Source organism: Papaver somniferum, chromosome 11 (assembly GCF_003573695.1).
Source record: "Papaver somniferum cultivar HN1 chromosome 11, ASM357369v1, whole genome shotgun sequence".
NCBI lineage: Eukaryota > Viridiplantae > Streptophyta > Magnoliopsida > Ranunculales > Papaveraceae > Papaver > Papaver somniferum.
In genome coordinates this window covers 64,278,881-64,350,969 of record NC_039368.1, presented here as the reverse complement: position 1 = coordinate 64,350,969, position 72,089 = coordinate 64,278,881, and the positions used below count along the sequence as shown (strand labels likewise).

General features: G+C 39.0%; 3 protein-coding genes across 4 annotated transcripts in view; 1 reads left to right on the top strand and 2 right to left on the bottom strand.

Annotated features, from left to right (window-relative positions):
• Window positions 1–1,661, bottom strand: part of LOC113320737 (EEF1A lysine methyltransferase 4-like) — a 3,700-nt gene extending 2,039 nt beyond the window's left edge. The window contains exons 1-4 of the mRNA XM_026568629.1: window positions 1,184–1,661; window positions 324–437; window positions 155–223; window positions 2–21 (exon numbers count right to left, since the gene is read on the bottom strand). Of these exons, the coding sequence (XP_026424414.1) occupies window positions 2–21; window positions 155–223; window positions 324–437; window positions 1,184–1,367 (387 nt within the window). The 5' untranslated portion in view covers window positions 1,368–1,661. The remainder of the gene's footprint in view (window position 1; window positions 22–154; window positions 224–323; window positions 438–1,183) is intronic.
• Window positions 1,662–24,057: 22,396 nt separating this feature from the next.
• LOC113322299 (diaminopimelate decarboxylase 2, chloroplastic-like) lies at window positions 24,058–26,909 on the bottom strand. Its single transcript, XM_026570366.1, has 8 exons — window positions 26,392–26,909; window positions 26,097–26,271; window positions 25,833–25,982; window positions 25,182–25,343; window positions 24,918–25,103; window positions 24,679–24,795; window positions 24,496–24,585; window positions 24,058–24,382 (listed from the first exon to the last, which is right to left on the bottom strand). The coding sequence occupies exons 1-8, from the start codon at window positions 26,868–26,870 to the stop codon at window positions 24,302–24,304; spliced, it is 1,440 nt and encodes a 479-aa protein (XP_026426151.1). The 5' UTR covers window positions 26,871–26,909; the 3' UTR covers window positions 24,058–24,301.
• A 147-nt stretch (window positions 26,910–27,056) lies between these two features.
• LOC113323259 (bifunctional dihydrofolate reductase-thymidylate synthase-like) lies at window positions 27,057–31,004 on the top strand. 2 transcript variants are annotated; one of them, XM_026571545.1, is made up of 12 exons: window positions 27,063–27,206; window positions 27,463–27,516; window positions 27,932–28,510; window positions 28,586–28,976; window positions 29,137–29,181; window positions 29,384–29,449; window positions 29,650–29,711; window positions 29,800–29,874; window positions 29,949–30,114; window positions 30,198–30,321; window positions 30,445–30,551; window positions 30,675–31,004. In XM_026571545.1, exons 3-12 carry the CDS (start codon window positions 28,080–28,082, stop codon window positions 30,783–30,785), a joined length of 1,578 nt encoding a protein of 525 aa, XP_026427330.1. In that variant the 5' UTR covers window positions 27,063–27,206; window positions 27,463–27,516; window positions 27,932–28,079; the 3' UTR covers window positions 30,786–31,004. The 2 variants fall into 2 exon arrangements, with proteins under 2 accessions (XP_026427329.1, XP_026427330.1); XM_026571544.1 differs by lacking the exon at window positions 27,463–27,516 and having other exon boundaries at window positions 27,057–27,206.
• Window positions 31,005–72,089: the final 41,085 nt, after the last annotated feature.

Genomic DNA, 72,089 nt, shown 5'->3' with positions numbered 1-72,089 from the left:
CCATCAACGAATCAAGAGTGCCTAGATGAAGGATGAACGGCAACCAAAGATGTGGTAGTTAGGTAATCAGAAAAACAAAAAAAAAATGTGTCAGCTCATCACCTTATAATTTAACATGCTTTCATTTTTATCTTTTTAATAGACAAGACAATACCTTTGTCTACGACACAGTCAAATGAATCATCTTGAAAGAAACTCATATCCCTTACGTCCATTGTCATGTCTGTTGACATACATAAGGATCATTGGTTTCATTATGAAAGATAATGTAAGATATATATCACAACCTAAAACTAGAAATAGTTTTTATTTAATTAGGATACATTTCAGTTGAGGAATGTCCTTGTACTTCTTCTTCATCATCTCGATGGCCACTGAGGATATGTCAGTGTTCATAATATCTTCGTATCCATCCTTTACCATATCCTCTGACAAAACTGCAAATAAAAACAAAACATATCTCAGGATTGTCGCCAGTCATTAAACTGAGTACCAAATTAGCTGAAACAATTCACGATGTAATAAGTTGGGATGTTATAAATTCAGATGCTACTTTTGCAGGAAAGAGAATAAACAAAGAATCGTGTAATCTTTGAGTGCTCCTATGCCTCCTCTATTTCGGAGTACTTTATCGATTAAAAAAACAGATACGTATCATACAATCTCTAACGTGGTTTCCTTGACATTTCAACTGGATGGAAAAGAGGGACTAACAACATCCCCCCAGTCGCCCTTCTTTGGCGCAAAGAGCGAATTACAAAGACAAATGCTACTTTGGGATCAAAAACTTTCCCACACTCCTGGAGCTGGAGGCAACTAGGAATAACCCAGGGTTCTCCCATGGATTGTTTCCCAACATGATAAGTCATACAATGTGCTACTCAAGCAATCAGATTATTTTGGCAACATAGTACAAACTCATCTATTTTATCCCCACTTCAATGAGTTGATTTGCAATATTCACAGTGCTACTATATAGATGAGGTGCCTGAACCTAAAATTCAATTCATCCAAGAACAGTGGAAAAGTTACATGCGAGTAATCAAATATATGTTAACTAACTAAATTCATCTCGATTAGTCACAATTCCAACAGACCAAGATCAACAAAACCCTAAATTTGATTGATCTAAGACATCAAACATAGATGAGCATATGAAATATATATGTATAAGAGAGATTACCAGCATTGCCGCAGCCAACCATGAGGATACGAGAAGAGAAAGGAATGAATTTGAGAAAGAAGGGACGAAGAGAGGAGTAACGCTGATACCAATCAAAAGCTCCAGCTTCTTTAATGTAACGAGCATCCCAGTATGTTCCATCACCATAATTGTATGAATTAAAGTTCTCAACGTCTCTCTGCATCTCTCTCTACTCCGGCGCGCTCCTCTTTTGACTTCTTTCTGCTGCTATTGCCGTTCAAAAGAATAGGTTAGGAGCTATTGCTTTGTTTTCTAGGTCTTTTCTATATTGAAACTCCTCGACAAATTTGGGGTTCAACCGATTCGAGGAAAAAAAAAAATCAAGTACTAACAACTACCAACTTGCAACTACCATGTAAAAGCAGCAGCAAGAGATAAGCTGATTACTGACAAGATCTCTCGGTGGTTTGGGTTGTTAAGGTTTTGTGAACATAACTTCACAATCTTATCCCTTGGATTGGATGTTTAAAGTGTCATAACTCCAAACTTATACCTGTAGCACGTATTCATTTAGAATCCTACGAGAAGGGGCTGTTGAAACTTGAAACCAGAGCTGGCAAAACGGCGGGTCAGGGCTTGCCCGTTACGGGTTCCACGGGTTCGGGTTAATACGGGTTGAAACCCGCGGGTTAAAATTCTTCACGGGTTGTCTTTTCTTCAACCCGTGCCCGTAACGGGTTGAACCCGCGGGTTCACGGGTTAGCCCGCCCGTTTCTGAACTGAAGATAAGGAACTAAAGAAGAAAATCATGCCTTTGTTAGATGAAGTACGTTGATCTTGATACTGGTTCCTTACATGTTTAGGAAAGCGTAAAATCTGACTCACTTTTTAAGATCATATATTTCTACATACATTAATTTGGATGATTGGTATAAATTTCTAAGAGAATCACCTATATTCGCTGAGATTTCTTGCTCTAGTAAGAAACTTATCACCTGGGCATGGATTCATTCCTTAATAACGTAGACTACGTAGTCTTGAAAGAGAATACCCTGCAACTTGAATTCATTCCTCAATGAACTTTATATGGCAGAGTTAAATGGTCGACCACTCAAAATGCCGGCAGAAAGCAAATAACAAGCTTGGTATATCCAACAAACAAGATTGCACGAATAAAACATAACAATGACCAGCTCACCAGGGAACATATGCTTAAGACCAACGGACATATATTGTAATCTTTGTCGATTTTACCAACTGATACTAGAAAGGTTGGATAATCATTTCTTTGTCTTCGTACTAGTATGATTAACTTAGACCTATATTTGTGTTTTCTTCGGCATTTGTCAAATGATCGAACACATTTCAGTAAGAAGAAACTAGTTTGACCACAATGTTGCAGACCTAACTTAATATCAGCATGCCTCTATAGGATCCTGAAAGTTATCATCCGCGATGAAACTTCTGTATCATTGACTTTCACAGAGATGGTCTAACACCCAAGTTTTTTCCTTTTACATATTAACCCCCCAGTTTGATTCTTTCAGCAGGCCCCAAATCTCTCTTCAGGGTCATAAAATTTTGCTAACAAAGATAAGCATATGACCAGTTTCAACCCAAGTTGCTGGAAATTCATCACTCCTAGATTTCGTAATAAAATGTCGAAAATAAGCCATATTACTAATGTTTGCAAAACACGACATGTACAACTGATCCTCATACATTCAGCGAACATAAACTAATAACACAAGAACACACGGAATGATAAAACAGCTGCCCCGTAAAATGCATTGTAGTCAAAGTCAGTTATTCAAAGACTTACTTGTTATCATTCCTGCCCACCAAAGTGGCTCATACAAATACGAATATCCACCACTTCCTGCAAACAACAATCAACTGAATTAGTTTCTCGGATAACTTATACCTTATAGTGATTACTGATTACAAATATCTCCACGAGTTAAGAGTAAAGAATATAGCTCGACACCCAATACTACGAATTGAGACTAGCAAGCATTATACTTATTCTTACTGTAATGCAAACTAATAAACCCAGAGTTAAGTTTCTTACCTATATTCGATGTTCCAATATTCGCTGGAGATGGCAATGGTATGAGTTAACCACTGTTCTGGTATTGTTGTCATTTCATTTTACTAAGTCTCACGCACATTTGTGGTGGCAAATGTTATTCGGGTTTACAGGTTGAACCCGCGGGTTCACGGGCCGGGACGGGTTAACCCTTTTACTCACAAGCCGACATTTCTCCAACCCGAACCCGGCTTGTTTCAAAACAAATCGAGCCGGGTTCGGGTTTTTACGGGCCGGGAACGGGTTAACCCGCGGGTTTTGGCTTGTTTGCCAACTCTACTTGAAACTATCAGGGGCCGGTATAATATAATGTATAGATGCACCGAATGAGTAGCACCGAAGTGGGTACCGTGAGAGAGGAGGAGCGGGAGCCACTTCTGCCCATCTCTATCCCAATACACAGAATTTTTTCCTGTGTCTGTAATGACCCGTCCCTCCACCGATACTGTCCCCACTTAGCCACTGCGGTTATCCGGCAGTGTGGGGTTTTCAACGGGCATCGCTGCGGTAATCCAGCAGTAACTTCCCGGATGGTCACCCATCCCTGGATTGCTCCCGCCCGAGCACGCTTAACTGCAGAGTTTTCTGCCAACTCTGGAGCCAATTGTGCTGAAAAGGCCTCGGTGTTAGGGAAGGACAAATCATTACTTATATTCCATTCGGCCAACCACTGCCGAATATCGGGGTATTACAATACCACCACCTTAAATTGGAGCCGTCCTCGGCTCCAGAATATATTCGCAAGCTCAGATCTCCGACGTTCCCTACCCCTCATGAGAAGCACCTGGAACAACCCCGTCCAGCGTACCTTCTCACCCTCGGCAGGTGAACCGTCGTCGGCTCTGATACCATTTGTAATGACCCGTCCCTCCACCGATACTGTCCCCACTTAGCCACTGCGGTTATCCGGCAGTGTGGGGTTTTCAACGGGCATCGTTGCGGTAATCCAGCAGTAACTTCCCGGATGGTCACCCATCCCTGGATTGCTCCCGCCCGAGCACGCTTAACTGCAGAGTTTTCTGCCAACTCTGGAGCCAATTGTGCTGAAAAGGCCTCGGTGTTAGGGAAGGACAAATCATTACTTATATTCCATTCGGCCAACCACTGCCGAATATCGGGGTATTACAATACCACCACCTTAAATTGGAGCCGTCCTCGGCTCCAGAATATATTCGCAAGCTCAGATCTCCGACGTTCCCTACCCCTCATGAGAAGCACCTGGAACAACCCCGTCCAGCGTACCTTCTCACCCTCGGCAGGTGAACCATCGTTGGCTCTGATACCATTTGTAATGACCCGTCCCTCCACCGATACTGTCCCCACTTAGCCACTGCGGTCATCCAGCAGTGTGGGATTTTCAACGGGCATCGCTGCGGTAATCCAGCAGTAACTTCCCGGATGGTCACCCATCCCTGGATTGCTCCCGCCCGAGCACGCTTAACTGCAGAGTTTTCTGCCAACTCTGGAGCCAATTGTGCTGAAAAGGCCTCGGTGTTAGGGAAGGACAAATCATTACTTATATTCCATTCGGCCAACCACTGCCGAATATCGGGGTATTAAGTAATGATTTGTCCTTCCCTAATGATTTGTCCTAATATCGGTACAATACCCCGATATTCGGCAGTGGTTGGCCGAATGGAATATAAGTAATGATTTGTCCTTCCCTAACACCGAGGCCTTTTCAGCACAATTGGCTCCAGAGTTGGCAGAAAACTCTGCAGTTAAGCGTGCTCGGGCGGGAGCAATCCAGGGATGGGTGACCATCCGGGAAGTTACTGCTGGATTACCGCAGCGATGCCCGTTCAAAACCCCACACTGCCGGATAACCGCAGTGGCTAAGTGGGGACAGTATCGGTGGAGGGACGGGTCATTACAAATGGTATCAGAGCCGACGACGGTTCACCTGCCGAGGGTGAGAAGGTACGCTGGACGGGGTTGTTCCAGGTACTTCTCATGAGAGGTAGGGAACGTCGGAGATCTGAGCTTGCGAATATATTCTGGAGCCGAGGACGGCTCCAATTTGAGGTGGTGGTATTGTAATACCCCGATATTCGGCAGTGGTTGGCCGAATGGAATATAAGTAATGATTTGTCCTTCCCTAACACCGAGGCCTTTTCAGCACAATTGGCTCCAGAGTTGGCAGAAAACTCTGCAGTTAAGCGTGCTCGGGCGGGAGCAATCCAGGGATGGGTGACCATCCGGGAAGTTACTGCTGGATTACCGCAACGATGCCCGTTGAAAACCCCACACTGCCGGATAACCGCAGTGGCTAAGTGGGGACAGTATCGGTGGAGGGACGGGTCATTACAGTGTCCGTGTGATTGGTCTCGGTGCCCGGTGCTTGTGCTTCAGTGTATGTAGCAAATCCGAATCCAAAAACCCTTTATCTAATATTTATCATAATGTTAAAAGTTCTCATTTAGTTAGTGTTGTTATTTTAATTAGCTAATCATCAGATTAATGAACTTCTTTTTATCCTTAGTGAAAAAAATTAAATCACATTAAGAATTAGGTTTGGAGTAGAGATAAAATAGAGAGTTTTTTTTTTTTGTTTTTGGAGATTTATTTCAAAACCCTAAATTTTGATTTATTCAGCCGAAATGACTGATTTCAGTGACAACTTGGAGGTGGGTAAATCTCTATGTGATTAGAGAAATCATATTTTACAGATTCCCCATGATAGAGATCCTACTGTGGCTGATCTCTTAGCTCCAATGTCAATTTCAGGGCGATTTACAGTTGGAATTAACCATAGAAGCCAACCGTAGGGGTCATTTACGGTTGGAATGAACCATAGAAGCCAACTGTAGGGGCCATCTACGGTTCGTATCTGATGAACATCCAACCGTAACTGGTTAAAATTGGGGAAAACCAGTTACAGTTGCATTGTTATCTTATGAGACGAACCATAAATAAAATACGGTTGGCTAGTATTCAACCGTAACTATTTACGGTTGATAACTCTTAAGTCAAAACCAACCGTAATCAAACTCAAAATCTTAGATTATTTTCATTTAGGAATTTTTACGGTTGGTACTGTTAAAATCGATACTAACCGTAAACATTTTTACGGTTACAATTTGAACTGTAACTGGATATTCGAAATAGCTTTTTAGGATTTACGGTTGGTAGTTCTTCAATCACCAACCGTAACACCTTTAGAAATCGAATTTACGGTTGGTAATTGAAGAATAACCAACCATAAATCCAACGATTTCCCTAATTTAACTTAAATTTGAATGCATCTAACTTAATTCGAACACAAAAAAAACAAATTCTACCTTACATAAGTCATGCTGGTTAATCTATCCAGTGGTTTAAGCGTTTGAAAAAAATTAATGGAGAAGAACGGTTAAGACTGAAGGAGAAGAGAAAAGATGAAAGAATACTGCTTTTGATTATTTTATTTTATTTTATTGATTAGGTTTAAAATTCACTATAGAGTAATTTAGTCTTTTTAAGAGATGAAGTGAGGTTTTTAAATATAGAAGGGTAATCTAGACCTTTAACATGACACTATGATACCCCCTAGCCAATTTGGTAGACATTATTATCATGGTGAAGTCCCTCCAATGAAATCATCAACACCTATAATAGGATTCATTCATTTAGGGCAGCTAAATGGAGTGGGTACCATATTATCTTCCAAAAGACTCGCAACTCACTCTGTTGCTAAAGCAAGGGAAAAAAGACACAAACATAGCAAGGAATTTAGAAGCCAAATCTTCTTTTTTTTTTCTTCATACTATTGGTGATGGGACTTTGTTAAAGGTGAAAATTATAATATCATTTGTGTCTCGTATCATAAATATGAATTTTATATTAAAAGTATGAAGTCTGTACTTATATTTTAATTCTACAAGAGAATTGAGATTCTACAAATGGTTGTGGGTACTCAATATTGATCTTGTACCTTCGCTATAAATATATGCATCCGCATATATATTAGGCTGAGTGCTATGGTCATTCAAGATTCAAGGTGGTGCCACGTCACTCCGAACCACCACCCACTCCTTACGATGATTCAATATTCCCTCTAAAAGCGATCTAACCATTGGGCGCCCAGCATGTAACCATTGGGCGCTCCTGAACCAGCGTCCAATGATTTGGCGCTTGACACAGTCAACTCGTTCAGAGCGCCAAATGGTTAGTCGCTCCTAGATTATCCCTAAAACCAATGGAAACTCGATGTTCAGTTCATTTGTCTTCGCCAAATGGTTGTGTTATTTACTTTACTTCCGCATTATAATTGTTTTGTATTATAATAAAGTAAATACACTTGTGTGTTAATCTTAATCACTTGGTATTGATCCTATAGTAAATCGTTCTCGGACCGTAACTATTATCAAGTGAATATCAAGTTGTCGCATTGTCTCGGCTTTGTACATAGACGATCACACTTGGTATCGGACTTATAGGTTGATAAATAAAAGATTATGGTGTATTTGGGTACCCTCGTCTTTTCAGTTTTGCTCAGGAGTTTCTGTACAAGAAAGTTGAAAAAAAATACCTTCTGATTTGATAAAATCTTTAAATGGATTAGATATGTATTCCCCCCTTGATCATCAAGAAATATTTTAATGGTTTTTGTGATATGGATTTTGATCATGGAAAAGAGAACTCAGTATATATTTTCAAAATATCATATATTGAACGGAATAGATAAACCCAAGTGTATCTTGTATAGTCGTCAATAAAAGACAAATGATATACATCCCCTTCTTTAGAAACAAAAGGTGACTTTCCCCAAACATCTGAATGGATTAAATCGAAAGGTGCAGTTGAAAAGGTGGTACTCTTATTAAAAGGAAGTTTCGGTTGTTTAGCCAGCTTAAATGTGATGCAGCAAGGCTCTTTATCTATTTGAATTGACATGAATGTGGAAACGATGCTTGGTGATGATGTTGGAACAATTGCTGAATTATGCGTGCAAAATAGCCGAGTTCAATCTCTTACATAATCATTCTTGCACGATGAGAGGATGTGAAACTTCTACACTTCATTTTTGCTCATAAACACTTTTAGAAAAATCAAGGATGATCGCACACTTTTTTTGCTTTCTCACACAAATTCATTTTTCTTTGAAAACTCAAGAACATAAAAGAAAACTCTCCATAATAAAAAGGCTTTTAAAACTTTTCTTATTCTTTTTCATCAAAATCTGAATTTTAATAACCAAAGAAATAAATATAATCTTAAATGAAAAACATTATTAATATGTTAATTAACATCATTAACTCATTCAAGAAAGAACAGTTTTTGACATTAACTCAAAACAAATTTATTCTTTAAGATGAAGAATAATTTCCATATTAAAACCATTTTTATGAGACACTAATTTATTGGAAATAAATAATGTTTTTAAAACATATATTCCCAACAATCTCCCACTTATATTTTTCATTACATTAAGTAAGAATGTACAAAGTTGTGCATAGGCAAAGCTGTCTCGCGGCTTGAACCTTTAAGTAGTGTTAATAGGCTCTCTTAAAATATGACCATATAGTGAACATAAGTCTTGAACTTTAGGAGATAAAAAGATTGCTTAACACACACGACTATACTAGCGTAAATTCTAAAGCCAGCACATTACGGCCCTGTGCGTGTATCCCAGTTTTAATGAATGGTCTAGAGAACTGTTCACATTCTCATAGAAAGCGGCCACACTTTCACATTCATATAGGTGAGATTATCAAGAGTACTCCTGAAAGTACCCCGCTCTAAATAGAGGTATAAACATCATTAAGAGTTTAAAAATTAAAAATTAAAAATAAACTCAACCCCTACCCGATTCAGGATATCATGTTGTGGCAAAGAAACATATGGAGCTACCATACTCATGTCTAGTGCAATCAGACACAATCTCAAAAGCATTAGCACTAAACCAAATGAGTGAAACTAATTTATATTCAGACTATATATATTTCTATCTCTTTTAAAATTATATTTTTACTGAAATAAAATAGATCCAAAAAAGAAAACATTCATTTTAAAAAAGCATACACCATCTTCACTCAAGTCTTTCATGTCAAATAGTGAACTAAGCATGTTCTCAATTTCATTTTCATCCTATAAGTTAGAATAAAAATTCAACAAATCACTTATGCATACAAAACAAAGAGTATTGTGCATTTCACTTTCATCAATTCTGAAATCATTCGAATGAATAATAAATTATAAATGATAACTTATATGCTTTCTTTTATAGTAGAAACTACACAGTTTTCCATGCTTGGTTTACATAGATTCTCATCTTTAACTTACACAAAAGTGCATATTTCTACTTATGACTATAACAAATCATACATCGTAGAACCAACATCAACAAAACAAGCGTGTACGTTAATTTAGCGACATGAATGCAAGTGTCAATAATTTTTTGTTTGCTTGTCTAAAGATAATAGGTTTCACGAATTTATTTTTCAAAAGATTAAATTTTTTGAATGAACAAAGTTACCTTTTACGAGAAGTTATCTTCCAAATTATAAACAACAAAATATCCATGACTACATTTTAGTCTCACTATAAATATGCTTTTCTAGGATCGTTCATCTTGATTTTTCTAGTTCCTTTATTTTAAATCAAAGCTGTTAAAAAATAGGGTATGGAACCCCCACTATTTTTGACTCAAACAAAAATTTCAAAAAAATATCCAAAGATCCCAAAAATTGTGCAAAACTAATAAAACAATGATCTAAACTCAAAACGTTTGGCACGGTATAGAGAAAAAATTCAAACAATTTTATTGAAAGCAACATTGCCTAATTCACTACTCAAAAATCATATTTGATATCAAGACAAGTTACTCGAAGCATCTTTATAAAATTCTCAAATACTTTATTTCATCCAATATCATTGCAAGTTACGTAAGATTTGAAAATGTACATGCTTTTATGAGTTAGGTGAGATTACATACATGTTACTCAAAAATTTCACCAAGTTTATAAGAAAATATAGCATGTATATTCATCACTAACTCATTGATTTCTTAAAAGCATGACAAAAACTCATATTTCAAATATGCAGAATTCAATTCATGTTATGATAAAATTGTAATATTATATTCAAACATTTTAACTATAACCTATCATTTGTAGTAGTGCAATTATCAAATTCAACAAATTTCTAATATCAATCTTGTTAATAACAAGATAGGCGGAAACTAGAAGTCTTTCCCATTTCGGAAGTATGAACATCTTTAACAAGATTGTTCTACCCAAAGTAAACTTTGAGATCGTACCAATACCGAAAATCATAGTGATGTGAGTATATCTCAACACCACTTTCTTTCAAACGATTTGGTTCAACTTTTGAACCATAACCTGTCAAAATAAACATGGTGTAAAACACCAATACACACCAACCTCTCACTGTATCCACAATTCACATTAACTTTGCTTGAAAAGAGTTGTTAATAACATTTTATATCCTTACAATGCCATGCAAGAATAGAAAATAAGTTCATAATCAATATTATGTTCATTTCTTGGTGAGAGTTGATATCACATTAGTTTTGACTAGGTTTCTAATTATTTCATTTTTTTCGTATAAAATTCCATCTCGTAAGCTCCAAACTTATATGAGTTACATATTTATTTTCATACACAATAATTCTCAATATCTTGTTTCCCTAAAATTTATTCTTAGATTGAACAATCAAATTATTCAATTTAGAATGTCATTATTTGATCACTACAATAACTACAAATAGTTCATCAAACATACCTCAATTGCTTTTAAATCTCAATTGGTTATAAACCATTGTCCATTCTTTGCGCACCAACAATGAAATCAGCAACCCCGTTGCTCCTTACATCGATTAATCTCTCGCAATTTTTATTTCATTGGAAAATAAAAACTTCCTCAAGTAAGTGAATTTTCATCTGTCACAATCATGTACATGTGAGCATTTTAAACCAAAAAATAAGTAAGGTATGCACTTACATTATTACTTGAAAATCAACTAATATAATACTCCAAGTTTCTCTTAATTTTCAAACAAATATTCGAAGTTATATAGTTATAAAATCGTACATATATTTATAACTTTGTACTAAGCATATTATCAAACACATACGGTACATTAGTTTGATTTCTAACAATAAGCTTCTTTTTCATTACCAAAACAAGAGTATAAAGAAATAAAAATCCAAACAGATTTTTAATATAATTTATTACATTTCTCTAATCTCAAGTATCATGTCTTATATTTTGAACAAACATGCACAACGATTTTGAAATTACCAAATCTCTCAAACTAAATATCCAAATAGGAAATTTCAAAATGGTTTTTGAAGATAAGTTCCTGATCTACAAGTTTCGTGTGACAACATATTCAAATTTTCTACGCGAAGATAAGAAAAAGCGAATTCAATCAAGATTAAATTTCTGCCCGTCAATATTTTTTCAGATACATTGTGCAATTTTCTAAAATACTTTAAAAATATTTGTCGGGCTTCAAAAATTCTGAAACTTTTAGAGTGATGATCCTCATGATGTCAAATATACTCGGTTAAAATTTCAAGACCCAATTCATTTTCGTAAAAAAGATGTGCATAAAACTCTATAACATGTCAAAAAACGTTCGTGTATGTTCAACAATGTTTTTCTATGCTAAAAGCTCGTGAAAAGATATCAACCATTTTACAATCCTAGTCCTTCACATAAAATTAACTCTAGGTATCAGGTTACCCAAAATCTCAAGCATCATTTTCAACCGTCAAATAAAATTTATACCGATTATAGTTCTATAGAACGAAATAAAACAATGATACTTATCGCGTATCAGCAATCGTTTTCTTTTGATATCTACGACAGAATAACCGTCTTAAAATTGTTGGAACAATTGCTGAATTATGCTTGCAAAATAATCAAAAAAAAAACATTGTTATGGCTGAGTCGCGGACTAGGTCGCTTTCTTTAAGACGTTTCTGCCCAAGATTGTGCAAGCATTTCTTCAATGTCGTGTCGCCCCCAGGATAAAACAGCTGAGTTCAGTATCTTACACAATCACTCTTGCATGATGAGAGGATGTGAAACTTTTACACTTTATTCTTGCTCAGAAACACTTTTATAAAAATCAAGGATGATCGTACACTTTTTTTTTCTTTCTCACACAAAATCATTTTTCTTTAAAAACTCAAGAATATAAAAGAAAACTCTCCATAATAAAAAGGCTTCTAAAAATCTTCTTATTATTTTTCATCAAAATCTGGTTTTTTAATAACCAAAGAAAACTCTCCATTAGAAGTATGTATATTAGGAGTTATTATTGAATGTAACTTTTCAAAATACCGTGAATTAAATGTCATATGATTGGAGGCGCCTGAATCTAGAAACCATCCAGTTGAGTAAATACCGGGCGGAAGTGCAAGTCCAGAGGCTACACTAGGATTATTACCAATAGACAAGGATTGTTTGATCATCTATTGGATATCATCTATATATGGATCATGTTTCTTCTCAATCTCAGATGAGACAGGTGTTGCACTGAATCGTGCCAATGTTGTATTAGAGTTTCTCCTATTTTCACGCATATTTCTGGATGTTGGTGATGGACAGTTGTTCACCGTATGTCCAAAGACAAATCTTGTGATGTTGCCGATGATGTTTGTCACAGTAGATGGTTGAGTTAAATTTCTGGCAATGTGTCCAAGCTGCTTGTAATTGTGACATTGGACTTGAGACATATCACGATTTGTTGAGGATGTTTGATTTCTCTGGAAGTTATGATTTGATCGTGAAGGTACATCAAACACGGCTGAGATGTGAAGCTTGATTCTTTTCCGTGTTTCTTCTGTGATAAGCTCAGATAATGCAGCTTCTACAGTGTGAAGACGTATACAATGGAGAATAGTCGATGTAACAGATTCAAACTCATCCTTTAAAGCCATGAGAAGTTGAACTAACCATGATTCTTCTCGATATTTTTCCCACAGTTGTGCATCAGTAATCCATTTAGGTTCCATTAGTGCCAGCTGATTCTAGATAATAGACATCTCAGCATGGAAATCAGGTATTGACTGGTCGTTCTGTTGTTTCAAGGATCGAATATGTTGTTCGAGTTTGTAACACTTAGAAAAGTTGATTTGAGTATACCTTTTGGAGAGGAAGTCACATGCTTCTTTAGAAACTTCGAAGATGGTAAGGTGCATACTGATGCATGTGATCACAGTGTTTCCTATCCATGTTAGTATCTTGTGATTGTTGATCTCCCAATCACCGTAACTATCACTGGTTGTGAGAGGAGATTTATCTATATTAGTTGCAACATGACATTTTTCCGTTCCATCCACATATTTCCATAAGCCTTTTCCCTTGAGGAAGCTTCTCATAAGAAAAGACCAATGATTATAGTTGGTTCCATCAAACTTGGTTGTAATAGGTTGAGAGTCTTCTTGAGACATGATGAATAAAATAGAATATCGCAGATGTAAACGAGATTAAGGATACGAGTGATACACATGAAGGATGTGTAGGGTTTCAAACTTTGATAGGAGAATTGTATTTTAGTTGTTTGCAGCGGAAGATTGGATCTTTTGTGTCTCTGATGCCATGACAATAGTAGTCATGGAATCAACAGTTCTTTGTATATTGATCGTGTGTAGTTTACAATAGAGCACTACTCTCCTTATACAAGATATATTACAATAGAGAAAGAAACAAATATAATACAAAATATGACATATCCCAAGAAACTAATACTATAGTATATCCTAGAGTAATGAGATGGATATGCGAATATATGCGGAATACTCTAGAATATTTCTTAACAAGTATGAGATTAAGTAGATCACTGAGTGTATGGCTAGTATTATCAGCAGTTTTACTACAGATTGTATGACTTGTGCTACTAGTAGTATTACCGTTTGTATAGCTAGTACTAGTAGTTGTACAATTTGTTTCATCAGGAAGTGATACCGAAGGAGAATCATAGTAAGAAAAACTAGCTATCGTGATGTTTGTCGATGAAAATGTTACGATGATCAAACACAACACTGACATATCCCAGGAAACTAATAGAGAAGGAAACTACTCTCCTTATACAAGATATATTACAATAGAGAAGGAAACAAATATAATACAAAATATGACATATCCCAAGAAACTAATACTATAGTATATCCTAGAGTAATGAGATGGATATGTGAATATATGCAGAATACTATAAAATATTTCTTAACAAGTAGGAGATTAAGTAGATCACTGATTGTATGGATAGTATTATTAGCAGTTTTACTACAGATTGTATGACTTCTGCTACTAGTAGTATTACTGTTTGTATACATAGTACTAGTAGTTGTACAATTTGTTTCATTAGGAAGTGATACCGAAGAAGAATTATAGTAAGAAAAACTAGCTATCGCGATGTTTGTCGATGAAAATTTTACGATGATCAAACACAACACTGACAGAATTAGTTTAGAACAACCCATGGTGACTTGAGAAGAAAATTTGTTGTATATGAGTTTGGGTTTGTTTAGCATCTATTTATAGTTTCAATTACAATGGATTTAGATTTAATAACTATACCTTTCTATCGGTTGGCATGTACATGTTAATGGACCATATCTGATTACTTATTGAAGTGCTATAACTTGAATAAATATGCTCAAAAATGTATTAGGGATAGTTATTGGTGTGCAATCAATCTATTCAATTTCTCATCATTTTTATAATAAATCCAAGAAATATATTACATGTACTTAATGCAATTCATGTTCAAGGTTAATTGATTAGCTATCTGGCTAATTAATCTCACACTCATGATATTTCATTAAGATAAACTTTGAAAGTTCTTACTCAGAATAGACTGAGAAAAACTTATCAGAAGTTAGTTTGTATAAACTTGTTATTCCAGAGTCTCAAATGGTAGATTTTATTTGTTGACTTTTTGACACGTTTTATTGGCAAGTAAAATATGGAAATGGAGTAGATAGGATAAAATGTATTCCTATAGACCAATCAATGGGTGCATAGGAAAAAATGAATCCATCAGCACCACTTAATCATCCCATATTCCTAATGATTTACAAAAGTGTATATGTTAGCCAAACACAAACTAGTAAAATCAATCAAGGTTTTTGGTATACTTGTCATTGCCATTGCCAATGCCAATAAACTACTGCATAAGTAAGATAAAAAAGAATGGACTGAAATTCAAAATTAGGTACGCACCTACGGATAATTTAATCAACACCGTATTTCCACAAGTATGGCTAATCCCACACATACTGCTTGGATATTTTCTTAAGCTTAAGTTTTTGAAAATTAGATATTGTACTTCAATTATAAAAATACTCCAAGAGACATGGGTGTTGTGCTCATAGTTTCACAAAAGAAAGGGAAGATTCAAAAATAATTATCAGAAATAGAAACCTGCAGCAATTTACTTTCCACCACCCTCGCTGCAGTTCCCCCCCCCCCCCCCCCCCCCATTTTTTTTTGCTGCATTCACTCATTTTGACCTCTCTGTTGTTGAGAAATTACATATACTGTTATTTACACCTCAAAAAATAAGGGAAATACTGTCCCACTTAAAACCTATTAGAGAACACACTCAAATAATCCTAGAGCTTCTCTGTTTCTTTTTATCTCTGGACCTCTTAAGAACTTGAAACTTTTCTCTTCTTTTCCTTTTTCTTTCCCATTTCTGTAAATCTTTTTCTTGCGAGGTATGTTCATTAGTTTCTTGAAATCTTCACTTCGTAAGTAAATAGAGGCTGACTTATGTTTTGCATCGGGTTTGTGTTTTTTTTTTTGATTTTAAGTGGTGAATACAACGCTGTAGATAAACTTCTCCAACTTGCATTCAACTTTTCCATCCTATTATTCATAATGAAGAAATATCATAACTTCCCCCCTATTTGTATTGTCTTTCCGTTATTATTCCTCACTGTAAACTTCAAGCCGAACGAAGAAGATGTTGGTACAATGTATGAGTTTAGAAACAGTTTGAGTTCATCTTCTTTAAAATATATTGGTTGGGAAGATCCAAACCTACGTACGGTAAAACCTATCTGGAGAAATAATCCATATAAGAATAAAAATTTATGGTCCTGATTTGGACCAGTTATATTTAAGAATAAACTTCATATTGGAATAAGTCGTAAATTTTTTTGGTCACGCCTTAAGGATCATACCTCTATAAGAATAATCGACATCATAAGATAAATATATAACACTTGTCATACATCCAAGTTTAAGATGAAGGGATTTTTTTGTTTTTATGTGCACAACTTAATACGAATATCTTCATGCTCACATGACTTCATTTGTCATTTTACAATGTGATAATTGTGATGTATATAAATTGATTTATTAAAAAATTTGTATATACATAAATATATATATGATAAATAATCCTCATTTAAATAGTTTTTATATATACTTGTACATAATTTTGTGTTTCATATGCATATGCATGAATATACCCAAATACACATACGAAAAAATTTCTTTTGGTGTATTCAAGTTATATCTCCATATAAGAATAACTTCCATATAATATCTTTTTGTGGTCACTGGGATATTCTTATACAGAGTTTTTACCGTAAATGGAATCATGTCCATTGCAGTGAAGGAAGGGTTAAGGTCATTGATTTAGGTGATCTAGGAATAACTGGCACCTTCACTCCAATGGTCAGTAAGCTTAGAGCTCTGGAAAAATTGATACTTGAAGGGAATTATTTTTCGGGTGATCTTCCAAGCTTGAGCAGAATGAGTTCGTTGAGGGTTTTAAACGTAAAGGGGAACAATTCTACATCATTTCTTTCTGATTTTTTCTTCGGCCTATCATCCCTCACAGTTGCCTGGTTAGACGACAATCCATTTCCCTCTCGGGAAATATCGGAGAGTTTGAAAGACGCATCAAAACTTTCTATCAGGTTTTAATTTTCCTTTGTTATACGTATTGCACATGTCAATGAACAACTTGGAAGGTACCATTCCCACTAATCTAGGCACTATGCACCTCACTGACCTTGCACTCAATGGGCAAACAAGAAAGCTAACTGGAAGTCTCCACATTTTGGCGGATATCAGTTCATTAATTGGGGTTTATCTACAAAGTAATTGTTTTTCCGGGTCTTTGTCAGATTTATCCAATCTAATTCATTTCAAAGTGCTTAGTGTAACAGACAATGATCTGTGTCGCATTGTTCCTCCATCCTTAACGAGTCTTACAAGTCTGAGTTCGGTTAGTTTGGTGCACAATTACCTGCAAGGGCTTGTACCCAAGTTCGGCAAGTTGGTTAAAGTAGAGATGGGAACAAACAATTTATGCTTGTCCGGTATCGGTGATTACCAGCCTGAAGTTATGAGTTTGCTTTCCTTTGCAGAATCGGTGGACTACCCTGTCAGAATGGCACAAGTTGGGTCGGAAATGACCCGTGTGCGCAATGACTGAGGATCACTTACCGTGATGGTAAGGTCATAGTTATCAACTTCAAGGAAGGTTTCTCTTAAATGTATCCCACACTTTATTAACCATAGCCCAAAAAGTTTAAGTTAAAATAAAAAACCAAACAAGTCTTAGTTTTTTCCCAACAATTAAACTTAAATCCTTCTTACTCAAAATCAAAATAAACCTTAACTTCTTTTTCTTAATCATACTTAAAATTAATCATCATTATTTTTTTACTATTCTCACAAATTGAACAATTATATATAAGTGCTAATTTAAACTTTTTCCCAAAAGAAAAAAAAAACTCTAATTCTTATTTTCTCTAAAATAAAATTTTCTTAATCATGATTACATTAAAATTAATTGGGGTGTATATTTTAGTTGTTCTCTTAAGGAAAAATTCCACAACAACGTGAATCAAAATGGAATTAATCAAGGTTTGAATTCTTATCCTAGGACCATTCTCCTAGAACTCCATAAACATAATCTATAAAAAGAAAAAATCTATAAGATGATGTTTTTTTTTCCTCAATCATGATTATACTAAATTTAATTGAGGATGTTGATTATTCTTAAAAAAACATTAATTATGTCAAATATCTTACATAAATTTGATTAGATAATTAACTTTTTTTTTAACGTTGATTTAGGAATTTAGTGATTATCTTATTATTATGGGTTATATATAATAATTATACATAATTTTGTGGGCTATGTTGAATGATTATAAAAGTCTACTTGGTTAGCTTAAGCACTTATTTTGAATGAGCTATGTTTAATAAATATATGGGCTATATTTAAGAGAAGCCTCAAGAAATTTTAACTTACGGGTTCTATATATCCCAAGATTTCGTTCATTCGTACTCTGGAAAAAATTGTCCTTTCCGACAATAATAAGTGGCCCAATACCAACTGAGTTAACTAATGTGAAAACTACTACCACACCCATTTCTCAAATTTTTTACACTAAGAAACCCACGCTCATAAAAGTTCAGGCGCACACCCATTTTCTGGGTTAAAATTTTCGTCACACCCATAATTTCCGAAATTATTTTTCTTCTTCTCAACTGTGAATTGATTCTCTGAATCTAAAGTGATGTTTTATCAAGGAGACCAGAGAAAAAAGAGAAACTTTTACAAAAACCTCCGGAGAAGATTGATTTTCGATCTTCTCTCGCACCAAAGATACACAAAGATCCCGATTTCCGCCACCACCACAACAACATCACCATGGTTCCCGTTCATGGCAGCACTAAAAGGAAGAAAAATAATGATTGGAGACGGAATTAAAGACCAAATAGAAATGGTTAGCTAACGCAATTGCAGGTCTTCAAAGAATGGCTTTTACATGATTCGATCTGAATCATCCATTTTGTTGATTTTATAAGTGAAGAAAGGTGCTGGTGGAAGAAAAGGAAAAGGTGGTCCAAAGAAGAAATCAGTAACAAGATCTGTTAGAGATGGTTTACAATTTCCGGTAGGTACTTGAAGAAATGACGTTATGCTCAACGTATTGGCAGTGGTGCTCATGTTTATCTCGCTGCTGTTCTTGAATACCTTGCTGCTGAGGTCAATTTTTTCTTTAACTTTTCAATTAGGGAATCTTAAAATTTTCATAATTCTTGTCAATTTAGTCTCAATTCAAAGTGGGTTTTGCATAATTTTGTTTGTGCATGTAAAAAATTTTGTTAAAAGACATAAATTTGTTTTTGGTTTGAGCTTCATTTTGCTCAAAATTTGATTTTTTATGTTTAGGAATTAGGGATTGTTGACTTTCGTGAAAAATTGTGAATTTCTTCTAATTTGAGTGTGGGTTTGTGATAAATTTTGCATTAAATTTAGGGCTTACTGGTGACCATTAATCGAACGAAAATTGGAGTTGATATTGATATGGGTTTGCTGTTGGATATTGCAGACAAGGAAGTTGGTTTTTGTTCAATTTTTTTTTTAACTTGTCCCCTAACTGTTTGGTTTATTACCTTAATGTTCAAATTGACCCATGATCATCATTTTTTTTTAACTTGTCCCCTAACTGTTTGGTTGAGTTTTTGTTCTTGAGAAAGTGTAGATGAATTCTTGGTAGTTCCAGTTGATTGCAGATGATGGATGTGAAATGGATATGCTTGTATAGGTGTTAAGAGTCCGCAATGAAGTTAGATATTGTAAGAGATTGCAGGTAGTTTAGTGTTGCTGTTGAATTTGGGTTGAAGCTGAAAGGCTTAAAGCATTGCAGGTTATAGTGCAACTGCAGTTTGAATAGTAAAAGTGTTGAAGTTGGTGGTGTTGTAGCTCAACTTGTAGATGCTGGTTTCCTGAGAAAGTATTGTTCTTGAGAAAGTGATGCATAATAGGTTATGCATCTACAAAATTTGTTGCATAACTTGTTATGCATTCTCGAAATTGGTTGCATAACACATTCTGCAGTTTTTTTTTTTTGCATAACTTGTTATGCAGCTACTTTTTTCTTAGTATTGAAACAAGCAAAAAATAAGGCTGCATAACTCGTCATGGACCTACAATAATATCTACATAACTTGTTATGCAGTCGTGAAAATGGATGCATAACCTGTTACGCATTCAAAAATATGACTGCATAATGCATTATGCATCGAGAAAATTATCGCACAATCTTTTATGCATCGAGAAAATAGATGCATAACATGATATACATCCGTAAATATGGATATATACTGCATTATGCATCAATTTTTTATACTCAAGAAGGGTGCGAAAACAATGGGTACATGACTTGTTATAGATGCATAATTTGTTATGCAGTCGAGAAAATGGTTGCATAATTCGTTATGCGTCTGCATAATGCGTTATGCATCCTTTTTGGTGGCTGCATAATGGTTATGTATCAAGTTTTCGAAAATTTTGCCTAAAACGATGATCACCTCCGATTTTTTCATGAAAAACAAAAATTTGATATTGTTGTTTGTACTCGTTGCATAGCTCTCTTTAAAAGATTTCCAACCATATAAAATTTATAAATTTCTAAGGTGCGAATTTTTAGATATGTTATGTCCAAGTTGAGTTGCCAATTATACCCCTGATGCATAACTCAGTCATGCAGATGCATAATCCGTCATGCAGAAGTTTTTAATAATTTCATATAATTATGGGTGTCACGGAAATAATTATGGGTGTCATAGTACCCAAAATTAATTGTGGGCATGAGAATGAGAATATTTTTTTTTTGGGTCTCCCCCTAATTTCCCCACTAATATGCCTGATTTCAAGATGGTCGATATTATGAACAACCACATGTCATCTAAGATTCCACATTTTAGAAGTACTATAACTGTAATTACATCAGGGAACCTAGACATTGAGACTTCACCACCTCCAGGAAGTTCAAAGAGTAGAGTATTAGTTATCCTGGCCATGGGTTCTATATTTGTGGGAATTTTTATGTTTGCTTCGCTCGCAATGTTATCTTTCTGTCTGTATAAAAGAAAACAAAAGCGAGGTACAATTCTATGCTCCAACCCAATGGTGATTGAAACAATATGACCTTGTTTGGTAAAATTTATGATTTTTTATTTATGATTATAGATAATCATAAATTAATAAATGATTTTAATACAATCATTTTAAAAAATAAGTTTTCCCAAACACTTTATTTTCTTCAAATAATTGATTATCTTAGAACGATGATATCAAAAAGGAGAGGAAAGAACAATGATTTAGGATTTTCTTTTTAGTCTTATACTGTTTTTTTGTCTTTCTCTTGATAGTTTAGAAAAAATACGAAGAAAAATTTCAGTTTGAATTTGTTAGAAAAAATAATAAATTATAATAAATTTTCAAAACAACTTTTTTCTGTTTATGAAAATAATGGATCTTTTCGATTATGATTAAAATAATCAATTATTATAATGGTTACCAAACACATATGAAATTCATTATAATTTGCATAATGGATTATGGGCATATAATCCATTCAAATAATAGGAAGGAATTTCCAATTGAACTACTTGAAAAGGCCACCAACAATTTGAGTCAAGAAACTCTTTTATGTAGGGTGGGGAACTGAGCGACGAAACAATTGTTGCAGTGAAAAGAATAATAGGTGATACGAGTAAGGAAGCCTTAGAGGTGTTTAAGTCCGAAATTGAGATTCCTATTTAAGTCAGTGATGTGAATCTTGTTGCTCTTCGTAGGTTTTGTTCGACGGCAAATGAAAGGATTCTCGTTTTCAAATACATGCCGAAGGGAACACTTGCTAAACATCTTTTTAATCCGGATGGTGTACCTCTTGGTTGGACAAGAAGGTTAAGAATTGCGCTGGACATTGCTAGGGGCGTTCAACATCTTCATCATCAAGCTTACATTCACAGAGACTTGACATGCACAAACATTCTTCTCAATGAAACCATGACGGCTAAGGTAACCGATTTCGGTCTAGTTTGTAAGACTCCTACTGGCAATTCAGCTGCGCAACTATCAGAAGCTATTGGAACTTTTGGTTATATGGACCCGAAGTATTATCGTAAGTGTACAATACATTACTGCTTAGAGTAAGAAGCATTTGTTTTTTTTCTTCCGGAAAGTTTAAAAGCAAGTCTTAATTCTTAGACATCTCAGTGTCAATTCTTTTGAGTTGGTCTTTGATTGGGCCGATCGAACGAAGCGAGGAAGGATCCTTATACGATCATTTTTTTTTTGTAAAATATAAGTGATCAGTTAACATAAAAAGATTGGATTTGGTGTTCATGGTTGGTCTTTTCCAATTGACACAATTATCCATTCCTTTTAGTCTAATTATTATAACTCTTTATGTATCCTATTTTTTTAGGGATATAATTGGAAAACAAACTTTAGTATAAAATATCTAAAAATCCGTGTCTTGGAATTTTACAAATTTTATCTCGTTTGAAAGGTTATAAAAAAATCTACACAATGAGTACAAACAACAATATCAAATTTAGAGTTTTTACGAAAAATTCGGAGGTATTTATCATTTTAGGCACAATTTTAGAAAATTAAATGTATATCCATTATGCAAACCATCATAAAGGATGCATAACACATCATGCAACCATATTTTGGTTTATAGGTCCACTAATTTTTCGTTTCAGGAAAAGTGATACTTTCACATTTCGTTTCGGGAAATTTCGCTCATTTTCAGAAAAATGATACTTTCGCCCGTTTCAGAAAAAATGATACTTTTACTCGGAGAGAGAGAGAGTATCACTTTTCCAACCGGACGGATGCAGTGGCTTAGTCCCTTGGTTCCAAGATCAGCTTAAGAATAACAACTTTTATGCAATAATTGACAAGACAATAGACGGTACTGATGATGAGAAGACAATAAAAACCATCAGAATTGCCGCAACTTTCGCTGGTCCCTGCTGTTTAATGTCATCTGCTTCTAAAGTATGATTTACATGGTAAAAGAATTGTTGATTCTGGTGGTGTCCTGACTGAGGGCAGCAGTGGCAGTCTTGAACCCACGTCTTCTTCCCCCGGATCTCACGCCCCACATCAATCTGAAAATAGAGACGGAATGTACAAATCGCGAAGTATGTAAATTTTCAAGCTACAACTGACTATAGTTTACTGTTTGGCACTATCAAGAACGCTACATCAAGCACGGGCTCAGATTGGTTGTCTCAAATTTACTTAGATTTGTGCTTTATTCATTGATCCGGATTTGGACACTAATGAAACAAACATCCTACGCAGGAGAAAATTTTACACTCTGACCACAATCTTATGGTGAAATCCAACCTATTTCAAGTGTGGAAAAATTATGGAATGTCAAGTCTAGTGGCTTCCAAGCTGGGTTCTTTCACAGTTTTTCCAAGCCATATTCCATGATTTCGTGGGATAGTCCGATGAAATCCATGAAAACGCTAATCAGATTAGAGTAAAACACTATTCAGAATAACGCGTTAGAAGACGGAAAACGTCAATAAAAATGGCACCTAATGCTAATCTAAATAGCGTAAAGCACTATTCAGAATAACGTTTTTTTTTTAATCCTTAGATTTAAAACGAGCTATTGAAAATCTAATGTCTGAGAAAAAAAGTAACGTAAAGCGAATGGCGTTATCTTTACACTATTCTTATTAGTGTAAAACGCTATTTTGATTTGCATTTTTACAACTCCACCACTATGCTTGACCCTTCATGAATTATTCCAAATGCTGAGGTATGCTGAGGTGGCGTGGAAGATGAAATTCTTCCACCACAAGACTTACTCTTACTTGAGTAGGTTCAGAGTAGCTGGAATAATCAATTTATAATCCAAAGAACTTGAATGAAGATTTTACGCAGAATACTAACCGGACTACCAATTGAGTTTGCACAAAATTTATGCACTGGCAAAAAAAACCAAAAGAGCCTCTTCCATCACTCAGCTTTGCATAGGTGATGGCCAATAAGTTGTCTTTCCCTGGCAACTTTTGCTAATCCAACAACCAAAAAGTTTGAGAGAACAGACAGATAGCTTTTTGTCATTTACATCAAGCGAGAACTTAACAGGGTAAATAAAATAGAACATATAAAAATATAAGATCTCTTAACAACTCTTATTAAAATTCCTAAAATTCCTCACTGAAGAAATGAAACATTCTGATTCGTTTGACACATTGCAGAAAGTATCGCTCCTTGCACAAAGTACAAGTTCTAATGCTAGTTACACAAAACACTGCAATCACAAACATTCAAAGAACCTTAAGTGATCATCAAAAGTCTCTCCATGGCGGATTTTCACCAGAGATCCATCTTCTTCCACCTGCAGAATACAACCAAACAAACTCACATAAGTTCCGGCCCAGCCACATGGAAAATTGACCGTATTTCCTCCGTAGCATACAACTTCAAAATTTTAATAAGAAGATTCATTACCCAGTATTCAGGTGGTCTCATTTTCAGGTTGTAAGTAGATGACATACTCATGCAGTATGCACCAGCATCATGAACAACCAAGCCAGTTCCCTGATAATCAAACACCACTTTTGAAGTCAATATCATTTAAAATGAGCAACTTCAGAAACTTCGTAACAAATAAAGAAACAAATCCTTTATCACCTTAGATGGAGTAGGAAGTTCTCTATTCTTCCCCAAGAAATCTGCCGACTCACAAACAGGGCCAACCACATCAAAGGTTGAAATTTCAGCATCAGATGGGGAAACCAATTCAATGTGCTACACGAAAAAAAAAAGTCATGGCATGGGTCAAGATCATAATGCAATATAACCTACATTTTCAGAAGGATATCAAATATAACTTTGTAATAGAAGTGAGATAACATTTACTGATTACATACTTGATAAGCGTCGTAAAGGCTAGGCCTGATAAGTTCAGACATGCTGCCATCGATCACAATAAAGTTTTTTGTTCCATTTGTTTTAACACCAGTGACCCGATTAACAAGGCAACAAGTGTTGGCAATGAGTGATCTACCAGGTTCAATAATGAGCTTAAGACCTCTGGAAACAACTATCTCTCGAACCTACAATAAACATCAAGTTACAAAGCTGCACCAACTGTGGAAGTATTATGTTCTTGAATACACAAGATGGTGACTCACGGTGTTAATGAGATCCATGGGTGTGGGAAGGATAGCACCAGCATGATAGTAATCTATCCCCAGACCACCTCCAATGTTCAAGTAGCTGAGTTCAAACCCTTCAGCTCTTATCTGGTCAATATAGTTCACCATTAGGAGAGCGGCATCTCTGAATATGTCCACCTGCAAAAGAAAACAAACGGGAAACAGTCTAAAGGATATAAGCATAAGAACAGATTAGTTGAACAGAAGATACTAAAATAGAGACCTATAGGCCATTGAAATAAGATCACTGATCACGCGCTCATCATCTAGAACGTTACTTTCTTGAACACACAGTAGTAGGTGCATGTGCATTACGCAGCTGCAGATAAATTGTAATCAGCACATTCTGTTCTCTCCGGTAGACGGTTCGACAAATAGTAAGGTGTAAGTAGATGGTGGCATGCATGATCAGTTTGCCTTGCTGTTCAGGTGCATGTATAGGCACAGCTTAGACCAATATTGTCCATGTATAGCGGTCAAATGATTCACAATTATTGGCAATCATTGTTCCTTAGAACCCTACAACTTCCAAAACTACACTAAATTTTTTTTTCTATAAAAAGAAATCTCAATCTCTAATAGCTAATGACGGCATTGAAATAAAACCATTACATGCTAATAAAATACCTTGGTGATGGTAGACCCAAGATGGCAATGAGCTCCCACGAGGTTTAATTCATTAGGATGAGCTTTAACTTCATCTAGAAACCATTGAAGCTTTTCATTTCTAATACCGAATTTGGAATTCTTGTTTCCGGTAGCAACATAAGCATGAACCTATAAACAGTTAGGATAGCACATAAATAATCAGTTTATCATGCATTGTAAACAATGACATACTCAAATTGAAAATACATGCTATGAATTAAACAATCAAAAGAAAACACATACCTGAGGATCAACATCAGGATTGATCCTAAGCAATACATTAACTTTCTTTCCCGCAATCCTGGAAGCTGCCACGATATTTTCCAAATCAAATTCACTATCCACGTTCACAAATACACCCTCTTGGACAGCAAGAACCAAATCGTCCAACAATTTCCCATTCCCATTAAATATGCACCTGAAACCCAAACACAATATTTGAACGAAACCCACGCAGAATAATTACTCAATTCCCAAAACAAACATAAATAAAAAAAATAAATAGGAAAATTAGGGTTTTAGTGTTTTAGGGTTTTACTTGGTGGGATCATATCCAGCTTTAAGTGCCAATCTCAGTTCATTCCCACTGACCAGAACAGCTCCGCACCCCAATTTCCTCAAATGCTCAATAATCTTCAAGTTATTGTTAGCTTTAATTGCATACCCAATAATCGAATCTAAACCTTCCAAAGCTTGTTTATATGCTTCAACATTTCGTGTAATCTGAGGCTTACTGTATAGATAAAAAGGTCTCTTTTCCACTGAATCTATAGCATCCTGAACTTTCAAACCTTCACAATACAAAAACCCATCATCAGATTTGCTGAAACAATGATCGAAGGCCTTGGGTGGAGTCAGAGTTGTGGTCTTTTCAGATACAACTGCTGTTAGTCTGAGGTTTTTGAATGAGGGTTTTAGGGTCACACAGGGTTTAGATAAGAATGGTTTTGATGGGTTTTTGAGAGATTTAGTGAATGGTGATGGAGAGTAGGAGAGTGAATTGGCGACAGCCGCCATTGCTCTTTAAGCTCTCTCCCTGAATGAAGTCAACTATTTCCCTGCAGGGTTTCACCGTAATCCGTAAAGATTTATATATCCACAGACGGAATAATTTATTCGGGTCGGGCTAAATAGATCTTGGGCTTTTTTTTTTGCAACCCGTCCCAAGTTTGACAAGGATGAGACGCAGAAATTAGGTCTATCAGTATTTCATTTCAGTTAATGTTCTGAAACTAATGCTGTTTTTTTCTTCTTAAATTCGTATCTTGTATGGGAGGGAAATCTTCATATGTATCGTGGTTGGACTCTGCATCATCAGTTTTGAATCCTCAGCCTCAGATGTGATATGTTTTGGTAATTATTTCTCTCCTTTCTTGTCTCACTAACACAGTAAAATTTGGTAGGGTTTTTGGAAATGGGGTTTAGTTTTTATGCTACCTGGATTTTGGTTAATTCGTCTTTGAGTTTACTTTAGTTGTTCATTGACCTACGGATGAAACATGGGTATTCTTAACTGGATTTTCATTCTAGCTTTTTACTGATCGGGTTAGATGATGCTATCGTTGTCCATGACAAGAGTATCTAACAAGAACAGTGAATGGGTGTATAGGTCGAAATCAGCATTCCTCCGAGCTGTATAAATGTGACTGCTTCACTCTATAAAGTGAGTTATTCAGATACCTAAAGGCCCTTTACAAGAGAGTAGAGCTTTAAATTGAACTTTGATTAGCACTAATGATGGAGTTGCAGATAGTTTAAAGGGACTCTTTAGCTTTTCTATTGCGTATCTCCACTAGCAGGCCATATAGTTTACATCGTGATTGCTTATGAATTTCAACTTAACTTTCCGAAGTCATTTTGTTGGCAAATCCTATTTCCCTGACTATAAATCTTAAAAAACCAAGTGTTTATGATTAGGGTCAAAGCTGCAGACTTGGATGGGCATTAGTTTTTACCTACCCTCCTTTTGCTTGCAGTTTTTCAAATTTGATTATCTCGATTGCTAATTTCAGTCTTCGTAGTCCTGTGAGCTCAACTACTAGATCTGTTACTCATCTTTCTCTCCTCTGTGTTATCAGTAATTCAATCAGGATTTTACCAATAGCATCTCTACAACACCTACTCAAAGTTCGTTTTCGTGGAACTTTCTCGGGGTCTCCACCTTTACGAGGATTTGGCGTCTTGAAGGAAATTGCAGAGTATAAAGATTGTCTTAGATTTACCGTTATGGCTGGTTACAACACCCTTACAGATGCTCCTAATGGCGATTCAAATATTCATTCTAAGCCTTTAAGGACTTACCAAGTTGTGGTAGCAGCAACTAGAAATATGGGCATAGGAAAGGATGGCAAATTGCCATGGAGATTACCTTCTGACCTCAAGTTTTTCAAGGAGGTTACTATGGGTACATCAGATCCTTCTAAAAAGAATGCAGTGGTTATGGGTAGAAAAACATGGGAAAGTATCCCAATGGAATATCGACCTTTACCTGGTCGTCTGAATGTTGTGCTTACCCGTTCTGGAAGTTTTGACATTGCAACTGCGGAGAATGTTATTAGTTGTTCAAGCATGGCTTCAGCTTTGGAACGATTAGCAGCATCTCCTTATTGTCTATTGGTTGAGAAAGTTTTCGTTATAGGAGGTGGTCAAGTATTGAGGTAAGATTGTTCTAGTATAGTCCCAATTGATAACTGAGTATGTTATTAAATATTGATGGGTATTTCATGCTGCAGGGAAGCTCTGAATGCTCCGGGATGTGATGCAATCCATTTTACTGAAATTGAGAACAATATTGAGTGTGACACTTTCATCCCTCCTGTTGATTCCGCGCTTTACAAGCCGTGGTACTCGTCCTTCCCGCGGGTAGAAAACAACATTCGGCATTCTTTTGTGACTTATGTTCGGCTCAAGAGTTCCTTGGAGTCAGTTGTTAAAAATGAGACATTTGATAATAATAGAGATTCCAGTAAATCTGAGACGGAAAAGTTCACCTTTTTGCCTAAGATGATTTTCGAGAGGCATGAAGAGTACAATTATTTGAAGCTGGTTCAGGATATCATTTCTAATGGTAACACAAAAGATGATAGAACCGGGACTGGGACCCTGTCAAAGTTTGGTTCCCAGGTACTTTTGAACTCATAGTTGCTTCTCCGGCCAGTTCCTATCTACTTATGTACAACTTGTGTTGCTACTGAACATATTATAATTATTAATTGGTGAATAAATGCTTACTGAATATTCTTCTTTGCTGTTCCCTTGTGTTTCTCGTTTATTCCAACCAAAGATGAGGTTTAATCTCCGGAAATCTTTCCCACTTCTGACAACTAAGGTACATTTCCTGTCTGTTGAGCATTTCAAAATTTTAGTTCTGTATTAGTTATTGGTTATTATTGCCATATTTATGTTTCTGCTACATTGTCTATTTGGGAAACATACTTTGTTTTTCACCAGTCACCATTGTGTGGCAAATTTGTTTGATTGTTTGTTTCCCGGCTGAATGTCCATGCTTGTGCTATGTTTTGGGTAAACAGAAAGTATTTTGGCGAGCTGTTGTTGAAGAACTTTTGTGGTTTATCAGTGGTTCAACAAATGCAAAGGTAAAACCATCTTTGATATTTTGAAACTTACTATGTAATTATGAATATGCATTTATCTTTTCAGATGTCCAGGCTTGCTTGGCTAGTCAATTTGAGTGTTTGTACACAGTTTGAAGTTTTCACAACAAATTCATCTTATACCTGCTTTTTTAGATCTTATAACACCAGTAAGCAACTCAAATTTGATATTTTGTCAACAGGTTTTACAACAGAAAGGCATTCACATTTGGGATGGTAATGCATCACGAGACTACCTTGACAGGCAACTACTTATCTGTTCATCATACTCTGCTTCATCAAATAACGTGCTTCTTCTTGAAGATTGAATGTTTTCTGCTTTTCAATTTCAGCATTGGTTTAACAGACAGGGAAGAGGGTGACTTAGGACCCGTATATGGGTTCCAATGGAGACACTTCGGTGCTAGGTTGGTTAAAGTTAGATTATGGATATGACACCATGTTGCATTTACGGATGCTTAGAAATGTCTATTTTTGGCAGGTACACTAATATGCATGCGGATTACAGTGGGCAAGGATTTGATCAGTTGGTAGATGTAATTGAAAAGATAAAGAACAAACCTGATGACAGGCGAATCATTCTTTCAGCTTGGAATCCATCGGATCTTAGTTTAGTGGCACTTCCACCATGTCACATGTTTGCACAGGTTAGGGACATTAACTTTGTCTTCCCAGTTTTGTTTCATCTAATCATTCTCTTGATTTTGTATGCTCTTATTATATCCTGTAGTTTTACGTAGCCAATGGGGAGCTATCATGCCAAATGTATCAACGATCTGCTGACATGGGTCTTGGTGTGCCGTTCAACATTGCATCTTATTCTCTTTTGACATGCATGATTGCTCATGTTTGCGGTATATATTCCTAACTAGATCGCACATGTTTCTGTTGTTGTGATGTACAAAAAATTATCTCAAGGTATCCTTTACAATCTATTACTCATACTACCTTTATGTGTATTTTCCCCCCATCTCCAGATCTTGTTCCTGGTGATTTCATCCATGTTATTGGTGATGCCCACGCTTACAAAACCCATGTTAGGCCTCTACAGAAACAACTTCAGAAACTTCCTAGACCTTTTCCTGTGAGTACAAACGAAATAAATTAGGTTTAAGTTTACTTTCAGAACAGCTTATTTCATTATCTTTTATTCGAAAATGACTTTCTTCTTTCTTGTGTCATTTGTTTTACTCTTTTCTTAATGCAGACTTTGGAGATCAGTCCCGAGAAGAAGGATATAGATTCTTTTGTGGTGTCTGATTTCAAGCTAATGGATTACGATCCTCACCAGAAGATAGAGATGAAAATGGCAGTTTAGATTCCGGACCACTTTAATAGTTAGAATAAGCACACTGCTCATATTGCTAAATCATTATATATTTTTGTTATTTCAAAATTTGTATGCATCCTTCATGTTTCATACTTTCGTACTGTAAACTGAAATGGGAATTCTTGATCTTTATGCTAGGTCAGATAAATGTTGTGTCATTCTTTAAAGTATTTTGACTTAATTTTGTTTTTTAAAGTATTTTAACCACCACAGAGGTCAGAAACAAGATGAACTTGTATTCACATACCGCGTAGACCGTACTGGATCTGTACCTTATTCAGATCCAGTAGTTGATCTTATTCAGATCCAATAGGTACCAACATCATGTTTCTTTTTGAGTCGGACCGTTTTTCTTTTTGAGTCGGACCTAACTCTGTTTGAATCAGGTAATAAAATTCCCCTGACTCATGAGAACAAATCACTGACTCATTTTTTTGAGTCAGATTCGTCAAAAAACAAACATATTAACTCAGATCCACATGAGTTACGTGATTTCAGTCGGGTCCAGATGAGCTAGTTGAGTCAGGAGAAAATAAACAAGACGTAAAACTGTAAATCTTGGCTCTATCGCTGTTTGGAAAGGTTAGCTTAGTTCTCTATTCTTCACATGTGTAATGGGGTACTATGTTTATGGTTGAATTTAGATAGTGATAGCTCACGTGTGGTTGTAATTCTTTCTTTTCCGAGTCTGTCAGCATTTAATACTCTGTATGAGTCTCTCTTTAGTTTTATGAAGAATTCTGTTTTCCTTTCTCTGAATGTGTTACTATGATATCAGACGCCTTTTTCGATCTGATCTCGCTTCAGCAATTACAACTCTGATCTTTCTTTCATCTTCATCTTATCTTCTACATACAAATTTCTCTAATTTCTTTTCACAATCAGAAATCGATCTTGATCTTTTTTTAGTTCTACTTTCAATTTCAATTTATTGATCTTTTCTTGTTTCTTGATCTTCTTCTTTCTTAACTGTAGATCCGTTCTAATGGAAAATCCAACCTCCTTCTTGATCTTTAAGGTTCCTATTAATCAATTAACCAGTATTGTCCAGTTTAAACTTAAAGATGACAACTTTCACATCATGAAGTTTCTTGATGGTGCTCACAAATATCCAGTTCAGTTTACATCTCGTGCTATTGCTAATAATGGAGTTGAAAATCCGTTATACAGGTTAGATGGATGAGGATGCTACTATCATGATGTGGATAAATTCAACAATCTTTGACAATGTCATCTCATACTTCGCTTCTGCAACATTTTCATATGAGGAAAGGTATTTCTGATCGATTTGCTAGAACTTCTTCTACTCATTCAATTCAATTAAGAACCAAATTGACGAAAATAAAAAAAGGGAACTCCTTTGTTGCTGCTTACACTAATGAAATAAAGACTATTATTGATCAATTAGATGCTGATGGTTCTGTTATACCTGATGATGAGATTGTAGCGGTAACTTTGGAATGGTTTGAATACTGATTATAATTCATTTGCTACATCTGTGAGAATAAGAAATCCACCAGTTACAAGTCTTGAATTACACAACTTACTACTTAGTGAAGAATTAGTTATCAATAGTAAAATAGCTAGTTCTTCAATTGTGTCCACAAATAAAGCTTTTTATGCTTCTGTTAGAGCATAACTCGGTTGAACCCACCAAGCCTTGGTATGTCAAGGTTGGTTGTCATATTTTAGTATTAAAACTCATCTAGATTCGCTTGATTAATTATTTGAGTCAACTTCGTTTAGGTTAGACTAGAAAGTATAGGAATGTTGAGACTTACAAATATTACTCTGAAGACCTGAAGAATGTGAATAAGTAACAACTACAACGAAGACATCATACTTCCACTTGAGGTTAGTAATATTGACTTGAACTTGTTTCATTCCTAACGTATCTTTCAAGTCGCTTTTGATTGAAAACATAACATGCGTAGTAATATATTTATGAAACTCTAGTATTAGACTTGGTCATGTTATTATGATCAAAGTGTCAAGGAAGTATATTGGATTACGAAGTAAAACACTTCTTTTGAACTTCGTAAGTGCGATATCAACATAATCTTGTAACTTGTTACGTGATTGTGTGTATGAGATATAGGTGTGATTTCATCCTAGGAAACAATGTTTTATAAAATTTGTTTAAAGGAAGTACATATACGAACTTTTTTCGTAATCGAAAGGAAATCAACAGGTATGTTGGTCCGGTTTCTCATGATATATTTTATGACTGAATCATACCTATGCTAGGATATGTGGTATAACCGATTCTTAAACTTATTTTGAGAGTCAAGGTAAAATCGATCCTTACCTATCTTGGGAACCTGGTATAACCGATTCTTAAACTTATGTCGAGATTCTAGGTAGAACTGGTTCTTACCTATACTGGGAACTTGGTATGTCCAATTCTGAACTTATGATGGTAACCTTGGTGGAACCGATCTCTACCCATTTTGGGAATATGGTATGACCGATTTCTTAACTTATGTTAGGAGACATGGTGGAACCAATCCCTACCTATGTCGGATACTTGGTAGAACCAAACATTAACCTATATTAGGTTTCATGGTGGAACTGGACCTAAAGGCAAAAACGAACCTCAATTTCACATAGTACTTCACAGTTTTGTGTGAGTTTGGAATTAGGGTTTGCTAAGATAGGAAAGTTATGGATGTCGACATAATTTGAACATGTGCACAATTCTTATTCATAATTGTTCAAAGATATTCCTTGATACTCAAGGTGATCCCAAACCGAAATATTAAGAATCTTTTAATTAAGATTTTTGATTCTATATGTTTTGATTTTCCAGAAAAAAGAGTATTAGTAATGTGCTAAACTAATATTGGAAGTTTTTCTATGAGATATTTCAGAAATATTGTTTGACATTAATTGGAAATAGGAAAACTGAAATTCGTATGTATTGCATATCTTGAGAATATTTTCAGTTTTGGAATGTCCTTGTTGTCCAAAAAACCTTGGTCTATAAATAGTTGAGTTTGCATTTCTTGCAACTATCCTAAAATCCAGGCAAACTTAATTCGTGTTGTTTCCGGTGGAGTCATCTATCCAGAAAGGAAAGTACCTTAATTACGCGAAATATCTTACGACCGCTCGTTTAGATACTTCCATGGGATCAAGAAACTCTATGAGTACCTGTTGATGGTGGTTTTTAGTTCAGGGCTAAATTTGTAAAACCCTGCATTTAATGTATCGTCATTCTGCAAGGAAACAGATCCATGTAAAAATGATGAGTGTTCAACCTCTTCACTGACGCATTTATTGATCAACTCAATATTTTCTCATGAAATTTGTCCAGAATGGTGCATGTAGCAACAATCCCAGATATTCTGTAAATTTTGGCACCTTCCCTGTATTATTCAATTAATGTGACTTTCTTTGAATACTTTTTGTGTTATGTTCCCCGGCTGAACCCTTAATATTGATATAGCATGACAGTTTGTGTTCAGTCGCAGCATAGTAGCACGAATTTCTAAGTATCAAGGCTAAGGTCCTTGTATAAAGTATTTAATCAGAAAGCGTACTGCTCTCTGGCAATGAACTTAAAGAACTCGGTGTCAACACATAAAATTCAATCAATTTTGTGATAATTCACAGGATCCAGATATTACCCTGACTAATTTGCAAAATTAGGGTTTTGTGCGTTACGCAGTATATCAGACCTTGCCTGTCGAAATTAAGCCCGGGCAAACTAGGTGATTAATCCGCCATGGATTAGTAGGTGCAAAATCTTTCCCAGAATCAGAGAACAAGAAATAAAGGAGCCGTAGAATAATAGCATCAACAAAGGGAGGTGTGGCCATGCCTTAGGCCAGCCGGCGCCATTTGCCATTGGCCATGCCCCATGTTGACTAACCGACCCTATTTCCCTCGACCAATCAGGTCGCCATAAACCCGCCACACGCACATAAGTTGTGGCTGGGCCCATAGTTTCCGACCCTATTTCCCATCGACCAATCAAGTCGCTTTAAACTTGCCATACCCATACCAGAAGTGTGGCCACGCCCCCTCTCTTTTTCGACCAATCAGGTTACTCCAAACCTACCGCTGTATTAAAAAAGAGAGGCAAAATTGTGCCAATACCAAATTGACTTTCCAAAGTTGCGCCAATGCGCTAACTGGCATGCCAAACATGCATGTCCAAAGTGCCGGACGTGCCACTTTGACACAGAAGCTTGGCGAACGTAGCAACATACCATAAATAGTGCACTTACGTGCCAACCCATCTTCTGTTCGTGGCCAACGTCATAGCATACTTCAGTGTGGTTATCCTAACCAGAAACACGAACCTTGCATGGTCGAAACCCTAATTTCCAGTCGTGGTACAAGTTATGCCACTTCGGGCCCCACAACATGCCACGAGCCGTGCGGGACCCAGGAAACCCTAATAAAGACGCCATATCATAGCCACCCATGGAAATCCTTACTCCTGTGGCCGTTTCCACATGATGGCCTGGATATGGTTTCTTTGGCGTGGCTATGGCACCATTTGCACAAAACATCGATGCGCCATGGCCACATGCCACATGCCGCATGCTGTATGCACCAATTAGGGTTTTGACACGCCAAACCCTAATTTAGGCAAAGTTGCTATGCCAACCAAGCCAAGTAACGTTTCCCAGAGTATTGGGATTGATGTGGCAAAATAACCAATGTTGCCAAGCCACATTTGGGTCTAACACCAATGTGCCAAAATCTAGCGGCCATGGCTACGCCAGGCGCTACTTGCACCATCGTGCCACTGGCATGCACTAATTATGGCAGCCACGCCGCCGTTCCGCAGCGCACGTGCTAATAAGGGTTTCGATACGCCAAACCCTAATTTAGCTAAAGTCGCCATGCCAACTAGGTCAAGTGATTCTCCTAAGGCCTTAAGTTTAATTTAGCAACAATGCCAATGTTGCCGGAGCCATATTTGGGTCTAACACCAATATGCCAAAACAGCTGCCACGACTATGACACTGGCATGCCGCTATACCATGGCTACGTAGGTGCCACTATGCCAATGACGCCACTTTGCTAATGACGCCACTTTGCTATACAACAGGATGTGGCCATAATCAATGGACATCCTTTCTCACAAGCTACAATTTCAGCCGTCCAAATTATCCATGGAATTGACAGGCCTGTGGAAAATTTTAGGCGGCCAGCTAAGGAAAGCCTAATAGCATCACATGTTATTTTCCTATGGAAAGTCTCTTGACTTTGACTTTCCACACGTAGCAATCTGCTACACGTTTTTCACAAAAACACTCGAGACATCAAACATGTCACAAACTGGGGGATGCTCATCAGGGTATTGGTCTGGCGGTTTACAGTGTGTGGCGTGCAACACGTCCATCATAAGAAAGTGTCAGGAAAACAGGGCAGTTAGTGGAGGAAAGAAGTAGTGGGTATAAACGAACCCGCTTCCTTCATAGTGGAGGCGTGGTTTCTGGCAGTTACACATTACTCCAGTCTTCCATCACTCAACCACTTCCACTTCCCACGAGACCAGGGTGTATTCAATTATGACTTGTTGCTGATGGTGGTATTTAGTTCAGGGTCAAAATTGTAAAACCCTGTACTTAATGCGCTGTCATCCTGCAAAGGAACAAAAGCCATTTGAAAGTGATGAGTGTTCAAACCTCTTTACTTATATATGTATTGAGTAATTTGACATATTTATGAAATTTATCAGAATGGTGCATCAATCCCAGATATTCTATAAAATTCAACCAATCGCATTAGTTACTAATGCATTGACCTGCCTGATATTTTCTTATGCTATGTTCCCATCCGAACTCCCAATATTGACATGACATGAAGATTAAATATTCACTCTCAGCAGAGTAGTGTGAATCTCCCGAAGTGTCAGTATTGATAAGCTGCATGAAAATACTTACACGGGCTGCATCACTCACAAAGAGAATATGGTATCGACGCACGTTAAGGAAAATATAGACTGTTAATATCAGTCTCAAAAACGATCACGACCACACAATTTGGCCGCACGATACAACAAGCATAGCCTAGTCCTAGCAGAACTAGGCAATCACTATAATGACCACTGACGGGCCCACTAGTGCTCTGGTCGATCGAGTAGTCTTCTGCTCATTCACAAGCGCTTCAAGTACCAACCCAAACGTGGGTGTTCGCTCTATGTAAAGAGAAATCTCAAACGATCTAGACCGACCACGACGGTCTTAAAATCATCACATCCGTCCAACTTAGCCAGCCAAGTTGTACGGTTTAGATTGAGTTTTGGGGAATCGAAAAGGTGCCGACGTGATCACCGGCCAGCCAACTCAATCCCTGGTCGATCGTCCTGTCCACGACACGCCTAGAGTGCGTGGAATCGCTTGCTCAAAGAAGGGTGATCGCGCTCTAGAAGGAGAAGTTCAATGAACTAAGACTAACCGCAACAGTCTCAAACTCATCGCACCCGTCCAACTTAGCCGGCCTGGTTGGACGACGTAGATCACATCTCGAATGAGTGGAGAAGTACCAAAGTGTTCATTTACGGCCCAACTCCTCCCTTGGTCGATCGACCTGCCCACAGCAATTCCTTAATGCATCAAGTCGTTCGATCAAACTAGGGTGAGCGTAGCCGTTTTTAAAACCCTAATTGGTGTTTGCGGCAATGTATTACCGCCGCAAATCGATCACAACCATCCATCTTCGCCAGCCAAATTTAGTGGCTTAGATCTAATTTTAGGTGGACCAAGAGATGACAGCATGCTCACCAGCAACCCATCTTTGTACATGGTCGATCGACCTGGTCGAACGAATATTAAATGCTTCGAATCGCTCACCCAAGAGAGGCTGGTCACACGTCCCCTAAACCCTAAGTTACGTCAGTTGCAATTTGAAACTGCCGCAAATCGATCATGACCATCCAACTTCTCCAGCCTGTTTGGATGGTGTAGATTTATTTTTAGAAAACTAGCAAAGAAGCATTATGAGCACCAACCATCTCTCCTCCACATGAAGCGATCGACCAAGTGACAGCTCGACCGCAAGGTCCTCAAATGATTGCCCAAAGGTGGCCGGTCATGCTGCTTTTAAGACGCTCAATCCGTAACTGGTTCGATTCGAGCTCAAAAACAACGATGCTTTATATTCATCGATTATAAGCAATGCCTTATAAATATCGGTTTCACAAATAATTTATTATTTAACTTATAAGCACTATGTGCTGATTTTAGCGGCAAGTCTAATAACTTGACCCATTCACTCGAGACATCAAACATATCACAAACTGGGGGATGCTTACTGGGGTATCGGTCTGGCGGTTTATGGCGTGCGGCGTGCAACGCTCCCATTATGAGAACGTGTCAGGGAAGGATGACGGTTAACAACGATGAGAGTAGTGGATGAAGATGTGACCACGATCACCACTTCTTACACGGCCCCACTACTCCACAACTTAACTTCCTCCACTTCCTACGAGATCAGGGTTACGCTCAAATGAATTGTATAAATAGATTTTCAATCTATTTTGAAAAGGGGACATAAGTGTTATCAGCACAAGTAGACAGAAACCATTTTATGATACACAAGTCATAAACATCCACACCTTCATAATTCAACACTCTGATCTCAAACACCTTCTCCGCTTCCCTCCCTAAGATCAACCCTTCTCCTTCACCTTGTGACCGAATTGAATCTGGAATGACCATGTTAGAGCATTGCTCGGTCGAACTCGCATGCATTGCTATCTCAAGCATGTTTGTCAATGTTAGTGATCAAAACTATAAGTCTTGATTTCTAGTCTATTATAGCTAAGTCTCGGACTAGGATAGAAAGTGTAGTTGAGCTCAAGGACTTCATGGCGATTCATCGTACAAGAAAAAGAACTACTCAAAGAACCGGTGGAACTTCTCGACAAAAAAGTATGTGAAGACTTGAACTTATCTGTCACTCAAAAGTCTATCTACTCTATCTCCTACTTCTTGAGACAAAAAGTAGTATGCTATATATAGATTTAGATTATACACATTTGGTGTTTCTAGCCGAGTATACCTCGCCTATCTATATCTCGAAATATGTGTTGGTAAGAGTTTCGCTTCGACCATGTTTATCTTTACCTGGTGACGAAAGTCGTGATATGTTTCAATCACTTTGAAAATTGCTTTGACGAGAAATGGGGTAACGACTATATAAGATCCTCTAAGAATGTTTCAATGGTTGGAATGAGAGTTTAGATTACATAAACAACGATGGACATAAGTATTGTTGTGGAAACACATATGTGCATAAGTCCTATTCCTTGAACCAAAGTTGGCGAACTTTGTTGATCAAGAGAAACCGGAAGAATGACTTGTTGCCAAGTCTGCGAATCAGTCCGCGAACTGCCGAACTTCTCATCCCGAGAAATTCTGCTGGAGTTGAAAAACTTGTTACGTGAGTACCAGTCCACGAACCCAGTCCGCAAACCGGCGGAAAGTCTTTGCCGAGATTTTCTGCTGGAGTTTGTAAACTCTGCCCGGTTGCTTAAGTCCGCGAACCTAGTATGCGAACTTAAGAAGGTTATATATCTGAAGATGATTTCTGAACATAAAATTATAAAAACTAAGGAATGCAAATTGCAAACCGTGGCTATAAAGTTCATGAACCAATTCAAGTGAATCAAATAATCTTTACTTCAATTGTATCTTGTGTAGTACATAAGATTTCCTTGCAATTGAACAACTCTCTAACTAGTTCATTTGAGTCACTTGAACTAGTTATGGTGAAGAAGAATATGGTTGGTATGAAATTCTCATATGGCTAACCTTTTGGTTAACTATTGTTGAACCAACAATATACACGTTTGGGTACGGTTAACAAACCTAGAAGCGTACATTTCATTTGTGTATAACAAGCTAAGTTTTCGATCTAACGGTTGATAAATATTAGCTTGAATCTAAATCAGGTTTTCATGTAACGGTGGATATTGTTTGCTTTGTGACCAAGGCGAAACCCTGATTTGAAATACTACATAAGGGGACATCTAGCAACTCTGCAAAACCAATCCCCACACCTCACGTGTGATAAAGTCGTTTCTCCTTTAACCTTTGGTTTTCTTCTTCTAAGACCAGGTTAACAACTTAAAGACTTCGTTGGGATTGTGAAGCTAGACCGATACTACTTTTATCGTAGTTGTGTGATCTGATCTTGCATCTTCTATCGTAGGAGTACAATCAGATTGATTGGCTTGAGATTAATATCTCCGATAGGGAAGATATAAAAAGTAGTCACAAACATCTTCGTCTCATTTTTTGTGATTCCGCAACATCTTGTTTCGCTACCATACGATTAAGATTGTTGTGAGATGATTGATTTATCTAGGCTGTTCTTCGGGAATATAAGACCGGATTATCAATCGGTTCCTTTTCACCTTGATTATTATCAAAAGCCGGAACAAAAAATTTAAGGTTTTTCTGTGGGAGACAGATTGATCCTTTGATAGACTTGTCTGTGTGAGACAGATTTGTTTATTGTCAAAGCCTGCGATTTTGGGTCGTAGCAACTCTTAGTTGTGGGTGATATCATCTAAGGGAATCAAGTGCGCAGTATCCTGCTGGGATCAGAGGCGTAGGGAGTACAACTGTGCCTTGGATCAGTGGGAGACTGATTAGGGTTCAACTACAGTCCAGTCCGAAGTTATCTTGGAGTAGGCTAGTGTCTGTAGCGGCTTAATACAGTGTGTGTTCAATCTGGACTAGGTCCCGAGGTTTTTATGCATTGGCGGTTTCTCGTTAACAAAATTTCTGGTGTCTGTGTTATTTCAGTTTCCGCATTATATATCTTTATAATTGAAATAATATAGGTTGTGCGTTAGATCATCAATTAGAGTAATCCAACCGTTGGTTGTTGATTGTCATTGATTGATCCTTGGATATTAGTCTTTGGTACCATCCAAGTTATTCCTTGTGTTTGATTAAAGACTCGCTGATTTCTATTAGCTCGAGTAAATCAAAACAAGAGAGAGATACTAACTCCTTGAGATACTTTTACCTATATTGAGTCTGACTGTCTAGTTGATTCTCTAGAAAGTATTTCAGAGTTAGTCCATACAGATTACTAAGCGAAATATTGGGTGGTGTTGTTAGACCCCCGCTTTTTCAATTGGTATCAGAGCAGGCAAACACTTTCAAAGACCTCAAAAGTCTGTGTTTGTAGCGATCTGACTATATGGAGCATAAAGTCTCAATTGACGCTTTACCAGGTTTAAAAACCAACTGTAGAAAAAAGTCTGATAAACTGGTGTTGATGATGGTTTTTAGCTTAGGGGTAAAATCGTAAAACCGCACATCTGACATGACGCCACTATGACCATTAGCACATTTATTGAATCGATCAGCATGCCTATGTAAGAATTACCAGTGTACCTTTTTTTTACGTGTCATGTTCCACGCAGAACCCTTAACATTGACCGACATCATCTATACCAAACCCTAATTCTCATGCTACCGCGCCAAGGCATGCCAACCATGCCAGCCGCACCATTGTGCCAATGGCAAACCATGCCATCCACATCTCAGCGCCAAGGCATTCCAACCATGCCAGCCGCACCACTGTGCCAATGGCAAACCATGCCAGCCACATCTCCGCGCCAAGGCATGCCAACCATGCCAGCCGCACCACTGTGCCAATGACAAACCATGCCAGCCATATCTCCGCGCCAAGGCATGCCAACCATGCCATCCGCACCACTGTGCCAATGTAAAACCATGCCGACCACATCTCCGCGCCAAGGCATGTCAACCATTCCAGCCACATCTCCGCGCAAAGGCATGCCAACCATGCCAGCCGCACCACTGTGCCAATGGAAAACCATGCCAGCCACATCTCCGCGCCAAGGCATGCCAACCATGACAGCGACACCACTGTGCCAATGGAAAACCATGCCAGCCACATCTCCGCGCCAAGGCATGCCAACCATGCCAGCCACATCACTGTGCCAATGGCAAACCATGCCAACCACGTCTACCGTGCCAAGGCATGCCAACCATGCTAGCCGCACCATGCGCCAAAGACATGCCAAACCCTTGGCCCCACCATGCCAAGCCAACCGCACCTTGCCTTGGCCCCAACCATGCTAGCCGCACCATGCGCCAATGGCATGCCAAACGCTTGGCCCCACCATGCCAAGCCAACCGCGCCTTGCCTTGGCCCCAACCATGTTAGCTGCACCATGCGCCAATCGCATGCCAAACCCTTGGCCCCACCATGCCAAGCCAACCGCACCTTTCCTTGGCCCCACCATGCCAAGCCGTCCGTACCAAACCCTTGACCCCACTATGCCAGGCCATCCGCGCCATTGGCCTTGGCTCCACCATGCCGGCCTTCCCCATGCGGCTACCAAAACGAAGGCGTGCGACGATCAACGAGCACCATTCCATACTGGATGCAAATTCTAGCCGTCCAAGTTCGCCAAACAACGCATGGTAACCTTTGGTACAAAACCCTAGTTTTGGCCACGCCAAACCGCGCCAAGGCATGCCATGCCACATGTTCCAATGGCATGCCAACCACCTTGCCGCACCATACCATGCCGGCCTTCCCTATGCGGCTACCAAAACGAAGGCGTGCGAGGATCAACGACCACCCTTCAATCCTAGATGCAAATCCTAGCCGTCCAAGGTCGCCAGACCACGCATGGTAACCTTTGGCCCAAAACCCTAGTTTTGGCCACGTCAAACCGCGCCAAGGCATGCCATTCCACATGTGCCAATGGTATGCCAACCACCTTGTCGTGCCATGCCATGCCGACCTTCCCTATGCGGCTACCAAAATGAAGGTGTGCAATGATCAACGACCACCTTCAATCTTAGATGCAAATCCTAGCCGTCCAAGGTCGCCAGAAAACGCATGGTAACCTTTGGCCCAAAACCCTAGTTTTGGACACGCCAAACCGCGCCAAGGCATGCCATGTCACATGTGCCAATGGCATGCCAACCACCTTGCCGCGCCATACCATGCCGGCCTTCCCTATGCGGCTACCAAAACGAAGGCGTGCGACGATCAACGACCACCCTTCAATCCTAGATGCAAATCCTAGCCATCCAAGGTCGCAGACAACGCATGGTAAAATTTGGCTCAAAACCTTATTTTTGCCCACGCCAAACCGCGCCAAGGCATGTCATGCCACATGTTCCAATGGCATGCCAACCACTTTGCCGCGCCATACCATGTCGTCCTTCCCTGTGTGGCTACCAAAATGAAGGGCAACAATAAACGACCACTTTTTCATCTAAGGTGCAGATCTTAGCCGTCCAAGGTTACCAGCTAACGCATGACAACCTTTCCTCTTAAGATGCAAAATCTCAACCGTCGAAGGTCACCACCGAGCCGGCAAGTCTCCCAATCTCAACTTGCCAGAAAACAATAACGTGCTACATGTTTTCCACGAAAACACTCGAGACATCAACGCATGTCACAAACTTGGGGATGCTCATTGGGTATTGGTTTGGCGGTTTACAGCGCGCGGCGTACACTATTACCGGTATAAGAAAGTGCCATAAGGATGAGGCGGTTAGTAAATACAGGGAGTAATGGTGAAACGCTTTCTTTTATGGAACATCAATTCCAAGCGTTACCGGTTACCACCTCCTCCCATTTACTCACCCGTTTTCCATTTCTTAATGAGACCAAAGTAAGTTTCACTTAGACTTGTATAAATAGGCATTACCTATTTCCACCGAACAATAAGTTCTGGTCAGGAGCATACAACAATCAGAAAAAGTTTGCTAGATTTCCCATCTGTTAGCTTCCCACTTTCTGATACAAGTCACAAAACAACTACTCTTCCAGAATTAACTATTCTGGTCTCAACACTCTCTTCGCTTCCCTCCCCAAAACCAATCATTCTCCTCCACTTTGTGACCGAAGCAAGTCTGGAACGACCATTTCTTGGTTTACATCGGACTTGTACAGATTGATCTCTCGAATCTAAAGTACTCCCTTGCAGTACATTGTTTAGGGTTTAGATTTGTTTCTCACCCACATCACACAAAATTACCAAAACCAGCAGAAACTGTTTTCACCCTCAAACAATTAGCGACCACAGTGGGAGATTGGTCTTTTGGTTACAATGTCAATTTTCAATCCTCGATCTCATACTTCGACCCAGACGTCAGGACGGTAGAGGCAAACGATCCGCTCAGGGATCGACGACTCAGCTACCAGACGGCCCGATACGATCCACTCAGGGATCGACGACTCAGTTACCAGGCGACCTGATTACCAGTCATGACACGGCAAGGAGCGACTGGGGACTTCCCAGAGGTTAAAATCAAATGATCCGCCCAGGGATTGACGACTCGATTATCAAGTGACTCAGGGACGACTGGGGACTTTCCACAATTGCGGTGCTTCTCACAAAACTCGGACTTGCACCTGACTCATTTTTTGTTAGCAGATCCAAAAAACCGAGTAAGTCTTTCCTATAAAAAAAATACATGGTTTACTATTTCAAGTTTTCACGGGAATGATAAAACCGATAGACATGTTATGTTTCATCCCATGTCATCTACCGACACGCAATGTTCACGGTTCCATATCTTCTCTGGGATGTTTGTGTCACTTACAATCATAACCAAAAACGACATCATCCTAAAACAGTTCATCCATAATAATAATCCAAAACCCTCATAGGTAACACCTGTCTATCAACCCAAAAATCCAGAAAATCAAAACCATAAAGCCAGGTGTTTCATTTGCCTTTCAAAAAAAAAAAAAAAACGAAACAGAAGAATTTCAGAAGACAGAAGTGCATTCAAAGGAAGCCATTCAACGGTGTTTTGCTCTTCTCGAAGAAGGCGTCCTTCGTCATTTGGAGGACCGCCTGTTTCAGCTCCAACTCTTTAGACAACCTTTCGACTTCCGCTTCTTTTTGTTTGACCACGTCCGCAAAAGGACCTTCGGTCACCTTGGCCTGCAACTTTTGGATCTCATAGAAACCCTAACGCCCAGTTCCTCGTGGAATCAGTCACCTACCCGTACGTACCTACTTTTCATAATAACGATTACCAGTCACTATTCATGAGGTAGCCGCACCACTGTGCCAATGGCAAACCATGCCAGCCACATCTCCGCGCCAAGGCATGCCAACCATGCCAGCCACATCTCCGCGCCAAGGCATGCCAACCACGCCAGTGATGTGATTTGTAGATAGTGGTAAAAGTGGTTCGATTCTCAGACTTGTGAAGGATATTAATTAGACTTAAATTCTAATATTAAAATAGAAAACTCACTAAAAATTATAGCAAACTCAATCAAAGATGATATCAATACTAAAAGAAACACCGAGGCTAAGATTCCACTATTTTCCAAGTTCAAAGTGATTAAACCAATACTTATATTTATGCAATTTTTTCGTTTAATTTGATTCTAAAATATTGCAACAAGTAGATTCTCAAAATAACAAGTGTAAATCCGAAGCATAGAACATCAAAAACCTAGGTCCAAGCATGCTCTATCAAAAGAAATAACAATTGCTTAACAAGAATCATTCAAACAATTTTCACTCAAGGCAAAACAATCATAAAAATAATTGCGATAAATAAATAAATAAGAATATACCACTTTTTGTTGGAAAAATAGCTTCCTCTATCGCCTCAGCAATGGGGTTTAGCTCCTCATATTAACCACTTGCTCAAAATACATGTTTGTTGCTCAAAAGTTGATTAAAAAGAAGAGAAGGTATAAAACAACGTGTTTGTAACGGATATAATTGTTACGAACCACTGTTACAAAGTACCCTAACACAGAACTGTTGCGAACTCTGAATAATTGTTACATAAATTGTGACAAAGTGATTGAATTTTGAAAGAAAAGGCCATGAATTCTGCGACTGTCTTTTACTGCTGTTCTGTGTTCTTCTTCTTCCTCTCGCCCGTATCTCTGCAACTTGGTGTTTTTATGCTCTGTTATGTTCTAAACTTCCCTAAAGTGTACGTATTACCTTCTGCGACTCCCTAGCCTCATATATATACACGGAAGGTCCCGTATAAGGCAAGTGAAGTCCCAAAAATAACTCTTTTCTTCGGCAGTAATACTCAGAATTTTCTTCTCTTTCAAATCTTCTTTACGCGGTTTGTGAGTTATAAAACTTTCTAAAACTGAAAGATACGAATCCCAGAGAGTAAATCCTTCCTTCACAACACCAAACTTCCACAAATATAACCAATGAAACTTCCACAAATAACCAGTGCCCGGTTTTATCCAAACCGAAGATTGATGCCTATTTTTTCGAATCTGGAAGACCTACCAACCCTGTTTAATCGTAACAGGGTGGTGCCAATCCATTCCAGCGTCAAACACCGAGAAAAACTCAACAGAATTTAATCCAGCTCTTCCCAGGAAAATACGCGGCTTGTACACCAGATTCCCGCCAATTTGAAATTTGAATTTAAAGTGAAGAAAGGGGGCGCCCCCTATCTAGAGTGGGGGTGCGAATAACAGCTGCCTTGGGGGTGTCCTGGGGGTGCCCTTTATCCAAACCGGGGGTCCGAGTAGCAAGTGTCCTCCGGGTGCTTCCCGACAACTTTTCGAGCCAATTTTTTCATAAAAATTTTATTGGCCAAAAATACCTAAAAATAAATAAAACACCATAATAAGTACAAAAATGAGCCCTAACAATATATAGGATCGAGACAAATCGGACACAAAAATGTCCCTATCAGCCAGCCGCACCACTGTGCCAATGGGAAACCATGCCAGCCACATCTCCGCGCCAAGGCATGCCAACCATGCAAGCCGCACCACTGTTCCAATGGAAAACCATGCAGGCCACATCTCCGCGCCAAGGCATGCCAACCATGCCAGCTGCACCACTGTGCCAATGGCAAACCATGCCAGCCACATCTCTGCGCCAAGGCATGCCAACCATGCCAGCCGCACCACTGTGCCAATGGCAAACCATGCCAGCCACATCTCCGCGCAAAGGCATGCCAACCATGCCAGGCGCACCACTGTGCCAATAGAAAACCATGCCAGACACATCTCCGCGCCAAAGCATGCCAACCATGCCAGCTGCACCACTGTGCCAACGACAAACCTTGCCAGCCACATCTCCGCGCAAAGGCATGCCAACCATGCCAGCCGCACCACTGTGCCAATGGCAAACCATGCCAGCCACATCTTCGTGGAAAGGCATGACAACCATGCCAGCCGCATCGCTGTGCCATCCACATCTTCGCGACAAGGTATGCCAACCATGCTAGCCGCACCATGCGCCAATGACATGCCAAACCCTTTGCCCCACCATGCCAAGCCAACCGCACCTTGCCTTGGCCCCAACCATGCTAGCCTCACCATGCGCTAATGGCATGCCAAACCCTTGGCCCCACCATGCCAAGCCAACCGCACCTTGCCTTGTCCCCAACCATGCTAGTCGCACCTTGTGCCAATGGCATGCCAAACCCTTGGCCCCACTATTCCAAGCCATTCGCGCCATTGGCCTTGGACCCACCATGCCGTATTTTCCCATGCGGCTACCAAACCGCCATTGGCCTTGGCCCCACCATGCCGGCCTTCCCCATGCGGCTACCAAACCGCCATTGTCCTTGACCCCACCATGCTAGCCATCCGTACCAAACCCTTGGCCCCACTATGCCAAGCCATCCGCGCCATTGGCCTTGGCCCCACCATGCCGTCCTTCCCCATGCGGCTACCAAAACGAAGGCGTGCGACGATCAACGACCACCCTTCCATCCTGGATGCAAATCCTAGCCGTCCAAGGTCGCCAAATAAAACATGGTAACTTTTGCCCCAAAACCCTAGTTTTGGCCACGCCAAACTGCGCCAAGGCATGCCATGCCACATGTGCCAATGGCATGCCAACCACCTTGCCGCGCCATATCATGCCGGCCTCCCCTATGCGGCTACCAAAATGAAGGCGTGCGACGATCAACAACCACCCTTCAATCCTAGATGCAAATCCTAGCCGTCCAAGGTCGCCAGACAACGCATGGTAACCTTTGGCCCAAAACCCTAGTTCGGCACGCCAAACCACGCCAAGGCATGCCATGCCACATGTGCCAATGTCATGCCAACCACCTTGTCGCGCCATACCATGCCGTCCTCCCCTATACGGCTACCAAATCGAAGGCGTGCGACGATCAATGACCACCCTTCAATCCTAGATGCAAATCCTAGCCGTCCAAGGTCGCCAGACAATGCATTGTAACCTTTGGCCCCAAACCCTAGTTTTGGCCCCGCCAAACCGCACCAAGGCATGTCATTCCACATGTGCCAATGGAATGCCAACCACCTTGCCGCACCATACTATGCCGGCCTTCCATATGCGGCTACCAAAACGAAGGCCCGCAACAATCAATGACCATTTTTTCATCTAAGGTGCAGATTTTAGCCGTCCAAGGTTACCATCTAACGCATGGCAACCTTTGGCCCTAACTTTTGGCCGCGCCTAAACTTGGCCATATTAAATCCATACTGATCATGCTTTCATGCCAATGGCTACCAAACGAAGGGTTGCAATAATCAACGGCTACCTTTCCTCTTAAGATGCAAAATCTCGACCGTCGAAGGTCACCACCGAGCCGGCAAGTCTCCCAATCTCAACTTGCAAGACAACAACAACGTGCTACATGTTTTCCACGAAAACACTCGAGACATCAATGCATGTCACAAACTAGGGGATGCTCATTGGGCATTGGTTTGGCGGTTTACAACGTGCGGCATACACTACACCCGTTATAAGAAAGTGTCATAAAGATGAGGCGGTTAGTAAATACAAGGAGTAATGGTGAAACGTTTTTTTTTATGAAACATCAATTCCAAGCGTTACCGGTTACCACCTCCTCCCATTTACTCACCCATTTTACATTTCTTAATGAGACCAAAGTACGTTTCACTTCGACTTGTATAAATAGGGATTACCTATTTCCACCGAACAACAAGTTCTAGTCAGGAGCATACAACAATCTGAAAACGTTTACTAGCTTTCCCATCTGTTAGCTTCCAACTTTCTGATACAAGTCACAAAACAACTACTCTTCCAGAATCAACTATTCTGGTCTCAACACTCTCTTCGCTTCCCTCCCCAAAACCAATCCTTCTCCTCCACTTTGTGACCGAAGCAAGTCTGGAACGGCCATTTCTTGGTTTAGGCCGGACTTGTACGGATTGATCTCTCGATTCTAAAGTACTCCCTTGCAGTACATTGTTTAGGGTTTCGATTTGTTCCTCACCCACATCACACGAAATTACCGAAACCTGCAGAAACTGTTTTCATCCTCAAACAACTGGTTACTCTTCAAAAAGGGTTAGATGAACAATCCGGATCAACTCTGGTCTTGTTGCAAAAATTGCAATTCTTAAGGATTTGATATCTGGTAATAGTCCCTTGATGAATCTGAGAAACTCCAGTTGTTCCTCTTTAAAGAGTAGTCGTAAATCAGGTGGTAATCAACGACCGGTTGTTGAGAAAACTGAGATGACTAGGAACCACTCAGACAAATTTCAAGGTTTTGGCCCATTTGTTGTGATTCTTCCAATCACCTTCAACAGGTTTATATGGCATTTCAAAAGAGTCTGAATGTTGCAAGTAATCTTTGTAAGAAAACTAAACAACTTTTTGATACTATGAAAGGACAAAAAAAACCATCAGGAAACTCTAAACATAAAAGTACTAATAGTATGGGTGCCTTTGCTTTAAGATCTACTTCTCCTTTTCAATGGTTTCTTGATAGTGGTTGTAATAGACATATGACAGGTAATCTCACATGGTTTGTTTCGTCTATTGACTATGAAGGAGGTCCTATAACGTTTGGAGATGGGAGTTGTTGCTATATCAGCAAGAAGGGAACAATCAAATTGCCCGGTGTTCCAGAAATCCATGATGTAGTATACGTAAAAGGTATGCCTGCTAATTTTCTTTCTATTAGTCAAATTTGTGACAAAGGCCATCGAGTTGTCTTCAATGCAAATGGATGTAACATCGTAGACAAAACTGGGAAAATAATTTTTCAAGGAACTCGTGGTAAAAACAACTGTTATCTTCTTGATACACAGTTTAGCAATCGTTGCAATTTGACTAAGGTGAAATCTACACATCTTTGGCATGAGCGTTTTGGTCACATCAATTATCGTATTCTAACTAAGATCATTAACAAAGAACTTGTTAGAGGCATTCCCAAAATCAATGAAAAGATTGAAGGTGTATGTGGTGTAGAGCTGGCAAACAAGCCAAAACCCGTGGGTTTTCCCGGCCCGGCCCGTAAAAAACCCGCACCCGGCTCGGCTGGTGCCTAAACAAGCCGGGTTAGGGTTGGAGAAAAGCCGGCTTGTAGGGAAACGGGTTAACCCGGACCGGTTTGTAAAACCCGCGGGTTCAACCCGTTACCCGCAATTCTATTTCCCCACATTATTACGCCGCGTTTCACCTCAGGATAATTGTACCCTCAGTTTCTTTCTTCTTCATCTTTTCTTTCTCCTTCTTCGTTTCTTTTTCCTTCTTCGTCCGCAGAGAGATTCACAGAAAGTGAGAGAAATTGAAGCTAAAATTATCTATAATTGAAGTGGAAGAAGATGATAAGTTCGATAGATTTTTTCGTATGGATCGAAGTAGGGTTTGATTGGTGAACTGAGATCTAAAATTGATGAGGATTTAAGAATTCAGAAGAAAAAATTCAACTATCAAGATTCTTTTATTGAATCGAAGATGGGTGTTGATCTAAAATCTTTTGGGTTTTGATTTTCTAATGTTTATGTGAATACAGAAACGAGTAATCATGAAACTGTCGGTGGTGATAATAAACTCAGGAGAGATCGAGAATAAGTTGTTGCCGCTGAGAAAATCAAATTGATGAAGAGATGATCTGTTGCTGCTGAAATTGATGATTTAGGGTTCTGTTTGAGATCGATTTAAAGAATAGTGAATATGAGAATGCAGTTGATGGAGGTTTTGTTAGTGCAGAAATTAGAGAAATTAGGATTCTTGGATAATGAATTGGTAGTCTGTGAATTGGAAGAAGAAACTGAAGCTCGATTTTAGAGATAAAAGAATTTATTGGAGGAGATGATTAATGGATCTGTGAGGAATCAAAATAAGATGGGTTTGGAGAGCTTCAGATCAACAATTAAGGAGATTGATGGATTTTTAGGACAGGGTTTGATGGAGTTTATTAGTTGTACAACAATGGATTTGTGTTAGTAGCAGATGGAGTTGTTGTGGCGGTGAGAGATAGAGAAGAATTGAAAGAATCAATTGATAACGGTTGTTACAGGGAAGCTGAAGGTGTTGGTGGTACTGATGGAGTTGATGCTATTGGTTTTGGTGATGCAGAGTTGTAAGCAGAAGGGTTTGGACGAGAAGATCATGACTTTGAATGAAATTGGTGGTTGTTGGTATTGGTGTTTACTGCCAGGGTTAGGAGATGCAGAATAGTTTGTGTTAGCTGAAACAAGGTGGGATGTGAGTCTGTGACAGTGTTGCAGAACAAGTCAGGGAAGGATAAATTCAAGTTGTGACTTTGGCTTGAGAAGATAATGTTGGTGATGTTCTTCTTTTCTTTCTTCTTTTTCTTCGTCTGCAGTTGTTGTTGCTATTGTTGCAGAGATTGTAGGAGTGTGTAATGATTTGAATGTGCGATTTCAATGAATGAATTATATGAATGTTAGGGAAGGAAAATAAACCAAAAAACAGTATTAACGAAATTTGTTTACATAGTATATATTTGTTTCTCGTCGCTGATATTTAGGGGTTTCAATTTGATCTTTTTGCAAGTTAAATTCTATCGCTTTCTTCATATTTCTTGTTTCAATTGCAATTTATGTAGCTAGATTTTCATACATTCGTAAGGGCATTGTTAATTGATTCATAAATCAGAGGCTCTCAAATCGGTTTCTGGTGAGTTGACTCACCATAAACGGGTTAACCCGTGAACCCGCAGGTTTAACCCGTTACGGGTGCGGGTTGATGAAATGACCACCCGTGAAGAATATCAACCCGCGGGTTTTGACCCGTGTTAACCCGAACCCGTGTAACCCTTAACAAGAACCCGTGTAACCCTTAACAAGCCAGCCCCGGCCCGCCCGTTTGCCAGCTCTAATGTGGTGCCTGTGAAAAGGGTAAGCAAACGAAAGTTCACCACAAATCATCTCGAGATATTCTCACTAAAGCTCCACTTGATTTAATTCATATGGATCTCTTCGGACCAATTCAACAACCTAATGTTGATGGTAAGAAGTATACTTTAGTTATGGTAGATGATTACACCAGATTCACTTGGGTTGCATTTCTATCTCATAAGAATGAACCTCTTGGTGAATTCAAGATTATTGTTAAAAGGATCCAGATCGAACAAGGTCGCAAACTAAAGAAAATTAGAAGCGATCGTGGAACTGAGTTCAAAGACAACAAAGTATTTGAATTCTATGATGAACTGGGGATCATTCAACAATACTCACCACCTATCACTCCTCAAGCTAATGGAGTTGCTGAAAGAAAGAATATGAATATTCAGGAAATGTCCAGGGTAATACTCCATAACAAAAACTTACCATTAAGATTTTGGGGAGAAGCTGATTTTACAGCATGTTACTTGATCAACCGTGTGTATTTACGGTCTAAAACCCTTAAAACTCCTTATGAGCTGTGGTACGGAAGGAAACCCAACCTACACTATCTCAGGGTGTTTGGAAGTAAGTGTTGTATTCTGAAAGATCGAGAACATAAGGGAAATTCGACACCAAAAGTGATGAAGGTATCTTTCTTGGCTATGCTTCTGATAGTCGTGGTTTTCGAGTGTTTAACCTCAGAACACAAGTCATGATGGAATCTGTTAGTATTATCATCGACGACATTAGTAACTTTCGTCATGATAATCCTCCTGCTGAATTGCCTCCAACCGAGACAATTGACAAAGTCAAAGAAATTCAAGAATCAGTTGAAGTTATCCCAACGGTTACTGATCCTGACATTTCTAGTGACGAGAAAAAGAGAACTGATCAAACCATTCCTGACGAACAAGAACATGTCCCTACACGACATATCTGGGTTCAAAGGAATCATGATCCAAACAGTATTATTGGAGGAAGAGATTCTACAGACAAAACAAGAGGAAAATTCAAAATATGTGCAATTTTGGTTGTTATCTTTCACAAGTAGAACCAAGGAATATTGATGAAGCTCTGAACGATCCCTTTTGGGTGAATGCAATACATGAAGAGTTAAATCAGTTTCAAACACAAGATGTGTGGGAACTTGTACCTTGTCCCTCCAATATCAATATTGTTGGTACCAAATGGATATTCAATAATAAGTCTGATGAATTTGGCACGATTATCAAAAACAAAGCTAGACTTGTCGCTCAAGCATATTCACGGATTGAATGGATTGAATTTGACGAGACCTTTGCTCCTGTGGCACGCCTTGAGTCCATTCGTCTTTTGTTAGATCATGTTTGTTTTCTTAAGGTTAAGCTGTTTCAAATGGATATAAAATCCACGTTCCTAAACGAAATTTTAAAGGAGGAAGTCTATGTCGCTCAACCTAACGGGTTTGAAAATCCTGATTTACCAGATCATGTGCTAAAGATCAAAAAGGCATTGTATGGGTTAAAACAAGCACCTAGAGCCTGGTTTGAAAAACTTACCACTTCTCTCATTAGAAAAGGTTTTTCAAGAGGCGGAGCTGATAAAACTTTGTTTACCAAATGGAGTGGGAAAGATGTGGTTATTGCTCAAATCTATGTAGATGATATTATCTATGGATCAACTTCTGAAAAATTTGCAAAGGACTTCCAAGTCTCTCTTGCTAAAGAATTTGAAATGAGCAATGTTGGTGAATTAAAATTCTTCTTAGGATTACAAATTCAACAACATAAGGATGGAATTTACTTATCCCAAGAGAAGTATGCTCGAGACCTTGTGACAGGGTTCGGTCTGGATAAATCTTCCCCAAAATTAACACCTATGCCCACCACTGGTAAACTACATAGAGATGAGAAAGGAACAAAAGTGGATCAAAAGTTGTATCGATCTATTATTGGTAGCCTTTTGTATCTTACAACTACTAGACCTGATATTTATTTCAGTGTTGGATGTTGTGCCAGGTTTCAGGCAAATCCAAAGGAATCTTATCTTGCAGCTGCAAAAAGGATCATTCGATATATTAATCACACTGCCGGGTATGGTTTATCTTATACTTTTGATACTAACACTGATCTATCTGCTTATTCAGATGCTGATTGGGCAGGATGTGTAGAAGACAGAAAAAGTACATCAAGGGGTTTCTACTATGTAGGACTGAGTATTGTAGCTTGGTACAGCAAGAAGCAAAATTCTCAATCCTTGTCTACATGTGAGGCAGAATATATTGCCGGTGGATTATGTTGTACTCAACTCCTATGGATGAAACAAATGCTAGCTGATTATGGAGTTGATATTGGAATAATGAAGATCTTTTGTGATAACTCTAGTATGATTCGAATCACTGAGAATCCCGTTGAGCACTCAAGAACAAAACACATTGACATAAGATACCATTTTATTCGTGATCTCTATGAAAATGGTATCATAAGTATGGAATTTGTGCCTTCCGAACAACAATTGGCTGATATTCTTACCAAACCATTAGACACTGCTACATTTCAAAACTTGCGGCAGTCTATTGGTGTTGTTTTGGTTCATTAAAACGTCTCTATAACTCTTGACCCTATGCTAATCTCTATCTTTTAGGCAATTGAGTTTGAAACTCCTATAGGTTTACTCCAGTTCATTTTCTGTAGGGTTGTTTTTGTCTTGTTAGTGTCATTTTTGTTTCAAAATCCTTCTTTTCTTTTGAAATTAAGGTCGCTCTTGTTGTTCCCTTGGGAATGACATCTAATGGAGGAGAGTTCTTTTGAACTTGTGCTTAATGGTCATATATTGAGGGGTGTGCGACTGTGGAATTTTAAAGGGATTATCTTGTATCTTTTAAACTCCTTGATGAATGCTATTAGCTTCGGCTATATGAGTGCATCTAAATTAGATGGTATGTATTTTTTTTCTTTTAGTCATGAAATGTCTCTTACGAAAATTTCATTATGATCTCGTTCTTGTACCTTTACCAATTTTATTGACAAAAAGGGGGAGAATTAGAATTAATATGTAGTTCACACTACAAATACATATGGTTTTCGAAGGGGGAGTGGTTTCCATGTGAGATGGAGTATTGACTAAGGGGGGGGTGATACATATCACCATAGTATTATTGTTGAAGTTGTGATACAGTTGGACTTTAACACTATGTAATAATACTATGACATTGTATAACAATGATCGAGACTGATGCTTTCTCATTGTTATAGCTACGGATCTTTAAAAACTGGTGATGCTAAACTTAAAAACTTTGGGATCATTGGAGTACTTGGCAGTGACGAAGATTTCGAGGAATGTTGAAGATTAGACATGTGGAATAGGAGCTACTAAAGTTTATTTATCTTTTTTGTATTCCATATGTATTGATAGTTTTGTCACTAAAATTGACAAAGGGGGAGATTGTTAGAGCATTTCTCGGTCGAACTCGCATGTGTTGCTATCTCAAGCATGTTTGTCAATGTTAGTGATCAAAACTATAAGTCTTGATTTCTAGTCTACTATAGCTAAGTCCCGGACTAGGATAAAAAGTGTAGTTGAGCTCAAGGAATTCATGGAGATTCATCATACAAGAAGAAGAACTACCCAAGGAACCGGTGGAACTTCTCGACAAAAAGTTATGTGAAGACTTGAACTTATCTGTCACTCAAAAGTCTATCTACTCTATCTCCTACTTCTTGAGACAAAAAGTCGTATGCTATATATAGAATTAGATTATACACATTTGGTATTTCGAGCCGAATATACCTCGCCTATCTATATCTCGAAATATGTGTTGGTAAGAGTTTCGTTTCGACCATGTTTATCTTTACCTCGTGACGAAAGTCATGATATGTTTCAATCACTTTGAAAATTGCTTTGAAGAGAAATGGTGTAACAACTACATAACGTCCTCTAAGAATGTTTCAATGGTTGGAATGAGAGTTTAGATTACATAACCAATGATGGACATAAGTATTGTTGTGGAAACATATATGTGCATAAGTCATATTCCTTGAACCAAAGTTTGCGAACTTTGTTGATCAAGAGAAACCGGAAGAATGGCTTGTTTCCAAGTCCGCAAAATCAGTCCGCGAACTTCCGAACTTCTCATCCCGAGAAATTCTGCTGGAGTTGAAAAATTTGTTACGTGAGTACCAGTCCGCGAACCCAGTCCGCGAACCCAGTGGAAAGTCTTTGCCGAGATTTTCTGCTGGATTTTGTAAACTCTGCTCGATTGCTTAAGTCCGCGAACCTAGTGTGCGAACTTAAGAAGGTTATATATCTGAAGATGATTTCTGAACTTAAACTTATAAAGACTAAGGAATGCAAATTGCAAACCGTGGCTATAAATTCATGAACCAATTCAAGTGAATCAAATCATATTTGCTTTAATTGTGTCTTGTGTAGTACATAAGATTTCCTTGCAATTGAACAACTCTCTAACTAGTTCATTTGAGTCGCTTGAACTAGTTATAGTGAAGAAGAATATGGTTGGTATGAAATGCTCATATGGATAACCTTTTGGTTAACTATTGTTGAACCAACAATGTACACGTTTGGTACGGTTAACAAACCTAGAAGCGTACATTTCATTTGTGTATAACAAGCTAAGTTTTTGATCTAACGGTTGAGAAATATTAGCTTGAATCTAAATCAGGTTTTCATCTAACGGTGGGTATTGTTTGCTTTGTGACCAAGGCGAAACCCTGATTTGAAAGACTATATAAGGAGACATCTAGCAACTCTGCAAAACCAATCTCTACACCTCACGTGTGATACTAGTTTGCGTGCTAGAGTCGTTTCTCCTTTAACCTTTGGTTTTCTTCTTGTAAAACCAGGTTAATGACTTAAAGACTTCATTGGGATTGTGAAGCCAGACCGATACTAATTTTATCGTAGTTGTGTGATCTGATCTTGCATCTTCTATCATACGAGTACAATCAGATTGATTGGCTTGAGATTAATATCTCCGATAGGCAAGATATAAAAAGTAGTCACAAACATCTTCGTCTCATTGTTTCCGCAACATCTTGTTTCGCTACCATAAGAATAAGATTGTTGTGAGGTGATTGATTTATCTAGGTTGTTCTTCGGGAATATAAGACCGGATTATCAATTGGTTCCTGTTCACCTTGATTATTATCAAAAGACGAAACAAAAACTTTAGGTTTTTTCTGTGGAGACAGACCGATCCTTTGATAGACTTGTCTGTGTGAGACAGATTTGTTTATTGTCAAAGCCTGCGATTTTGGGTCGTAGCAACTCTTAGTTGTGGGTGAGATCAACTAAGGGAATCAAGTGCGCAGTATCCTGCTGGGATCAGAGGCGTAGGGAGTACAACTGTACCTTGGATCAGTGGGAGACTGATTCGGATTTAACTACAGTCCAGTCCGAAGTTAGCTTGGAGTAGGCTAGTGTCTATAGCGGCTTAATACAGTGTGTGTTCAATATGGACTGGGTCCCGAGGTTTTTCTGCATTTGCGGTTTCCTCGTTAACAAAATTTCTTGTGTCTGTGTTATTTCAGTTTCTGCATTATATTGTTTTATCTTTATAATTGAAATAATACAGGTTTTGTTTTAGATCATTAATTAGAGTAATCCAACCTTTGGTTGTTGATTGTCATTGATTGATCCTTGGATATTGGTCTTTGGTACCATCCAAGTTATTCCTTGTGTTTGATCAAAGACTCGCTGATTTCTATTAGCTCGAGTAAATCGAAACAAGAGATAGATATTAACTCCTTGAGATACTTTTACCTAGATTTCGTCTGACTGTCTAGTTGATTCTCTAGAAAGTATTTCGGAGTTAGTCCATACAGATTGTTAAGCGAAATATTGGGTGGTGTTGTTAGACCCCCGCTTTTTTAGACCATTTCTTGGTTTAGGCCAGAGTCTTACAGATTGATCTCTCGAACCTAAAAGCATTCCCGTGCAGTGCATTTGTTTAGGGTTTGAATTCTTTTCTCATCAACACACCCTAAATTACCAAAAACAGCAGAATCAGTTTTACCCCAAAACAATTGGCGACCACAGCGGGAGATTAATCTCTCGGTTGCAAGATCAATTTTCAATTTCATTACAATTTTTTCAAATTCAAAATGGTTGGTATTAGGATCAATTCAATTCCAAACTCCGAGCGGGATCCTTCAAGTGGTGATGTTCATCCTTTCAGCGCTCTATCTGATCGCACAACCAATAGAGAAATTCTGACCCTGATAGAATTGGCTCGAGTACAAGAAATACACACGAGGAACATGGAAGTGATGAAAGAGACGATAGAGAACATACTAAACTTCCTCATCAAACTCACATCGGATTTAAGCGGCTTCCCCGCCCCGGAGATTTCAACGATGAAGACTAACTCTTCAGCCGATGACCGTCCTCAAATCAATAGCTTCACCTCCAACCAACATCCAGTGGACCAAGGCCGCTTCTCTAGTGGAAAGTTTGTGTGAGATTTTACACCTCTCAAAGGATCAACGAGCAGAGATGTTTTCTGCAATCAATCATATATCTCTAGACGCACGTTTGGCTCTTTCACACAATCAAGCCCTAAAAACATCAGAAACGTCCATAAATAATGTCACGTTTACTGAAGATGACATGATGGCAGAGGAAGGTCACAACAGAGCCCTACATGTTACTGCACGCATCAAGGATTCAGAATTTAAAAGAGCTCTTATTGATACGGGAGCATCCTCGAATGTCATTACTCTTAAAACCTTCAAAACAGCCAGGGTTCGACCAGAAAAAATCATACGACAGCCTACCATGATGACAGACTTCGAAGGAAACCAGACCAGCACGTACGGGTATGTTAATTTGAATATATCAGTAGGACCTGTCCAATCAAAAGTAAAATTCGAAGTAATAGAGAAGGAGCCAGATTATCATATGATACCAGGGAGACCATGGCTTCATGATAATAAGATCATCCCCTCAACATATCACCAATGCCTGAAAACCATGATGAATGAAGAAGTTGTTCGCATCTCCGCGTCATTGTCTCCATATGCACCGATTTGCGGCGTGAAACTGTTCGACCCCAAAAAAAATCCACACGGTTCATAAAGCAAGGTTTACTGCACTTCTCTCCCCGCCTGGACGTCGATCGAAGAAGAAAATCGTCTCGCATCACTGGGTGGAGAGACCAAGTCTTGTAGTGCACTTCCGCTAACAAGGCACGTTAACTCTTCTTCATCAAACGAAGGCTCGACTCATCTCCATACTAAGAGGGAAAAAACCTTCATGGCGAGTCGAGATCAGAAAAGGAAAACTGTATATCTTCGTCGATATTATCAATTAGCAGGGAAGACTATTACTCAGTCTCTCCTCCCAATAGAATGCAACAACAACGGGAGACCGCAAGAAGAAATACCAGATGCTCCGCGACAATTACAGGACGACACTGACTCCACAACTGATGAACTCGAAGTCATCAACATCGGGGATGAAGAATCTCCAAGACCTATCTCCATCAGTTCCACTCTATGTGCGGACGAACGCACAAAGCTCGTGGATATTCTCAAATAGTATCAAGACATATTGGCTGGACATACGAGGAAATGCCCGGCTTAGATGAAAAATTGGTCACTCATCATCTACATATAATACCTGGTGTTGATGGTGGTTTTTAGTTCAGGGATAAAAATGTAAAACCCTACGTTTAATGCACCGTCTGCAAAAGGATTAAGCCATTAAAAATTAATGAGTGCCCAGGCCTCTCTAATCACACATGTATTGAGCAACTTAGTATATTTATTCAGAATGGTGCATGTAGCACCAATCCCAAACATTCTGTAAACTCTCGCCTACATTACTCATTAGTGTATGGTTTATTAAATATTTTCCTATGCTATGTTCCCCATCTGAACCCTTAGTATTGGTATGACATGACAATTACTGTTCACTCGCAGCTGAGTAGCACGAATTTCCCGAAGTATCAAAATTAAGGTCTGCATGAAAATGCTCAATTAGAAGACGCGCTAACTGCTCTCTGAGAATAAAAGAATTTTGTGTCAACACATAGAATTTTTTAAATTTGTTCAATTTTATGATAGCTCACAAGATTCAAATTTTGGCTTTAACTATTTCGCGAAAATTAGGTCTTTCGCGCCCTGCGCAATATCTTAAACCCTGTTGGTCGAGGCCAAGCCTAGTTAAACTAGAGAATTGAGCCTCCATGGACTAGTAGGAGCAAATTCCTACCAAAAGTCAGAAACAAGAAATAAAAGAGGAGCCGCGGAAAATAGGAGCAGCAGCAAGAGGAGGCGTGGCCATGTCACATGGTCGGCCAGTTCAGGCGCCACCCACAGATGGCCACGCCCCATGCTGCTTGCCAGCCACTGATAAGCATGTATATGCTACATTTTATACCCATATTTATATTAGCTATGATACAATATTTTAGTTACTAATACTATTTTAGTGCTTTTGTAGAAAGTACAAGTGAATTCGATCATCCAGCGAATAAACATCAAAATGTGAGACTTAATGGTGTTTGCGACGAAAATGGAAAAATGTGGTTGGACTGGTACTTCCATATATCAGCAACCACAATGATGAAATGTGGTTGACCTGGTATTTCCATGCATCAATAACCACAATGATCAATTATGCTGTCCTGGTATTTCTATATATCAGCAACACTTATTATGTTGGCCTGGTATTTCCATGTATCAGCAGCCGGGTTGGCCTGGTATTTCCATGTATCAACAACCACAATTATGAAATGGGCTTGGTCTGGTATTTCCATATATCAACAACCACAATGAAAAAAATGACAAAATGTGGCTGGCCTGGTTTCTCCATATATATCAGCAGCATAAATTTGTTTCATAGGCGAGGCACAAACGCAACAAATGAATTGAAATCAAAGTGGGGTTGGCACATGCAAACTGAAAATGGGAGTATTTTATCTTTCTTACTTTATTACAAATATATTCCACCAGGAAAGATAATTTATTTGCCATGTGAAGAATTAATTGAGGAATATTTACACGTGAGATTATTTTGGAAATAAAGTAACTCTTTCTTCATTTGGGACATTTTGGAAATAAGGAGAGATTATTATTTCATTGGAAGCACGAGGTGGAAATACTATTTGGGGAAAGATACTGATGACGACATCAACTTGCATTGCAAGATATTTTCATAGAATAATTTATTTTGATTCTTTGATTAATGAAATAAAAGAAAGGGAAGGTTATAAAAAGGGGTGTCGACTATTTGAGAGGAGAGCCCGGCCACAGGGCCGTAAGTAGAGAAGGGTTTTGAAGTTTTGTTTTCGATTCTTCATTTTTCATTAGCTATAGTTTGATTTTAATATGTTTATGGATTTTGAGAAAGCCATGTCTAGCTAGAGTCATGTTAGGGTTTAGGTAGAAACCAATTCAATTGTGTAAACTCTACATTTATATGCTCAATAATGATTTGAATGACTAGTAGTTTTTCTTCATATGGCTTGGTATTTTATTGTTCATGTGATTTTCTTGATTATTTATGCTTTTCAATTGATATGGCGTGCTTTGGTTAAGTTCTTTGACGTGATATGCTTTAGGATTGATAGGTAATGCTTTAGAATCACTACCCATGAAGCGAAGAAAATTACAGCGGAGAAACAATATTTGAAAATGCATGGAATATATTTTTAATGACTAGTAGAATTTGCATAATTAATTGGTGGAAACCGAAAATCCTAATAACGCGCTCTCATTTTGTTTACTGTTAGAATTATTATTATTTCATTTTGCTCCAAATTTCTGAAAATCGTTCAAACATCATCTTGTCGATTAGTTAGTTTTGATATTAGTTAGTAGTAGTATTTCACACTCCTCATGGGAACGACCTGTACTTGCCATTGTTATGCTAGTTAGACACTGTGCACTTGCAGTATTTTATTGTAGGTTTCCCAACCTACCAAGTTTTTGGCGCCGCTGCCGGGGAGTGGTTGCAAAATACTCTCTAGTTGATATCATTGTATATATTTTTATTTTAGTTTTAGTTATTGTACATAATTTATTTTTCTTTTTCTTTTTTCTTTTCTTTTTACTCAGTTTGTTTGATTTTTTTTAGGTACCTTTGTGATTGAAGTGCTGCAATTGAAACCAGTAGTGGGTGAAAAGAAAGTATGCACTCGCAAAGATTTTGGAAGAGCGACTTGGAAGATCCATTAGAGGTTTGCTTAGCTCATTTTGGGCATGATTTTGATGATGATAGTGTTATTTGTGAAGTCAATGCTTTGTTAGACTCCACACCGCTGCTAGACACTAATAAATGGAAGCCCAAACTAGAACCTTTAGTTTTTTCTGATTCTCGACTATTTCTATTAGACGAGAAAGCTCCGACCTTGACCCTTAAGTCATTAAGTTCTGAATTTTTTTGTCTTGATGATATTGATAATGAAACTGTTTTAAATGATAATGGGTCTATGAGTCGTGATATTATTGCTCCATTGATCTATTGTTCCGCGGATGAATTTGAACTAATATTAGATGCGGAAATCATTTCAGCTGATTTAGAACCTGATTTAGAGAGTGCTCTACGAATAGAAATTGTCAAACAATCTGAACCTGTTGCTTACAGGAGTGATTTAATTTGCACTTAAAATTTTCTAGTGGGAATGAATTTAAACATCTTTTTGGAGGTTTATAGTATTTGCAGGTGCATATTTTCAGCTGACCGGATAATTTGGGATGATCCTCAACTTTTTAGACTCTATATGTATGATTGGATGTCTACTTTGGGGTACCAACCTCACCTTTTTTGAGACTACATGCTATTGGCAAGTTGGGAAACAAATACATTTCGCTTCATGGGAGTCAACCCATCAGATTTGTTCCCTCTACTCTATCTCTTATTTTTATTGTTTATTTTTGTATTTCCCATCTTAATTTTTACGTTGGATGACTCAATTACATTGAGGACAATGTAATGTTTAAGTGTGGGGGAGCGGGTAATTATCCATATTCTTGCAGGTTTTCACTTTTCTTAGAATTAAAAAAAAATCAATTGCATAATATCTCTGTTTTGCTCGAGGACTAGCAAAATATAAGTGTGGGGGTGTTGATAAGCATGTATATGCTACATTTTATACCCATATTTATATTAGTTATGATACAATATTTTAGTTACTAATAATATTTTAGTGCTTTTGTAAAAAGTACAAGTGAATTCGATCATCCAACAAATAAACAGCAAAATGTGAGACTTAATGGTGTTTGCGACGAAAATGGAAAAATGTGGTTGGCCTAGTACTTCCATATATCAGCAACCACAATGATGAAATGTGGTTTGCCTGGTATTTCCATGTATCAACACCACAATGATCAATTATGCTGGCCTGGTATTTTTATATATCAGCAGCACTTATTATGCTGGCCTGGTATTTCCATGTATCAGCAACCACAATTATGAAATGGGGTTGGCCTGGTATTTCCATATATCAACAACCACAATGATGAAATGATGTTGGCCTGGTATTTCCATATATCAGCAACCACAATGAAAAAAATGACAAAATGTGGCTGGCCTGATATCTCCATATATATCAGCAGCATAAAGTTGTTTCATAGGCGAGGCACAAACGCAGCAAACAAATTGAAATCAAAGTGGGGTTGGCACATGCAAACTGAAAATGGGAGTATTTTATCTTTCTTACTTTATTACAAATATACTCCACCGGGAAAGATAATTTATTTGCCATGTGAAGAATTAATTGAGGAATATTTACACGTGAGATTATTTTGGAAATAAAGTAACTCTTTCTTCATTTGGGACATTTTGGAAATAAGGAGAGATTATTATTTCATTGGAAGCACGAGGTGGAAATACTATTTGGGGAAAGATACTGAGGACGACATCAACTTGCATTGCAAGATATTTTCATAGAATAATTTATTTTGATTCTTTGATTAATGAAATAAAAGAAAGGGAAGGTTATAAAAAGGGGTGTCAACTATTTGAGAGGAGAGCCCGGCCACAGGGCCGTAAGTAGAGAAGGGTTTTGAAGTTTTGTTTTCGATTCTTCATTTTTCATTAGCTAGAGTTTGATTTTAATATGTTTATGGCTTTTGAGAAAGCCATGTCTATCTAGAGTCATGTTAGGGTTTAGGTAGAAACCAATTCAATTGTGTAAACTCTACATTAATATGCTCAATTATGATTTGAATGACTAGTAGTGTTTTCTTCGTATGCTTGGTATTTTATGGTTCATGTGATTTTCTTGATTATTTATGCTTTTCAATTGATATGGCGTGCTTTGGTTAAGTTCTTTTACGTGATATGATTTAGGATTGATAGGTAATGCTTTAGAATCACTACCCATGAAGCGAAGAAAATTACAGAGGAGAAACAATATTTGAAAATGCATGGAGTATATTTTTAATGACTAGTAGAATTTGCATAATTAATTGGTGGAAACCGAAAATCCGAATAACGCGCTCTCATTTTGTTTACTGTTAGAATTATTATTATTTCATTTTGTTCCAAATTTCTGAAAATCGTTCAAACATCATCTTGCCGATTAGTTAGTTTTGATATTAATTAGTAGTAGTATTTCACACTCCTCGTGGGAACGACTTGTACTTGCCATTGTTCTGCTAGTTAGACATTATGCACTTGCAGTATTTTATTGTAGGTTTCCCAAACTACCAGCCTCCCCTTCTCATATCAACCAATCAGGTCGCTCTAAATGCGCCACGCGCACTTGGAATGTGGACACGCCCCATGCTTGCCGGCCCTCTTTTCTATCGACCAATCAGGTCGCTCTAAATGCGCCACATGCACATGGAATGTGGCCAGGCCCATACCTACCGGCCCTCTTTCCTGTCGACCAATCAGGTCGCTTTAAATGCGTCACACGCGCCATAGATGTGGCCACTCCCCATGTTTGGCCGGCACCTTTCCTATTGGCCAATCAGGTCGCTCTAAACCCGCCACACGCATTAAAAAGGGCAAACTGCACCAAATGGCCACCATGCCAATTAGTTAGTCAATTTTCCAAACCGCGTCAACATGTTAATCGGGAGGCCACACCATTCTGTGGAAGTAACATGCCAACATGCCATTCTGTGGCAGCAACATGCCAACACGCCATTCCGCGGCAGCAACATGTTAACGTGCCATACCAAGCGCAGCTACGTGCTAACCCACTTTTTGTTCGTGGCCAACGCCATAAAAAACTCCAATTAGGGTATTCTGATCAGAAAACGACTTTTGCTTTAGTGGCATTAGTCGAATCCCTAATTTCTATTTGTGGCCCAAATTGCGCCACTTTGTCCCCACGACATGCCACAAGCCATGCGGGACCCAGAAAACCCTAAAAATGGTGCCATACTATGGCCACCCATGGCTATCCTTGCGCATGTGGTCGTTCCCACATTATGGCCCTGCCATAATTCCCTTGGCGCGGCCATGGAACTATCCGCACAAAAAACGTCACCGTGCCGCGACCACATGCCACACGCGCTAGTTAGGTTTTTCAGATGCCAAACCCTAATTTAGGTAGGGCCGCTACGTCACCATGCCAAATGCGCTAATTAGGTTTGCGATATGCCAAACCCTAATTTAGGCAGGGCCGCTACGCCAACCATGTCACAGTGTCACTGGCAGGCGCCACTGCGCTACTATACCACTGGCAGGCGCTACCGCGCCATTATGCCACTGACAAGCGCCGTTATTCCATTATGCCACTACTAGAACCAACAAGATGTGGCCATAATCAACGATCACCCCTTTCCATAAATTACAATCTCAGCCGTCCAACTTCACCAGCCGAATTAACCGGCCTAGATTAAATTTTAGGCGACCAATAAGATGTTATCATAGTCGCTACGATACTGGCCTAACATACAACTAAGTCATTTAACTTAATAGAGCCACATGTTGTTCTTTGCGGCAAGTCTCATGACTTGGCTCATCACACATGACCACCCGCCACTTAGCGTGCACACGATTGGTCAGAATAACTATGTCTTGCACACAAGACCCATTCAGCAATTTGATGCACATTTTCTACGAAAATAATCGAGACATCAAACATGTCACAAACTGGGGGATGTTCATCAGGGTATTGGTCTGGCGGTTTACAGCGTGCGGCGTGCAACGCTTCCATTACGAGAAAGTGTCAGGAAGTAGTGGACGGTTAATGAGCATTAAGTGAGTAGTGGGTGTAAGGCTGGCCAATCTTCCCTCTTGATGGAAACATTATGGTCACCACTTTTACACGACTCCACTTCTCCACTAGTTAACCGTCTACACTTCCTACGAGATCAGGGGCGCTAAATCATGACTTGTATAAATAGGTTTTCGACCTATTTCGACAGAAAACAAGTGTTAACAACACAATATCCATAAATACATAAAAGAACTGATAGCTTACACTCCACAAGCCAGTTCCATATTCTGATACAAGTCATAAATAACCACACCTTCAGAATTAAACATTCTGGTCTCAACACCTTCTTCGCTTCCTTCCCGAAGATCAATCCTTCTCCTTCACTTTGTGACCGAGGTAAGACTGGAACGGCCTTTTCTTGGTTTAGTACAGGATTGTACAGATTGATTTCTCGAATCTAAAGTACTTCCGTGCAGTGCATTTGTTTAGGGTTTAGATTCGTTTCTCGGCAGCACACCCAAATTTACCATTTCCAGCAGAATCAGTTTTTACCCATAAACAATTAGAGACCACAGAGGGAGATTAATCTCTCGGTTGTGAAGCCAATTTACCAATTTTCATTCAAACCTTCCCAAAATCAAGATGGTGGATCTTAGGTTTAAATTAAATCATTAACCGTAATTCACTTCAATCTCCAATCCCAACTTTCCGCTTCATGATGCATTTCGGCCATGCGAAACACTTCCAAAGTCGCCAATGCTCGAAATCCAATCACCATGAAAGGTATGGAAAAATATTAGAAGAAGTTGTCACAAATCAAGCTGATACTTTAAGCTGCAAAATGAGACGTTTTGTCTCTTAAAAATTATGGCAAACCCGCTGTAGTAAGAGCCAGCAAACATTCGCTCGGAGAACGCCACCAAATTTCAGAGATGGCACAAAAAATGTTGAATCCTTGTCTGAAGTCTGTGCCTCCGCCAACAACGATGCAGACAGAGTATGTGAACGTATTGAACGAGAGCAAAAAGGAATGAACAACACCAATGTACCGTCCGCAAGCGCAGTCAACACATCCCATGGCGTTACATCCTCTAGCACCAACACCGGCATCGCAAGAAACATTCCCTCCGGCGTGACGCTTCCTATCACTAGAGCCAGGGCCGCTGTCACCCTTCCTAATTTTTCTTCGAGCGTAACGCCTTCAATTGCTACCAAAGCTACTGCCACTCCTCCATCAGAACGAGAGGCTGGAGGAGCTAGAGGAAGCCAACCCCCTATTACCACTGCTGATTTGATGGAAAGACAAAAGTTCTCGTAAGGCTCAGACATGGTTACAACTCAGAAATAGGTACTTATTTTCCTCAAGACACTATCGGATAGGCTACCGCAAGAGTCACATCAACCCCAGATAAAGCTGACAAGGAATACTTTTAACACCCGGCGCAAGCACTTTAGCAGGACGTGCCTTTATAGATGAAGAGGCTCCCGTTGCTCTTGAACGCCCAGTAGAAAGGAATCAGCAATCCAATTTCATCACACGTGAGGATCGGGAACGACTTCTCTAAAATCGAGGCAAAGAAAATCAACAATCCTCATGAGTTCACAGAGACCCTATTCCCATCAGGAGCCGCATGATTTCTGGGGACACCGTCCACAAAATTGTACAATCTATGATGGAACATTTATGTGAGATTCTGCATTTCTCCAAGGCGCGACGTCAAGACATATTTGCAGCCCTCAACCGCACTGTATCAGGAAAGCAGCTATTTCCATCCAGGGAAGTCGTTCCCGAACCCCAACCTCTCCTGAAAAACACGATTGATAGATGGAACTGGGGACTCCTAACCACTGCTCACTTTAAGGATATCGAGTTTGACATCACGCTGATTGACGCGGCCTCCGACCTCAACATTGTAATTGTCAAGACTCTGAGAGTTGCAAGGGAAAATCAAACAGAAGAAGCATATTCTTTCCCATGAGGAGAAAACACGACTTGCCGACCATCACTATTTGTGTGCCGTATTCCAATCCGCCATATCGTATCAACTCGTTTTTCGAAGTCAAGGGTTAATGGCGCCCTCACTGGAGTTCTCTCCAGAATCCGCTTCAACGTTCTCTCCAGAATCCGCTTCAACGTTCGCTACATCAGCCGCTTCAACGTTCTCTCCAGAAGCCGCTCCGCTTCATAGATTCCCTCCAGGAGACGCTTCAACGTTCCCTCCAGGAGCCACTTCAACGTTCGCTCCAGCAACCGGTTTAACGTCATCTCCAGAAGCCGAAGCCGCTTTAACGCCTCCTTCCCGCCAAGGATCATGCCGTAGCCACCGATCCTCTCCTTCCAAGGTTCATTCCCGCAGCCACCACTCCTTCCTGCCAAGGATCGTGCCATAGCCGCCACTCCTTCCTGCCAAGGATCGTGCCGTAGCCACTACACTCCTCCCTGTCAAGGATTGTAATCGTAGCCATCCAAGATGCTTCCAAGAACCTTTGCTGCTCGTTTGTTGATACCAGCCAGAGCTTCACCACAGGAAAAACCACTACAAAGGTAATCCGTACTTCTCCATATTTTAGTTTCACATGGAAGAAGTAATAGGGTCACCAATACGGATGCAAGATGGTGATATCTTTATCATGGTAAACCCACCGACCATACAAGATAGAAACATGTAAATCACACTTGGGGAATGAGGCTCTACACGGAATCCCTTTACTGTCAAAGCTCAGAAGACACAATCAACCAAAAGTCATAGCCACGACGAGGTCATCTACTCTTCAAAGGCGTGGCGTAAGGATATCATCACCTCTCTGTCTGGAAGGTGCCTGCAACACTTTACGAGGCCGCGACGGATCCCAAGCCTACTCAGAGAAAACAACTTCAGTAACTAAAGAGAAGTGCGACTGGGGGATGATCATCACAGTCCATCCCCGAAAACAATCAAAGATTTATGAGATAACTCCATAGACGCGGCGGAACATTTTTCTTGAAGAAACAAGGGGATCCACAATTAACAACATAATTATCTCACTTCTACCTCTTCGTTATCCAGAATATTTCTTCCATGTGATGTTCCAAGCATCGCATCCAGGAGAGTACAATAAGCTTGTATCAAATCCCATAGGCGTGGATTCAAGATGATACAATCAAAGTAGGCTACACTTGGGAACTGAAGCCTCCTTCAGGTTTAGAAGTTTAAACGCAGTCACCACCTTACCAGCGAATGCAGCAAAATCACATCTTCCACGAGAAAATAGGCTCAGGATAATTACACATGGGGACTACAAGGATGGGATGCCTTCACTTCCCTCAACCAGTTTATTTCTGATATCAACAACGTCACTGTCGAAGCTTTACGAGCCGCAGGAATTTATCACATGAAGCCATACACGTGCATCGAAGACTACAAAAGCACGCCGCAGAGATATTCATATATCCGGCCACGCCATCGGATCTATGACCAGACAGAAGTATAACTGGAGACTGCTCATCGCATCCCATTCGATACAATAGTCCAAGAAAATACTTTTTTTTTCTGAGTAGCACGAATTTCCCGAAGTATCAAAATTAAGGTCTGCATGAAAGTAACATGCCAATCGTGTGAGCTATCACAATATTGAACAAATTTAACAACTTCTGTATGTTGACACAAAATTCTTTTATTCTCAGAGAGCAGTTAGCGCGTCTTCTGATTGAGCATTTTCATGCAGACCTTAATTTTGATACTTCGGGAAATTCGTGCTACTCAGATGCGAGTGAATACTAATTGTTAATCGGGAGGCCACGCCATTCCGTGGAAGTAACATGCCAACATGCCATTCTGTGGAAGCAACATGCCAACACGCCATTCCGCGGCAGCAACATGCTAACGTGCCACAACAAGCACATCTACGTGCTAACCCACTTTTTTTCGTGGACAACGCCATAAAAAACTCCAATTAGGGTATTCTGATAAGGACAAGACTTTTTTTTTAGTGGCATTAGTCGAAACCCTAATTTCTATTTGTGGCCCAAATTACGCCACTTTGGCCCCACGGCATGCCACGAGCCATGCGGGACCCAGAAAACCCTAAAAATGGCGCCATACTATGGCCACCCATGGATATCCTTGCGCCTGTGGTCCTTCCCATATTATGGCCCTGCCATAATTCCCTTGGCACGACCATGGCACTATACGCACAAAAAACGTCACCGTGCCGCGGCCACATGCCACACGCGCTAGTCAGGTTTTTCACATGCCAACTCCTAATTTAGATAGGGACACTACGCCAACCATACCACACGCGCTAATTAGGGTTGTGACATGCCAAACCCTAATTTAGGCAGGGCCGCTACGCCAACCATGTCACAGTGCCACTGACAGGCGCCACTGCGCCACTATACCACTGGAAGGCCCCACCGCGCCATTATGCCACTGACATGCGCCATGCCATTATGCCGCTACTGGCTCCAATAAGATGTGGCCTTTATCAACGGTCACCCCTTTCCATATATTACAATCTCAGCTCTCCAACTTCGCCAGTCTAATTGACCGGCCTAGATTAAATTTTAGGCGATCAATAAGATGTTATCATAGTCACCACGATATTGGCCTCACACTATCGTTTCTACCTTGGCGAAGATTTATTTAAAACTTTGGATGGAACTTCTCCTCTGAGGTTTCCCGAGAAGGCCTTGTTTACAACACCTGATCTAGATTCACGTTCTCCACCAATTAATTCAAACCTAGTTACTAGCTCAGCCGATGAAGCATATTCTGCCTACTCTGACCTACTATCACCATCCGTTTCACGATCACCAGCTCCTGACTAACCTGACGTAGTACTTTCTTCTTTATTATCATCCGCTTATGTTCAACCATGGTTAGGTTAGGACCTCACAAGCTAGAAGAACCCGAAATTGAGCCTGCCCTAGTTATCGTATATGCATGTAGTCTAGAGCCAAATTATAGGTGAAAAATGAAAAAATCGAGTCTAGTGGCCTTTGTTCGAACGGTTAGTTCACTCGCATATGGATCTGGAGCTCACTTATTACGTCAATCGAAACCAGAAATTGCATAGAAAAAGTAAAACGCGAAATTCATTCACTGCAAAACTCCATCAAGAAAGCCCTTGTGCTTGTTTGGCCTCCTTTTGCTCCTACTTTTTTAATTATATAGTGGAGTCAGGGTCTAAGTTCATCCTTTGCTCCGGGTCTCAATTAGTGAGTGGCTATTGAATCTTGTACTGACTTTCATACAGGTGCTGCATGGCTGTCGTCAGCTCGTGTCGTGAGATGTTTGGTTAAGTCCTATAACGAGCGAAACCCTCGTTTTGTGTTGCTGAGACATGCTCCTGATTTTCAAGTCACCTTTGTAAACCGAAGTGTTACAACTAAGTTGTTTAACTTAACTGTACCACATGTTGTTCTTTGCGGAAAGTCTCATGACTTGGATCATCACACATGACTACCCACCACTTAGCTTGCGCATGATTGGTCAGAATAACTAGGTCTTGCATACAAGACCCACTCAGCAGTTTGCTGCACATTTTCCACGAAAATACTCGAGACATCAAACATGTCACAAACTAGGGGATGTTCATCAGGGTATTGGTCTGGCGGTTTACAATATGCCGCGTGCAACGCTCCCATTACGAGAAAGTGTCAGGAAGTAGCGGATGGTTAATGAGCAATAAGTGAGTAGTGGGTGTAAGGTTGGCCAATCTTCCCTCGTGATGGAAACATGATGGTCACCACTTTTACACGACTCCACTTCTCCACTACTTAACCGTCTACACTTCCTACGAGATCAGGGGTGCTCAATCATGACTTGTATAAATAGGTTTTCGACCTATGTCGACAAAAAACAAGTGTTAACAACATATTATCCGGAAATACATAAAAGAACTGATAGCTTACACTCCACAAGCCAGTTCCATATTCTGATACAAGTCATAAATAGCCACACCTTCAGAATTAAATATTCTGGTCTCAACACCTTCTTCGCTTCCGTCCCTAAGATCAACCCTTCTCCTTCACTTTGTGACCGAAGAAAGACTTGAACGACCATTTCTTGGTTTAGCCCAGATTGTACAGATTGATCTCTCGAATCTAAAGTACTCCTGTGCAG

Bases quoted from the DNA above. Each gene is read 5' to 3' on its own strand.
- LOC113322299 (XM_026570366.1), bottom strand. From the start codon at position 26,870: ATGGCGGCTGTCGCCAATTCACTCTCCTACTCTCCATCACCATTCACT. The intron at 25,983-26,096 runs GTATGTGTTTTC...AACTGTTTATAG, and splicing joins ATCCTGATGTTGATCCTCAG to GTTCATGCTTATGTTGCTAC. The intron at 25,344-25,832 runs GTATTTTATTAG...TTTCTTTTGCAG, and splicing joins TTGGGTCTACCATCACCAAG to GTGGACATATTCAGAGATGC.
- LOC113323259 (XM_026571544.1), top strand. The intron at 29,712-29,799 runs GCAACTACTTAT...TTTCAATTTCAG, and splicing joins TCACGAGACTACCTTGACAG to CATTGGTTTAACAGACAGGG. The intron at 29,875-29,948 runs GTTGGTTAAAGT...TATTTTTGGCAG, and splicing joins TGGAGACACTTCGGTGCTAG to GTACACTAATATGCATGCGG.